We start from the raw sequence: 72,089 nt of genomic DNA, 5'->3' as shown, positions 1-72,089 counted from the left end.
GAATCAATAACGAGATAATGTGAGCTTTTCGACAATCCAATAGACAAGTTTTGCAAGCAGCAATCTACAAGGAAAAGAGAGTCAACGGAGTAAGTATATTGAATTCTTAACAAGTCTATATTAAAATCACTTAACTTACCTTAGTATTATGACAATTTTCAGGACTAATCAGTAATTTTTCCTTTTCCCCGATTATCTTCGATTTGGTTCAATTCTTGATCTAAACAATAATTTAGTTCAGTTTATCAATTTAAACTACTTTATAACATCCTATCATATGCATGAGCCAATTCAATTTAGTCCCTAAAATCGAAATTGCCATAACTTTTAAATTTTAGCTTCGATTTTGAAACCGATCTCAATTACATCCTTTTAAGACTCTCTATTGTCCATAATTACATCAATTTTACATCAATTTTGAAATTTATACACTTTAGTCTCTATGTTCAAAAACTAGCAATTAAACTTTACAAACTAATCATTTTTCACTTCTAAGCTTAAAATCTAACAATTTAGTACCAATTTCTTCAAGCATTCATCAATTTCAACTTTTAGAAACTTTAGCGATTTTGCAAATTGGTACATGAGCTAGCTAAATCAAGCTCCCACGACCTTAAAAACATAAAAATTACAAGAAAATGACTTGATTGAAATACCTAATTATGGGCTGAAAGATTAGAACCGTAGAAAGTTTTTCGCTTTTTATTTTTCTTAAAGTTTTGGTGATGGAGAATAGAAAAATAAAAATGCCATCCACTTTCAACCTTTTATACCATAATTAAAACTAATTAATCTTGTTTAATTACATTAATCTTAATTAACCCAATTTGGTGGATGATAACATCATCCTTCACTAATTGTTATAGCAAAATGATTCTATTACCATTTTAAACCCTTTGCAATTTAAAAATTTATAGCGATAAACTTTTACAAATTTTACAATTTAGTCTTTATACATTAATTAACTATTAATTTGAAAAAAAATAAGGGACAAAACTTTGATAAACTTTAATACTAACCTTGTAAATATTAATTTTTACAGACTTGAACATTAGAAATAGGGTTCCGAAACCACTATTTTCAACACCACTGAAAATGAGTTATTACATAGTTGTTTTGGCTTTCCTTTGTTGTTACGATCGACCACCTCTGTGATACGAAACATGAGATTCATGTCTTCATGGAGGTACATAATACTCCTTTTCAATGGCTTTTATCTGCAACCTATGCTAGCCTTAGATTTAATGAACATATGTTACTTTGGCATAACTTGAAAGTCGTTGTTAGTCACAATTTACCTTGGATTGTTACTAGGGACTTCAATAACATCATTTCTAGTACCGAGAAACTCGTTGGGCTTCCGCCATCCTATTCCTATATGAGAGAGTTCCATGATTGTCTAAACCAATATGACCTTATTAATATTGGTTTTAAAGGACCAAGATTTACTTGGTCCAACCTTATGAGTCTCTTCGATTTTATCCAAGAAAGAATTGACTATGCGTTCGCTAATCCTAGTTCGCGCCTTCTATAACCCAACACTACAATCACACATATCTCTTGTTCCTGTTTAAATCATTGTCCAATTCTTATCGATCTGGATAATCAACGTTGGCGGCCTAGAAATAACCTCTTCCAACTTTAATTAATGTGGTTGGAGCACTTTAATTTTGAATGCATTCTTGAGATCTTTTGGAGAATTTTTATTACCCTTTTTTGGATAGGATTGAGCCCTTTACAACTTATCTTATGCATTGGAATTGCTCTACTTTTGGAAATATTTTTCGTAAAAAGAAACATCTCTTAGCCCGCATATCAAGTACCGAAAAAGCCCTTGCAGAGGCCCCCTTAGATTTCTAACCAACCTCCTTACTTGTCTCCAAATAGAGTTGATGGGGAACTTCTATGGGCCTTAAAATCCTCGGTAAACTAAATTATTGATGGGGAACGTAATACTCACTTCTTTCACCTATCTATTATGCTCAGATAGAGTTTTAATAGAATAGTTGGCCTAAATGACTCAACAGGGCGATGGATAACGAACAAACTTGAACTTGAGTCTCTTGTCCTAAATTATTTCACCAATCTTTTCACTACCTCACAGGTTATTTCTACTTTCTGATATGATGATTTTGGATTGGGATGGCCCCAACTTTCTGATATTGATAAACAGTGCCTTTGCACGGAGGTTTCCCAATTGGAAAAGCCAAAGTGGTTTGGTCTTTTAAACCTTCGAAATCCCTTGTCCCAAATGGCTTACACCCCTTTTTCTTTCAACGATGTTGGCCATAAGTAAAGAATAAAGTTATTACAACGTGTTGGATGTTTTTCGTAATTCTCAAGTCCCTAAAGCTCTAAATGACACTCTTCTCTCACTTATCCCTAAGACGAGAGAGGCGAATTTTATCACACAATTCAAACAAATTGGATTATGTAATATGTCTTATAAGTCATCACCAAAATCTTGGTAATGCGACTTCGTCTATCCTCTAAACATTGATCTCTTTTTTCTAATAATGTGATTATTGTTCAAGCACTTCTACATTCTCTTAATCATATGAAAGGTCATGAAGTTCGATGATCATCAAATTGGACCAGGAAAAGGACTATGAAAAACTTGAATGGAGTTTCATCCAAAAAGTCCTTACTTTCTTTGGGTTCCCTAATACTTGGATTCGTCTAATAATAAGTTGTGTCTCGACTACCTCCATGTTGGTTCTTCTAAATGGATTTAGATTTAATCATTTCAAACCATTGAAAGGTATACGTCAATGTGACCCCTTTCCCCTTACATTTTCATTTTGTGCATAGAATTCCTTAGTCTGATGATCCTAAGAGCGATCAATTGGCAAGATTGGACCCTTCTCCGGGCATCTAAGAGTGACCCTAATTTCTCCCATCTCATCTTTGTGAATGCCATTATCTTATTTGCCAAAACATATGAGAAATCAATCTCTTCCATTAATCGTATCCTGTAGCTCTTCATGCAGGAATCGGGTCAAACCATCAATTTTGCTAAATCTCGTGTGATCTTTTCTCCTAAATGCCTAGATAGTACGAAGGTTTCTATCTCAAATGAACTTGATAACTTTGTTCTCAAGCAATTTACGAGTCTTTTCAATACTTTTTTATTAATTTTTAGTTTTTAGTGTTAATGATAATTTTTCTTACGTTTTTCTCCTTTTGAGACCTAATTTATGCCATTAGGATTCTAATGGTTGATTGAATTTGTGTAGGGAGATGACTATGGTCAAACCTTGAGGAAAACATCAACTGTTGTGGGGTTGTGACACTGATGCATGTGTATCATAACACTAACCCTTCTTCACCCCAAGGGAGCAAAACTTCAACGAAAAACCAACTTGGAGCAGTCTACCAAGGATGTCGAGACACTAGGTGTGTGTGTGTCGCAACATTGAGCCTTGATGTCTCGACAACAAGCCTTCAAGGTTACAACTCTAAGCCGGTGGTTGAAGTGGAGGAGCCCAATGCCACTATCGTGGATGTCGCGACATTAAGAACCTCCAAGCCAAGATTGTGACTACTACCAAAGATATTACGACACAAAAGCTTAGGTGTTGCGAAAATGAATTCCGATGAGGTGAAAAATATTCCAAGGGCAATTTTTGGTCCAACATCAACTAAAGTCAAATCCTTATCTTCAAAGACATTTTTGTCAAATGTTAAGGTTATAAAAATTGTTGTATTTAAGGTTACTTGATGTCAAACAAAAGCGAAGGCTCTTTTATCATTGTTTTCTTCTATTTTATTCTTTTCACCACTTTTAGTTTTCTAAGTTTTTCTTTCTTAGTTTAGTTTAGTTAATGGTTGTTAGTTTCTTAATTTTTAATGTAGCTTTAGCTTTCTTATACTTAGGTACCAAACTTTCTCTTGTTATTTTGAGTCCTCTTCAAAGTATTCAATAGATCTTATTATTTTTGGCTTTCAGAAATGCAAAAAGTATCATCTTTGGTTATAGTTTCATCACCTTTCAGAAATGCAAAAAGTATCATCTTTGGGTCAAGGACTAAATCGTAAAAATTAGATTAAATTGAATAGACTTTAAAACCTATAATTGACGCCTCTAGGTGAACATTTAGATAGGTGAGACCAATAGGAGAACCTGCTGCGAACTAGTTTGATTGTTCTGATAAGTTTAGTGAGGTCAAGAGAAAAACCAGACTAAATCGTCTAATTGGGTAAGATGTTAATCAAAAGGTAAAATTGGACCGATTAGAAGTTTGAGCAATTTAGGTCCCCAACCCAAGAATTAACTAGCAACATGGATATCAATCGACCACTTTATCTCATTGAATTGATATTTGTAAACTTTTGACTGTTATTTAATTTAGTCCCCATATGTGTAGTTTAGTGTAATTAACTTTGAATGATAACTTGTCGTATTATAGTACTTAGTGATTAGCTAGTTAGATTTCTTAATTGCATGCGTTATCATTTTCATTCACCTTGTCGCTCGATCTCTCTTGGGTTCGATCTTTGGAATGCTCTGAGTGTTCGACTGTAACACTTAAAAATATTACAATTGACATATCACACTTGTAATCTAGCCACTTTAATTCCTGATATTTTGTGTTGATTCTATGCTCGGCATTCATACTTTGTGGCACGGTCAGTGGGCTTGACATCACAAAATCCTTTGGTTTATTGTTTTTTGTTTCACCCTTTGGGAAATTTTGATTCATTGAAATACCTTAACTTTTAGTCAGAGCAAATCTATTGAGGGCTTTGTCCGGAGGACGCTTAGGAATGCTTGTGAATTCACGGACCTATCCACCCCCTTAAAAAATAGACTTGTGCCAGTTTACTAGAAGCCTTCTTGTCTTGGATTGCTAAAACGCAACACGAATGACTCTTCTTTGGGCAACTCGAGTAAAGCGGGTGTCGGCTCTTTAATTTGAGACCATCTTGGAAATTGGGTGGTCAGACCCTGCTGCCATATTTTGAGAGCTACTAGCGTAGAAGCTGAACTTTTGGAGTTGTGTGATGGTCTTTCACTTGCACATGATTATAACATTTTGCACATTGAAGTTGAAGTAGATGCTACAAATGTGCTTTACTTTATGCAGAACACCACTAACCGTAACCTTGTGTTATGCTCGTTGATTGATGAGTGCAGAATGTTCCTCCGTTCTATGAGTTTTAGTTGCTGAAGACATCTCTTTTGGGAAAGGAAGTGTGCAGATGCTTTAGCCTGCGTGGGTAGTAATTTCCAATTCTCTTTGCCTTTAGATGCACTTTTTGTTTCTAATTTACTTTGTGTTTGTCCTAATCCTCTTGATTGTTTAAGTCGTCTTCTCCAAGAGGATGCTCAGGGGGTGGTTATGTATCAAAACTTATGCTAATATTTTATGAATAAAACACATTCAATTTCCAACCAAAAATAAAACTTTCATTTTAATTAATATGCAAACTTAAATTTTGCATATCTTAAAAAATAATTGTATTTCAATACTTAAATTTTAATTTTAATTTAAAATATAGTTTAATATTTTTAATTAAAAATAACTTACTATTTTTAAATATAATTTTGAAGTGAAGGAACATATAACAAATTTCATAAATTTTAAGACGCTATATAGACAATTTAAAGATGAAACATAATTTAAATACTAGCTTCAAATGTCATGCATGTGATTTTATATATTTTAAAATTTATTAAATAATATGTTTTATAATTTCAAATATGTATTTTTGCTAATTTAATGAGGATTAGTTTCATTTATACCAAAAGTCAATTATTTTTTAAAAAATTGATAGAATACAATAACTTTTAAAAATAAAAATTAAATTAATATATAAAAATATTAAAATAATATACAAATTAGAAACTATATAAGAAAGCAAATACAAAATATATTTACATTAAATTAATGAATACATTTAATAATAACGATTAGAAAATAAATTTTGAGTTTCTTTTAAAAACAAATATGCAAAGCCGAGAGAAAAGATTAAAAACCAAGCCTTATTGGTTAAACTTGGTGGCGATTAATCAAGGAGAAAGATGCAATTTAGGCCAAAATCTTTACTTCTAAGTACCTACTTGACCCTCATAACCTACATTTACTATAGAATGTATCCCAATTTGGTTGTTATTGAGGAAGATTAGTCAATTTATCGAGTCTTGAATATGATAGGTTATTAGAGATGGCGGTTTTGTTAACTTTAGGGTGATAATTGGATAGAGAGAGGTCCAATATGTCAATTAGTTCAAAGCCCCCTATTATCCTTAAAGGAGTCTTGGTTTGTTGCACAAATTCTTAATACTTGGACCAATAGTGAGTCTCAGTTGCTTTATTTTCTATGTCCACAGGATGTAATTGATGTTGGAACAGTTTCAAATATCTATAGTGTTCCAATAACTATAAATGAATGGGTGTAATTAATTAAAAGTTATATTATTTGATTTTTTGAAAAAGAATTTTAACTATTTAAATAATATTATTTGAATAGTTATAATATTAAATGAATAATTATGTGTTTATTTTAAAGACATTATTATTCAGAAAGACACCTATTGAAAGATATTTCTATGAAGAGACATGAAAATTCCTATAAATAGGAATAAGATTTCATTTGGAAAACAAACCAACAAATTCTGATATTCTTTTTTTTCTTCCTTCATTTTCTATTATTATTAGATTATTCTATAAAGTATTACTGCAAAAATCCTTTGTAGAAATTGAGTTTCTTGTTATACACTGCTCAGTGCGTAGTGGGTTATTCTCATCAGTACAAAACGCAAATAGTCATTAGCTTCATTGTATCCTCAAGGTTAATTTGCTTGGAACTTATTTACTCACTGAAGATAGGTGGGGGCGAATATAACCTTAAAGATAGTGGCTTGATACACGCCTTGGAGCCTTGTCCTATTTCTTCTTTTTCTGTTTGAGTTTTGTTCATGTGTTCGAGATTTTCCTCACTGGAGATTTGTACTAACAATTGATTCCCTTTTAAGTACTCCTATCTCAACTCATATCTCGGGCATGAATTTTATCTGTTGGGGCCCATCAAAATTTGGAGTCTTTACTTTGGCAAACACCTACTCCTTCATCCTTTCCCAAAGTGTCCTTTTTCATGTCACCCATTTTGGTTCTAATTTGAGTTTTTAAGTTTCTTTGTGGAAAGTTAGTTTCCCACCTAAGTTAAAATTCTTTCTTTGGAAATGTGGGTGGAAAGAGCTCTCTACTAGGACCTTAATGGCTCGTCGGGGAGTAAACTTTGTTGATCTTTATCCATTCTGTTCAAATGATCAAGAATCCATTATTCATCTGCTTTAGAATTGCCACATTATCCAAAATTTATGGAATGATGTCTATTCTTATTGTCGGTTTAGACCTCCAAGTTTGGTAGCTAGGAAGATTGGATTCAAAGTAATGTCACTTCAAAAAATTGGATTTAACATCCTTCAATTCCTTGGTACATCTTTTTTACTTTCACCTTATGGGAAATTTGGTTGTGTCGTAATGCTTTAGTTTTCTAGAACGTTAGATCTTTAAAGGATTCCTACAACGTATGATGCTTAGTGCTAGTGAATTTGCTATTCTTGCGCTGTGAAAAGGTTTAACCTTCCTGACATCATATCAGTTACTTGGAAACCCCCTCTACAGAGTTGAGCTAAATTGAATTTGGATGGTTCATCTATAGGTAACTTGGGCAAGGTGGGTGCAGGTGCTATTATCTACGACCATCAAGGTGGCTAGTTAATTGGCTCTTTCTGCCACATCCTTAGGGCAATTAGTGTTGAGGCTGAACTTTGGGCTTTGAGGGATGGTCTAGTATTAGCTCGACAACTTAACATAGACAATCTTGAGATTAAAGTTGATGCTACATTGGTAATTCATTTTATGAAAGCCTCATCTAACTCTATTTTAATTCTATCTTATTTGATTGATGCGTACAGGTCGTTCCTTTATTCTATGAGTTTTAACTCTATGCTACATGTCTTTCGTGAAGGGAACAAATGTGTGGATGGTCTAGCCCGTCTGGGGAGCAATTTCCAACTTTGCTCCTCCCAAGATGTGTTTTCTTTTAATGACTTATTTTGTGTGTGTTACTCCTAGTTGTTTATTTTGTTTGCTAATGGATGGTGCCCATGGGCAAGTTATGTATCGAACTTTATTTTAGTTGTTAAATGATATTTGTTCCCATTTTTACCCCTAAAAAAGAAAGCAAATGATTGATCTAACTTTAACCTAACCCGAGAATGTAATAAACATTAATTAGGTAGTAGAACCTTAAAAAAATTACATTCTGTAAATTTTTTGTGAGATTTTTCTTATCATGCGATATTCCATAAGATAGAATCGTAGGCAAAATTATATGTGGATCTTTTCATAAATATCCTAAAGCAATGTAAGGAGGGTTTTTCCTAAATAACTCGAAATTGGCCATCTTCAAACTAAAATTGAACTTGACTCGAAACTAATTTCTTTTCTTATCCTAAAATAAAAAAATTCAACCACATTAGTTCGTATCAGGTCGAAACCCATTAGTTACAAGTTTTTTTTTTTTTGCCATCTATATTGATAATTGGAATATATCTAAATAGAGATCACACATAATGAGACTTAAACCCAAACATGTTGGAACTCAAACTTGAAAATTCAAATTTCTCAAGTCCTTTTTGTTGACATTTAGCTAAAATAGTTGTGTTCATAGGTTGGCCTATTTTACTGTTTATAAACAATAAAAATAATTTCATATTTCATATTTATATAATTTATAATTTAATTTAATTTGAAATATTTTTTATTTTTAAATTGTGAAATTAACTATTTGTGTGGCCTTGGATCAGCCAGGCTCAAGTTTGGACTTAAAATTATATTTTTTTTAGAATCTGCCTGGTCCAACCTAATTCGAGCATGAACACCTTTAAATCAAATGTCATATACAATTACATGTTTTTATCACTAAAAAATGACAAAAAAAAAGAGTTTAATTAGGGTATTTTACTAAAATAATACAAAATATTAAAAAAAAAAACCAAAATAGTATACTATTTTTTATTTACCAAAATCGTACAAAAAAAGAGAGTAGAAAATGGGATGCCACAGGAGGCACCAAAGGTGCCTGTGGAAGAGGCAGCACCAACATGTTCGTATTTCGACCATTTGTTCGTATTTTTTTTCTGGATTTTATTATTTTTAAAAAATATACTATTTTTTAAATTTATTATTTTACATTATTTTAGTACATTATTTTTGAAATGTATTCATTTAGTTTGATTTTAAATAAATTTTAAAAAACCCTTATTTTGCCCTTTGTTCATATTTTTTCCTGGATTTTATTACTTTCAATAAAAATATATTATTTTCGTATTTTATTATTTTACATTATTTTAGTACATTATGTTTGAAATGTATTAATTTACTGTGTTTTTAAATAAAATTAAAAACCCTTATTTCGCCCTTTGTTCAGTATTTTTTTCCCAGATTTTATTACTTTAAAAATATATATTATTTTAAGTATTTTATTATTTTACATTATTTTAGTACATTATTTTGAAATGTATTCATTTAGTTTGATTTTTAAATAAATTTAAAAAAACTCTTATTTAAACCCTTTGTTTGTTTTTTTCATTTTTTATTTTATTAAAAATATATTATTTAAAAATTATATTATTTTTATTATTTTTATATTATGTTTGAAATTATTTAGTTTGTTTTTAAATAAATTTAAAATTTATTTCGTTTTATTTGTATTTTTCCTGCATTTTATTGCTTTCAATTTATTTAAAAACATAGTAAATTAATACATTTCAAACATAATATACTAAAATAATGTAAAATAATAAAATATGAAAATAATATATTTTTAAAGTAATACAACTGAAAAAATATAACAAAGGGTCAAATAAGGGTTTTTTTAAATTTATTAAAAACAGTAAATTAATACATTTCAAACATAATGTACTAAAATAATGTAAAATAATAAATGCAAAATAATATATTTTTATTGAAAGTAATAAAATCCAGAAAAGAATATGAACAAAGGGTCAAATAAGGGTTTTTTAAATTTATTTAAAAATCAAACTAAATGAATACATTTCAAAAATAATGTACTAAAATAATGTAAAATAAAAATAGAAAATAGTATATTTTTTAAAGTAATAAAATCCGAAAAAATACTTAACAAAGGGTCAAATAAGGGTTTTTTAAATTTATTTAAAAACACAGTAAATTAATACATTTCAAACATAATGTACTAAAATAATGTAAAATAATAAAATACGAAAATAATATATTTTATTGAAAGTAATAAAATCCGGGGAAAAAATACAAACAAATGGCCGAAATAAGAGTTTTTTTTAAATTTATTTATAAATCAAACTAAATGAATACATTTCAAAAATAATGTACTAAAATAATAAAATTAGAAAATAATATATATTTTTTAAAGTAATAAAATTCTGGAAAAAAATACGAACAAATATTGGTGCAGCCTCTGCCACAGGCACCTTTGGTGCCGCCTGTAGCATCCCATTTTCTACTGTTTTGTTTTTTTTTTTTTGTACCATTTTGGTAAATAAAAAAATAGTATAGTATTTTGGTATTTTTTTTTATTTTTTATATTATTTTAGTAAAATACCCGTTTAATTAAATGAGAAAGAAATGTTTAATTATTAATAATACTGGAATTTGAAAAATTAGAGGTCTTTTTCATCCAATTTTGTGTTTATATGTTTGCTTTAAAAGTGTTTACGAGTCATCCAACTTCGAATTTAATGAATGTGTTAGAAATATTGAATTATTAACCACACTGAAAATGTTTCATTATTATTAACACCAACTTGATATCAACAAACTTAAAATAATCAAATAAACATAAAGGTTGATTTGTGTAAGTTGAAATCATTTACTAAGGTTAATTATGACTTGACTTTGGTATAAAATTAAAAAAAAATAGAAACTCACTCTCTATAAAGGGTATTTCTCATTGATTTGTCTTGAATAATCTTCTTCTTCCTCCTCTTCCTCTTCCTCTTCCACTATATTCTCGATCCCGGTCACATTCCGGCTCCGACTCTTGGAAGGCACCAAAAGACAGTTCCTCCACTGCGGAATATTGTCGGAGTCCAAACCTTCCGACTCTGAGCTTCTACTGCACCTAGTGCGAGGGCAAAAAAGAATGTACGTAAAAAAGATAGCAAAAAGAAGGACGATGATAAGTAACCAAATTTCGCCGTGCAAAGCGAAGTGCTTGTCGTGCGTTAAGGCAAGCTCCGCCGGAGCCGGTGATTGCGAACTTAAAGGATCCATTGATGGTGATGATCGAAAGCTTGCAGGTGCTATATCCTTCATAGGGGAGCTTTTATATATTTTCTTCCTCGTATGAAACATATGACTTTAGTTGCAACAATATTCATTTCTCCTCTTTGATTTGGGTTTCCTTAGCCTCATTTACATCAATAATTTTGAGCTCAAATTATTAGAATTTGGAAAATTGGAAATTGCCTTAAATAAATTAAAAAGAAAAGAATATTCATGCAAATTTAATACCGTCCTGAGTTTGGCCAAAAATAGAAGAAGAAAATTGTGTCATGAGAGAACAGGTATTTAAGCAATATTTTAAAATTTTCAACATTTAATCTAACGATTAATGCATTATTTTATTAAGTACAATCAATACAAGTCACAATCAAGATTGATAATTGGAGATGAGAGTGGGATCTTTTTACTTGCCCCATCTTTACTATATGGGCTTTTTTCTTAGTAAGGAAGGAAATTTGATGAAATAAACAAATGTGAACAAATATAACTCGTGTTGTTGAAGAAACAATAAGCATTAGACATATTGGGTCACTGTCACATGATTTATAGGTAGATGATTTTTTTAAAACATAGAGTTATAGGTAGATGATGAATGATGGCTTTGTGTCTATTTGATATTTGAGTTTGATTTTAATATTTAAATTGATACTTAGACCAAACGACATTATGTGACCAAATGAATGTTTAACACATGTTCTTTAATAAATAAATAAAAAGCTCAAGTGTCAAATTTAGGCACATAATTGAGACAAAAAAAAACACTACTATCAATTTGAAGAAACTAAGGTACCAACGTGAAGATTGTAGCCAAACTCGGGTACTAAATTAAAAAGAAAGAAAACTTTCATATTAAATTGAACATTGAAATTAAACTTAGCTGTCAAATAGTATATTACCCATTTTAATAACTAATATAATATTTATTTTTAAATATTTATATATCCGTGTTGATTTTAATTAGATCCATCATCGATGGGTCAAGTTGATTTTGAATCGATTTAGTTTTAGTTTTAAATTTTTTGAATTATTTCCAGTTCGTATCATTTCATGTTCAAATTATTTTGAGTTTAGTTCTTTTTATATTTCGTTCATTTGAGGTTGTTTTCCGAACTTTTAAATTCAGTCATCTCGAATTTAAATCATTGTTTAACTTTTATGATAAAATCAAATTGCTTCGAATTTGATTTAATTGAACAATTTTTTTGGATATAAAATCAAAATGGACAGATCTAGATTATACATGATGAAGGAAGGCGTCAAATTAGGAGGGCCTAGGCCTATGTACTAAATTGGCCCAACCCGTGGCCCCATTTTATGTATACATAAATCCCTCCATATAAAAACACACATTTATTTAAAACAAATCAATTATATTTTAATTAATTACTAATAAAATATTTTAATATTAATTTTTACTCAAAATTAAAATACAAAATAATGAGAAAATTCCTTAGTTTTAATATCCACTTTAATTACTATAATAGTATATTTTAATTAAAGTATACTATAATTTTAAAAAAATACTTAAAAATATCAAAACCTTTTAACATATTTCTTTTATTCATTTTCCTTTTCATTGGACTAATATTCAAATCAATTTATTTATATTATCAATTCAAGATTTTAACATTATTAGCAAAAGTTAAAGATTTTTATTCTTGAATATTTAAATTCAAGATTTATCATGTATATCTCATTATATGAATTTGTAATCAGTAAATTTTATTCAATTATATTTTAATCATTTGTTCGTTGATATTTTTGTATTAATTTGATTCTATTCATAATTGCTCAAACATATATTTAAATGGTAGTGTATTTGTATGTATAAATTGAAAAATAGGATAAACTACAAAAATAGTTACTCAACTTTGATTAAAATTTTTTTGCCACTAAACTATAAAAAAATTACATTCTGGTCACTAACGTTGTCCCTTCGTTAATAATTGTTACAATCTTAACGGAAAATAATGTAGCGCATTAACTCAATGATTAATGCCTAATTTGAACTATAATGATAATTCTAAACAACTTATAAAATAATTCTAAAACTATAAAAAAATTTAAAATTCTGAACACTATTTATTTATTTTGATATTATAAAAAATATTTTTAAAAATTATAATTACGTAAAAAATATTTAAAAAATCATAAAAATTCTTTTAAAAAAAAACTAAATATTCTCTTCCCTCTCACGCCGCCGCTAACTTCGCCATCCTGAGCCGCTGTCAACGGTCTCCATTCAGATAGTCTGCACCGCCGAAACAATTCTAATCCGAAAATCCTACCTTTTTTTGCTCACCCAGAAAAAGAAACCCCACCTTTAATATGGCAAAAATGGATATAATGAAAAGAAAAGGTGACTGAAATGACTAACCCCAAGAACAGAGAAGCACAGTCAAGGAAAGGATTAAAAAATAAAGTTAAAATTTACCTTATTTTTATCATTTTTCTTAGAGGTAACACTACCTGCATTCACCTCGTCGAAACCTTCTTTTTGAAAAACAAAAATTTTGGGTTGTCGACTTAAAAAAATAAAAACTGGGAGTCGCCACCAATCTTTATTAGGGTGTGATTGGATCACCTAAAAAAATGGCTTTGGTCTACGAGTTTTAGAAAAACGGATCCGGGAGTCAGTTACGTACGAGGAAGGATTAGCACCCTCGTAACGCCCAAAATTGGTACCTAGTTAATTAATTAGTGCCTTAAGGTCGAGAATTTGAAAAAAAACATAATCCTTAGCAAAACTTAAAAGGTTACGTATTAAGACCCTTATTATTTTAGAGAAAGAAGATACCACACCCAATGCGTTAGGGCACAGCATTCTAATTTTCCCCAAAATGAATTGGGCCAAAATACTTGTACAATAAAACTTTAAAAGATCATCCACTTATCCAAGATTTAAGAAATCACACCCAATACGTTAGGGCACGATTCCTTTAGAATCCCAAACTTGGAATATTTCCTTTACTTTAAAAGAACATCCACTTATCCAAGATTTAAGAAATCGCACCCAATACGTTAGGGCACAATTCCTTTAAAATCCCAAACTCGGAATATTTCCTTTATTATTTTAAAAAATCTTCATTTCGAGAAGTCAATGCGCCACATCCAATACGTTAGGACACAACGTGTTGAATTCCCAATAATGAGCTCTTATTTTGATTAAAAGAATATCCATTTTAAAAAAGGTTTGATTTTAAAAAAATCGAGTAAAAAAATGTAATGTTATGCTACATTGAATATATAATGCAATAATAAATACTACGATAGCATAGAAATAATGCAAATATATGAACAAATAAATAACGAATGACATATAATATAACAAATAAATGAACAATATAAATATAATAAATGAAATTACGAAGAATTAGAGGCATACATATGAATTTTCATGTAAAACTTTAATTTATAAAATTTATAATGTACTTATGAGAAAAAAAATTATTAAATGATGTCAACATTATTAAAATCCAAAAAAAATATGTATACATATAAATGTGAATAAAACTTTAGTTTTAAAAATATAAATGCAAAAAAAAGCATATACATATGTTTTTTCAAAATAATTACAATAAAAAACAATTACATTATTAAAATTAATTAAGAAAATAATAAGAAAAACCAAATTGAACAGCAATTGAAAAATTTCGGGGTAAATCCGCGAATAAATGAAACCCCAGGGACTAATTCTAACACGCGAATTACATAGAGGGGCTGGAAGGGAAATTTTCCCTTCTCCTCTAAAACGGCGCCGTTCAAAAGGATTAAATCAGAATTTAAAATAAATTAAAGGTCGGATTTAAAAAATAAAAAAACTAATTGAAAATTTATTAAAAGGCGGAGGGGCTAAAAATGCAATTTACCCCTCCGCTAAAAAACACGCGGATCCTAGGCCGGGTCGGGTCGGAGTCGGGTCGGCCTCCCCAAAACGATGCCGTTTTAGGCATCTGGGGGCTCTCCAAAACGGCACCGTTTTGGTACCTTATATAAGCCCCCAACATCTCAAAAAAAAAATCATTTTCAAAACCAAAATAAAAAAAAAAACAAAAACAAAAAATCCTTCAAAAAGAGCTCTCCCCTTTCCCAGTCGTCCGGCCTAAGTCCGCGTCGGCGTCATCATCATCGCCGCTCCGCCACCGGCCAAGCAAGGCCTGTCAGTATCGGTGGTCAGAGAGCCAAAAATTTCAGATCTGAACCTTCTAAAGCCTTTAAACTCAAATCTAACCCCGAAATTGCCAAAATATTGATGGAGAGGGCCCAAATCTCGAGAAAACCTTTTGGTTTTCGGCCGTCAATCCTCGGTGACAACTTCCTCGGCCGTCCACGGCGGTTCTGACTCAAACAAAGGTATTTCCTTTCCTTTTTATATCTATATTTTTCATTTATAAAAATAAAAAAATAAAAATGAAAAAAATATAACAATAATAAAAAATATGATGAACATCCACCTTTTCGATCGATTTGCCCTTTGTATTTGAACTCAGTTTTTTTTTTATTGTGAAAGTAGTTTTTCTTTCTCTTTGATGCTGTAAAAATGTTTTTTTTTTATTGATTTCCAATCCCCTGTTTCCGTCTTAACAATGGCTTTATATAGCCATAATATACATAAGAAATATGAAAATAAAATCCTATTTACATTGATTTGATTCTCAATCTCTTGATTTCTTTTCATATACTGTTTTGCTTTCTTTCCTTGTTGTGCAGGTGAAGATCGGGGCTGATTTGGAGGCTTGCGGCGCTGTGGAAACCCTAGGGTTTCTGTCTGTTTCGAGCAGTGTTCGGTTTGGGCCACTGAATTTGGGCCACTATTTTAAATTGGTTTTGGGCTTTGTGGCCCGTTTGTAATTTTGTTGCAATTGGACTAGTATTTATTTGGGGCCCTTTTATTTTTATACCGGGCAAAATCTGTTATTACACACCTTGTTTATGGCAACATATGTGTATCCAAATTGTCCATGTCCCAACAATTTCCCAATCGTGTAAGGCTTATCAAAATCCTTATGGTACCTCTGAAATCCGTACGCTTGCCCCACGGGATGATCCCACTTTGCTTCCTTGTACTTGGTTTCTGCTTGTTTCTCAGAGGCTGAGAACACCTCACCTGTTTTTCCGCATTGGTCGCTGTTGTTGCGGCAGAGGGTTGTTGTTCTTTGCGGTGCTGGGCGGTGGTGTTGCTGCTTAAACCACCACCACCGACTTTGGTGATGGAGAGACGAGTCCCCATGATTTATGGCAGAAGGGATCAGTTTTAGAGACAAAATTCAAGACAAAACGGAGTCTTTAGCTTTTCTTTTTTTTCGAATTTTATGATTTTTAAATTTTTTTACATAATTATAATTTTAAAAGTATTTTTATAATATCAAAATAAATACATAGTGTTCAGAATTTTTAAAGATTTTTATACTTATTAGAATTTTATAAGTTTTATTAGAATTATAATTAAAAATTTATAAAGGACCAAATTGAATGTTTTAACTATAATTTAAGGGTCAAATTAGATAGTAACCATTGAGATAACCCACCACAGTTATTTTCCCCTGTAACAGCCGTTATCAGAGGAGTGACCAAAATATTATAACTCATTAACATTAATGATAAAAATGTAATTTTTCATAGTTTGGTAGCAAAAAAAAAACAAAAGAATTTTAATCAAAGTTTAGTGATTATTTTTGTAACTTACCCCCCCAAAAAAAAGGCAAACTTCACCCAAGGTTACTAAACTATACTAAATTTACGTTTTCTGCACTCAACTTCAAAAGTTGTAAAATGGTCATTAAATTATTCAAAAGTTTTTATTTAAGTCACTAGGTTGTTAAGATTTTTCGTAAAAAAAGTTCGGTTAGTGATCTTCAAGCAATGATTCGACGATTGACACAGTGGATCAATATGCATCAATGAGTAGAAGAACATCAATGAGTCCATAGTAAATTTGGATATTCTTTTTGATGAAATTTGTTGGGGTTATCAGGGGCTTTGAATCTATGCTCACCACATCAAGCGGCGAGAATGTTACCCGTAGGTTAGCTAAAGTGGTAGCATTCTTATTTACAAATGCCTTGTACATAAGAACATGGGTTTGAGTGGCACGGTTTGCCTGGCCCCTACCACATTGACTTGAGATGAACATACTTATGGTGTATCTTTGTTTTTGGAGTTCATTTTTCTGATACTACAAGTCAATGGTATTCTATTGTTTGGATGGATTGCCTTTGCAGCTTTCATCTCATTGTTTTGTTTTGTGATCTCCTTGACTCTATAATTGTTGATATCGGTGTCCGAGTGTTACCGGACAGCTAATTTGGCCCTGAATTGTAACTGAGGTTCCCAGCATAAGCCCAAGCAAGGGTAGCTGATCCTATAAAAAGTGTAAGATACATTTAGACACACTAACCCTTGAGTAGCCAGTGAGATATTTGAATCCATGAACTGTGGGAGATCATTAGGGAAAATGCATGGGAAAGGTGATTTACCATCCCCCAAGTATCCTGTGCTGTATGCACCTTCTGGTCTTATGATCCATGATGCCATACTTCATAGTTGATCAAGGTCCTTGTATATTCTGCTTTAGGGTAGAAAAGGCTCGTTTCGAGGATACCGGCAGCTTCGTAAATTCTACTAGCAGTCTAGCACAACCCAGTTACCAAATGAAAACATCTGGTTTGCAGGTGAGGGATTGCTCAAATGGCACACTCATGAGGAGCCATGAAATAAACTTGAGCAAAGGTTGTTAACATGCCATAAGACTTCAGTATATGTCTAACCTTCATAATGCACCTCCTTAAATTAAACTTCAAGCTTTTTGCATATCTGTTTCAGAAATTTGGGAATACTTGAACATTGTTTAGGTGAACTTGGCCACTAATTAGGGATTTTTTTAAAAAGGTAAGGAAGAAGAGAGGGGAGATAGCAGAAAAATATAGTCCATTGCCAGCTTAGCTTATGACAATCGCATATGATGGGACTATGAGACCCACCTATATAATTGTAAATGGTGAATTTCAAATTTAAATACTCAAGACCTTAAGCTTTTATTTTTACCAACTGAATCGAGACCTTATTAACAATTAAATTAAAATTATATTGAAAATTCTAATTGAATTATATTAGACTCCATAAAGAATAAGTATTTAGTTTGAGTTTTATATTTTTTTGGTAATAAAATAATGAAAATATCAGATTAAATTGTGGTATGCAAACGATTGCATCCGAAGAACTCCACATCCTGCAGGTGGGGCAGGGAAGGTTCGAAGAACGTCTCCATACGAATGGGCTGATTTTACCATGAAGTCAGCTACTGTATTCGCTTCACGACAAACATGTTTGAATTTATCAGTCCACTCTCGTCGGCAAAGCTCAGCAATCTGTCTAAACATGCCCTCTTCGGTCCCTCCACTCGACAGCGGCTGTTTTACAATTCCCTCATTGTCACTTTCGACTATTATCTTGTTATAATCCAAACACCAAGCTGAGTTTTCTCATCTCGCAGGACTCATTACATTAATGTTTTATTTAAAATAAATTAATTATCATTATCAAGAAGATTTTAATAGAAAATAAGTTAATTTTATACATAAACTAGTCTGTTTTCCATGCATGCTTGATTGTATGTATTAATTAAAATATAATTTATTTTTAATTGGCTAAAATTTTCTTTTAGTCCATTTATTTTATGGAAGTTTTGGATTTAGTCCCTATACTTTAATTTGATCATTTTAGTCCCTGTATTTTTCAAAATTTAAAATTTTAGTCCTCACCAAATGATAGTTGTTAAATTCATTAAGTAAGTTATGCTATTTCTAAAATTTGATGCGTCCAACATATTATCATATGTGTAATGCCATGTTAGCTTGTCATTTCCACATATTACTTAGTAAAAAAATAGTTAATGAATTAGCAAAATAGTTAATGAAATAACAATTGTCATTTGCGTCAAGATTGAAATTTCAAAACTCGCAACTCAGAATGATCAAATTGAAAAATATGGACTAAAACTACAACTGTACGTATGGTACAGGACTAGTAATTGAATCTAAACAAAAAATTTAACTGTTATTGTTTGGTCAAGGCTAAAATTTCAAAATTTAAAAAGTACAGGGACCAATTTTGACCAATTTGAGAAGTATAATGACTAAAACTGATTAAATTAAAGTATAGTGACTAATTCCACAACTTCTATAAAGTACAGCATAACACCCCTTACCCGAATTGAACCTATATCTCAAGTAAGGAATATCACATTTGAACACAATGACCACTTAACTTGAACATTTATTTAAACACTTCATTTTAAAATATATGAGTTTATTTAAAGTTATTAAAGTCATTTCTAGGCTTCCTTTAAAGTTTGGTTAAAATAAGGGCCATTTCGAGTCAAAATAAGGTAAACAGGGTGATCAATGTCACGACATTGGAAAATAGGTGTCATGACACTGAGGGTAGAATACTCCAATGTCATGATACTAACTTTTGGTGTTGTGACACTGAGGGCAAAATACTTCAATGTCACGACACTAACTTGTGGTGTTGTGACACCTTAGATAGATTGCCCAAAACATGGCTTAAATACCTAAAACTATGTCAAAACTATCTCCCATTTTTATACTATTTTGCATGGTAATATTACGAGGTGAGCTGAATTTTGTATATCGAGTTGAATTGATACGATTTTGATTGGTTAGAGATATAGAGAATTAAATTGAAAAGAATTAAAAATATTGAATCTTGATGAAAAGGTGAATTTGAATTTGAATTGGTCTTGATATTGTATATATAATGATGATTGGTTGATAAATCAAAAGTGATGATGATGTATAAATTGGACTATATTCGAAATTGGATAATTTGTTACCTTATTAACTGTTCGAGTAGAGTCGGATATAATTGACATGCCATAGAATAGGTAGACTACGTGTTGATGAGGCACTAGGTGCCAATTCACTTTTGATTCAACCTCTTTTGATCTAGTCTTCTTTTTTTTTTTTTTTGCTACATTGTTTGTCTCAAATGCCTAATTAAAGCTTAAAAAGAAACTCAAAATTAAAAAAAAATTATAAATCCCAAAAAATGGTTGGGTTGACTACACCAACTCCGCCCACCTTACTCTTTGCTACAGAGATTTGTCATTTTAGTCACTCAACTTTTCAAAATTAAATATTTTAATCACTCATCTGTTAATACCTAATAGAAGTCTAACGCGAGTTATGTTTTATTGGCCTAATAACAGATGAGTGATTAAAATATTTAATTTTGAAAGGTTGAGTGACTAAAATAAAAATAAAAATAAAAATAATTAGATAACCAAAATTGACCAAATTAAATAATTGAATAACTATTCCTATACTATACCCAATAATATAAATATCACTTTTGATTAAAAAAGCTTAAAGTAGGATGAGAAACCAAGTATAGTTCATAAGCCATTTCATCTTAAAATTACATTTATTAACTTGAAAACTGCATTCTTATATTAAAAAATAGTTTAGTTTAATATTAAGTTTAATAATTCTGTAACTAACTCAATTTTTTTTTCCAAAATTCACTTAATAAATAAAGTTTCGAGGTTTAGTATATTTTTTGTTCAAACTTTTTTTTAATTTATTATAAATTTTTATCATATTTGTTTTTTTTTAATACAATGTCTCTATAGTCACTCTTCAACCCTTAAATAAGAAGATAATGTGCTTTAGCGCATTTAAACCACATCCTCTTACACTAGCAACAATATCGACATAAAAGAAATATAAGTTAAGGGCCGGGGGAATTTGAATTTATTTTAATTGTGGGATCTAAGGCCAGAACCCACACTCCTAAATGGATTGAAAATGCTAGCACTTGAGATACGTAAATCTTGAAAATGTTGAATCTAATTTGAATTCAATTCTTGTGTATATGAAATACATAATAGTTGGTCCTAATTAATTAATGCTTGAGATCATCTTTTAAAGCCATTGTAGAGTCGAAACCGCACCAATGAAGAATCAATGCATGGTGGAAATTGATGACCATGAATAGTGCTACGTATGGATTCAGGATTTTACTTTAAGGGATTAAATTTTTAAATTCGAACGACATTTATTTTAAGGTAAAAAAGGTGTAAATTTTTTTCAGATATTTTTTTATCAAACAAATTAATTTAATATTTTTTAAAAGCATGAACAATTTAACTGTCAAAAATTTAAAAAAAAGATACTATATAAAATTAAATATTTATTTCTAATATGCAAAAAAGAATAACTAATACTATACTAAAAAAATCATAAATATCATTATAATTCCAAAAAATTTTAAAAAAAACTTGGCCTTAATCTTATTTCTCAATACTAGGCATCTTAAATTGCACACTCTGCTTTCTCATAAGATAGAACTCGTAAATGATAGAATCAGTTAAAAATTCTCGAGCTATCTCCTTTTTATGTATGCCACCAAGTAAGTTGAAAGAAAATCATCCTCCATTATATTGCAAAGCCTTGTCTTCACATTTTCATGGTTGCAAATGCTAATGCGGTTGTTGCAGTAGACACTGAAAGAGTTAGCACAAGAAAAATAATATATTAAACAACAACGTATTAGGAAAAAGAAAAAAATAATTCAAATAAATAAATAACATAATTTATATAAAAACATTTACCGAATGATCTTTTGCGTAAGGAGCCAGAGGAAGATAACTTATATTTTTTTTACTCTTGGCATCAAAACTCCTTTATTTTTTTTATCAACAGTGTCGGCATCTTACTAGAGGAAGATAATTCCTTAACAAGATATATAAATCAAAATACAAGAAAGTCAACAACCTAATATGTATGAGTATGGGTCAAATCAATTAATTCTGAAATTTGACTTTAAAGTCTATATTAGGCCTCTAGGTTTAGTTTTTCAAGGCTCATCATGCATTAATATTTAATTATTGTTATAAAGTTATATAATTAAAAATTGAACAATACTTTGTTAATATAAAATATAATCTTATGATTTAAGGAGGCTAATTATATGAAATACAATTTGACCAAAGGGTGAATATTATATAATATAGATATCAAATCTAGAATACATGATAATTTATATATAATTAAAAATTCTAAAAATTCTAACGGGCGACCTCCTCCACTAGATACATCCCTGGATTCGACCCATAATTTCTAATATCTCAAAATTTTACCAGATTTATCTTAAAATGTTGAAATCACTTTTAGGACTCTCGACATCATTGTATAAATTATCACCAATCTTCACTAATTTATATATAAAAATTGTTACGGAAAACATAAACCATTCCATTTATAGGTTTTTCCATTAAAGATCATAAAAACCTTAAAATAATCTTCTTTTGTTTGTTTGTTTTCTTTCCTTTTTTTTATTCATAGATAAGGAAATGAACATGGTCCAGGTGGTACAGTGAAAACCCACGCCACTCTTTCCCATATCTACAATTGAATGTGATGTAATTCCACGATGAAGATTGTTTAGCAAATTGGAGAAAGAAAAAGAACATCTAGATGCTATGATTGTACCACAAGGGCACTTAGCCCATATATATTATCTGGTTTTGTTAACTGAATGAGATAAACATGGTTGCGTATCCATCTTGTCTTTTGTTTTTTTGTTGCCTAAGAAATGATGTCCTTAGGGACCATTAATCATGTCCACCAATCCATCCAAGATTCAGATCATGTATGGTATCCTTTCAGCTATAGTGGGTTACCATTTTTCTTTCATTTTCTTTACTTCCTTGTACATAGCTAGATTCATGCTTTGGCATCTTCCCTGGTTAGAGTAGCTAGGTACATTCCCTATATGGATTCATTCACATGTAAAATTAGAGTAGTTTTGTCTAATTAATATTTTAATAATTTAACCGTTAAATTTAGTAAGATGTTTGTATTTATCATACATATAAATTTTTTATTTGATCCGATATCTATATCATGTCAATCTAAAATATTGTCTATATTAATATTTATATTTAACGGTTAAAAGTTTTTTATACAAAACAAATACCCAAAAGTTTTTAATTTACTCCAAACTTAACATACATGATTTATATGAATGAAGCATGAAATATGGCAGTTGGATTGTTAAAATATTAATTGTATACAAAGTTATTATTATGTAAAATCATTTTAGTTTTACACCGGTGTAAGTGGATCTCTCCCACATCCTCCTGCATTGACAACAACACACATAATGATCGAACTAAAACTCAATCCTCAACTTAAATCTGATATCTTAAAACTAAAATTCAAATCATATTTTAATCAAACTAAATAGTTTTATTTAATTTATTTTTTGAATTTAATATTTCTATCCAAATATAAAGATTGATTCAACCTTATTCTCCTCAGAAAGTAACTTTTTTTATGTGATATACAATGAATTTAGAGTTAAAATCTGGAGATTGTTTACAAGTGCAGGACCCATTTTATATGCTTCTCCAAAGTAGCCATCAAAGGAAAACACAAGCAGACAGATTGTTCACTTACTTTGTGGAGGGTTAAATGATGAGTCGAGTAGGAGCTTAAGGCCTGAGGGGACCCATTAATATTTTCCTCTTAAATTTGTCCTTTTGGGTGGATAGTTCTCAAACGTGTGCACTCTGCAATTGGTGTAGGTGTCTTTTCCCATCAATAATGGGGGGTTTGATGATTATTATGATTAAGGAAGAAAAAAGAGGAGGATGTGTTGTTGCAAGTGTAAGTGATCACATCAGGTCAGATTAGTTCACTTTCTGAAAATAAAAAGAGGATGGTAGTGACAATGTGTGTTTTGTGATGACTGATACATCATATGATTGTATTTGATGATCATCAGAAATGATAATTCATTTTATATAGTTTTAATTGCATAAAAATTATTTTAAAATAATTAAGTCTTAAACAATATTACTATTAAATTAATTAAATCAACAAGGAGTAGGTATATTGTACTCTTTGGGAAAGAACACATGTTTAAATTTTGAAAACGATATTATTACGAGGATAATTACAAACCTCGAACTTGAATCATAAAATAAATATAAAAGATAAAAAATACTAAATTAATTAGAAAGTTTAATAATTAGTTTAATATTAAATGTCAGTTCAAATATTTAAAATATTTAAGTCAAATTATAAACACATGTGTACTTATTATCTAGGCAATTTTGATTTGACATTTTCTAAATTGTATAAGCACTGTCTTTTTAATTCCCCAATCTATGCATGTCGTAGGTGCACAAATATCTATAATTTGACCTAAGTAGGTAGACAAAAGGACTTAAATGATATATTACTTATACTTCCACAATTTAATTTAGAATGTTTTGAAATGTAAGGGCCAATTTAAAATTTAGGGCAATCTATCTAGTTAGTCATCTAACTTTTAAGACATTTTCATTTCGGTCACCCAAAATGAAATTCTTTTAATTTTGTCACCTAACTTTTAATATGTTTTCATTTTAGTCACCCAAGTGTTAAATCTCTAACAATGATTAACTATACATGCCAGATGATGTTTACACTTTCATTTTGGTCACCTAAAAAAAATCTTGTTTTAAGCATTGATCGAGGTAAAAAAGTAAGGATTAAAATAAAAAAAACGATAGAAACTAAAATAATGGATTAAAAAATTGTCAAGTTGTACTTGTTTGCCCTTGCTGAAAGTTCTAATTTTTTTCAATAATGAAAATTTAAATTTAAAACATAAAAATCAATCAAATAAATTATTACAAAATTTTATTCATTGATAGTGCCACCAATTTATTGCTATAATATTAAAATTAGTTAAATTAATTAAATTAGTCTCCTTCTAAATTTTTATTTTTATTTTATGTTTCAAATTAAATCAACTCAAATAACTTATCTTTAATAATTGTCTCTGAAACACAATTTCTTTTGATTATATTATCTTGAATCTTCTATGCTAAGCTAAAAGCATTTTTTTTTTGCAATTAATTAAATTAATTAATTTTATCTTCTATGCCAAACAAAACACATAATGTTTTTCGTCACTTCTTTACCCAAACGAAGAACAAGAAATTAGTTTAATTAATTGCAAAGGTTTTTTTTCTTTTAGCTTAGCATGTAAGATTCAAGATTATATAATCAAAGGAAATTTAAATTTCGTAAGAAATTATTAAATATGAGTTATTTGAATTGATTTCATTAAGGATAATTTAGAAACATAAAATAAAAATTTAAATTTAGAAGATTAAATAAATTAATTTCAATATTATAGTAACAAACCATTTTTTCACTTTAATCCATTATGTTTTTTTTACCCCAATCAATGCTTAAAAAAAGTTTTTTTGGGTAACCAAAATGAGAGTAACCTAGAATTTGGCTGACCAAAATGAAAGTGTCAACATAATGTGGGGCGTACAGTTAACTGCCGTTAGAGATTTAACGTTTGGGTAACTAAAATGAAAGCACCATAAAAATTGAATGACGAAATTACAAGGATTTCATCTTGGGTGACCAAAATGAAAGCGTCCTAAAAATAGGATGACCAACTAAATAATTTATCATAAAATTTAAATAATAGTTTGACGACTAAAGTTAAACCCCGTTGATTCATATTTGCAGAACAAGATCATGGCTTCCACTTTCCAATTCTAAGTGCTATTTCATGAAAGTTTTCACCACAAAAAATAAACAAAGGACATCAAGGATGAGTGATATATCTTTTCTTCCTTCCTTTTTTAAAGATAAATGAAGAGATAATGATTAGATGAGTGATATTTTCTTTCTTCAATTTCTTAATTATTTTAGACCATATTTTAGTATTTATAAACAATTATAAAAGAAAAATACATTGGCATGATAGCTATAGATCCTCTATTTTATTGTTGTTGTTTTCTTTTCTTTTGATTTGTGGGTGGGTTGGATAGGAAGAAAAGAAAAAGAAAAGAAGGGAGAAATTGAAATGAGAAGGAAAGGAAATGAAAAAGAGAGGAAAAGAAAAGAAAAATAGAAAAGTTTCGTTTTTTTAATTTTTTAAAGGATTTGATTTAAGGATGGATTGAATGTCAACGTCCAACTTATTTGAGAAAAGAAAATTATTTGTTTTAAATAATATATTTTAAATATTGGTCTACATGATAACTCAAAGATGAATTTAAAATTAATATATAATACAAAATAATCTTGTATGTCAATGACATTCTATTTATTAAGAATGATGTAGATGATATGTCATTGATTAAGTTGTCATTTATTTTATAGTTTGTCACAATATTCATACATTGGTAAATTTGTGGAAAAATTTGCAATGCAAGTTGCTAAGAAAGGTACATAAAGATTTATACTATGATGAGAACTTTCTTTAAGAGATTGTCATGAGACAATGGAAGAAACAATATTCATACATTCGTAAAGTTGTGGAAAAATTTGCAATGTAAGTTGCTAAGAAAGGTACATAATGTTTTATAATATGATGAGAACTTTCTTTAGGAGATGTCATAAGACAATGGAAGAATGAAAGTGTATGAATAAGGTTATGAGAAATCTTATATATCTGATGCTTTGCGAACAACCATATATATATATATATATATATATATATATTATTCAATGGAATCTAGAATTGATTTTGTAACACCCAGATCCCAATAAACACGAATTTAAGAATGAATAAGGGACTAAAATGAAATACACCATAAGATGGCGGCCTATATTGGAAGAAGTGGGAAAGTTAGAAACCGAATTGGACATGGTTGAGATCCAATTCTGGTTTGGTTAGATCTTAGTGGGAGACATAATGATTAGCGATGGACGGTTCTCATAAGGGTAGTGATAACGTGGGAAGGGCTATAAATAGCTGGGAAACGATTTCACAGGATTGATTTCCTTCCTAAATCTATTTCAATTTCTCTCGTTATTCATCTTCTTAAGCAGCTCGAAGAAGGAGTAGCCATAAAGGGTTCTGTATGGAGCAGACTTCATAAGGATAGAACTGAAAAAGTAGAGAAACCAACAAACTAGTAAGATTCTTAACCCTCCTGGGTACGTAAAAGTTAAGAAAATAAAGCTATGAATCTTTAGAACCGTCTTAAGGGTTCTACATGCTTATTAAAGTATAAGCTTTTAAAATGAAATGCAAGTTTAACTAGTAAGTTTTTGGTTGCAAGCTACCGCCTGGAGAATAGAAGCTTTGGTGCTCGAGAAAAGGAATAAGCTATGGAAACAAAAAGGATTCAGGTGAGTTCCAGACTCCAAACCTGTTGTTAGGTTTAATGTTGTCTAGGTATGTCATAATGCATAAACATGAAATATGATGATATGAACATACATTGCATTATTGTTGTTAAACCTTAAGGGGATAGATAAAGTTAGGATGTGAATGGGGAGAGAACCCATTAGTTATCGCCTCGGGTGAAACTCTGGGCCTTACAGAGAGAACATTAAATGTTCGAGCATCAAGGTTAGGTGGTGTTAAAGAGGTAATGGGAGGAGGATTCAGGAAATGAAATAATGGAATGATATTTACCGTAAGGGAGGTATCGACTGGTCCTTTAGGGCAACACCGTGACGATGGTATATAGCGTAAGACCATAGATGAAAGACACTATGGTAGTCTAGTATGAGGTACGTAGTGAAAGACCATGGATGAAAGATGCCATGGCGGTATGGTACACGGTAAAGGTATATAGCGTAAGACCATAGGTGAAATATGTCATGGTAATAAGGTATAAGGTAGAAGGTGTAAGGTATACAATATAAGACCATAGATGAAAGACGCTATGACAGCCAGGTATGTTGAGTAAGACCATAGATGAAAGACTCCATGATATCATAAGATAGTACATCATGATGGCGGATAGGTGTAAGAGTGGATGAAAGACTCGATGGCATCCACAAAGATAAAGTCTACCGAGACAGTAAATACAAAACAGAGTAAGTCCGTTGGGATAGTAAACACAAGGTAAGTCCGCTGGGACAGTAAACAAGGGCAAGTTTGTTGGGACGAGAGAAATGAGGTGAGAAGAGTGTAAGACTCTAGCTAGGCTACAGCATCCCATAGAGTCTGTAAGGACACAGATGCTGAAAGACAACCCAAATCTTAGGTGTAGTGTATAGGCTTGAGCGGCCAGTGCGAGAAACCCCATTGGTGGGGAGAAGAGTAAAAGAAAGCGTAAGTATGGCAAGTAGACTTTGAAGAATTCACCAAAAGTGATAAAAGCCAATAAGCTAGGGGCAATGACCTAACAAGAATTAAAGAAAGGTTGGTCATGCAAAAATTGGCCTTGTTACGAGAATGAAGGAAAGGAAATTATCCAAGGATAAAAAAAAAGATTCGCCATCAAGAGCCACCAAGAAAGGTGCAAAGGAGGAATATGAGGAGCGTGAATGCCCTCGTAAGAAAGAAAGTCTGGTGCGAGAACACCGCCACAATGATAGTTGTAAGAAGGAAACGAGCAAGTAAGATGGCAAACTCGCATATTTGCATGGATGATGAGAACTGCTTTGCCAGAATGGCAAGGCATGCTAAAGGTCAACACCATACAGGAATGTCAACAACACCATACGGGAATGTCAACAAGTCCTTTGGGACTAAGGTATGGGAAGAGGAAGTCAGCCAAGAATTGGCTCGATCATGGAAGTCCACCAAGGAAGGTATGATTTAGTGACCCTTAAGCGGGATGACGAGAGATGCGCTACCACCAAGTTATGAGACAGTAGATAGATGTACAACCAAATAAGATAAAGGATGATGAATACCCTAAGTGTAGGTGTATAAAAGAAAGGAAAGACAAGAAGTAAGGATAGAACTCGTGGATATGGCGAGGTGTTTGGATTGCGAACCAGAGGAAAGTCCAATCGGGGAAAGGACTCACGGCGAGCCGAATAGTTCAAAAGATTGGGTGGAGTCCTCAACCCTAATGTAGAACGTTCGTGTTGAACGAACAAGCAATATTTATGTTTATTTTACATATGTTACTCTCATATGATAGAGTTAAATTATGATGCACTGAATTAAGTCACTAAGTTCATTCGAACTTACAAAGTTGATTGATGTTTACAAGACTGAAAAAGATAAGGATTGTCAAAGATAAGGATTTCGAGGAGGGACTAGGCCAGATAGAGGAGAGATCGAGGATCGCAGACTGTTAAAGTCATGCACATAGGAAATGGGTATCATTGGAGCCTTCGCCCCAAGCAAAATCATGGTGTTACCAAACAACCTCCTTAGAGCCTGGTTTTTGAAATCATGGTCCCATTGTAAACAAATAGATCATTCAAAGATAAAGGTTGAGGGACAAAACATTTAGTGGCTGAGGCCTCAATTGTACGAATTTATATTATAATTATTATTTTTAGATTATTTTACATTATTCTATTTAAAGTAGTTAGGTTAGCAAAAAATAAGTATAGGTCCATTGTGACGCTCCATGCCCGGATCCGGTGAATGGGTCGGGTGTGGGGTCTTACAATTATAATGGTATCCAAGTATAAATTTAGCCGGTCCTCTGACCTAGAAGATTGGAAAGAAGTACCCTATGTGCATTGAGATAGAACTGGCTAAGTCCCTCAATTCTTCAGTATTGTTAAGAGAAGATGTGCAGTATGTGAATGCATGTGCCTAGACTGGCGAATTAAAAGGTAAGTACCAGTAACTGAATAAAGAAAATATACGTAGAAAAGTATAATTGAGTGAATACGGTGATATAAATTCCATTAAATGCATGTTAAACGAAAAACACAGAAACTATACATTAGGGAGTGCCAGTATATAAATGTGGAAAAGGAAAAGTAAGTTACAAAACAGTTGAGAAGATCTAATTGGTTGAAAGTAAGGATTGAAGTTATGTAAGAATTTGAAGCCAATCTTGTAGGATTCTACAAAGGTCAACTTCAGTTGGACTTTTGGAGATGTTCCATCCATATTTCTGAATGATGCTTGTGCTTAAATCGTAGAGCTTCAAGTAATTTTCAAAAAAAAATTTGAATCACATAATTTCGTGGCTTGTAACCTAAGATATAGTCGTTTTCATAAAGTAGTGCAGTTCTCTATGGAAAGTTTGAGATTAATCACTGAGTTTCACAAGTGTGATTTCCACTAGAATTTTTTAAGACCTTCTAACCACCTTTTGGAGTAATTCTTATTCCCAAGTAATATATCTTTAAGCCATCTTCACAATGGTTTTTGAGATATAGTCATTACTATTAAAAAAAAAAAGTGCAATTCCCTACAGTCATTTTGAGTTTAAATCACAAATCAACTTCTCCAACTTACAAATGTGGATCAAAACACATCTAGATACTAGATTATTGATTATCTATTATTCTTAGCTATCCAATTTGATCCTGAGCATATTAAAAATTTAAAATTCTATCATTAGTTTGACCATCATCTTTATATTCTTCTACCATAGTTTTTTGTGATACAAGTTTAGTGTCATGGGAAATTACAATGGCTTTTATATATGCTTGGGTTAGACCTTAAAAAATGTAAAATTTCTGTAAATTCTCTTTAAGATACCACTTTGAATCAAACTTCTTTCTATTTGTATTTCTACAAAATTCTCTTCTTTTCTAGTTCTACTAATTTTTCTTTAATGAAATCAAATAAGAATCGTAATGCTTAGAATGAGAAATCCATTGAAATTGTGACAATGTTTTGTTTAAAAAAAACAATTTCAAATCTTTCATTGATTTTAAATTTAGTGTATAAAATATGCAAAAAAATTTGAAAAAGGGAAATGAAGAATTTTGAAGGCTAGATAATAATAATAATAAAAGAACAAAACTAGGAAAAACATACATTGTTGCCTTTCCAAGTTTGTTAATCTTGTAAATCACTCTACCCACCATTGATGGAACACGAATCTAATTGTTGGGGTTGTGACACCAGATACATCTTTCTCCCTCTTTTACTCTCAGAATACGTCATCAATGATGTGGCATGCCACGTCAACCATATAAACTAAGGTGGCATGCCACATGGGACAGAATGGTTGATTGTTAGTTTAGTAATTGATTCTATCAATTCTGGTCTTATTTGAAATTTTTTGCATGTGATATTGAAACAAAAAAAAAACATTAAGGGCAAAAATCCTGAAACATTGAGGGTGGATTTTGCAATTGTGCCAAATCAAATAAGTATGATTTATTTCATGGAATGTGGCGAGAGCATCTGTTGTCAAAATACCACATGTGATTGGCTGTAGCCTTCAAGGATTAAAGAGAAACAAGCAATATACCTATGGTCTTTTCTCCTTCATACAAAATTTTGCCTCTAATTTTGAACAGTTGTAACTGTAATTGTATTTTCCTATATCATTTTCCTGCATTCTAAGAGTTTTAATTTTTTTGTTAGCATCTACAACTTTGACTGTCTCATCGTGTTTGTTCCTTTATGAGCATGATCAAGAATATCCCAAGCTTTTTTTTCCCAAGTACATTTAGATATCCTTTTGAACTCTTAGCTACCAACTCCACAGAAAATGACATATAAAGCTTTTGAATTAGCATTAGCCAAATTCTCCTCCTCAATGGTCCAAGTGGGTTTAGATTTGGGAGTTTTAACTCTTGATGTTGCATTTGCAAGTGGCTCCCATCCAGTAAGACCAATATACTTGGCCATTTCATCTGTTGACTTTATGAATACCTTCATCCTTGCCTTTCAGTATGTGTAGTTGGATCCATTCAACATTGGGGGACAAGAGGCAAATGAATCTTCCATTTGTAGCAAATATCAATACCATGAACACGACTTACTAAGTCAAATGTTAAGCTCCAATACCTTTTGTAGAAAACAATTGATTTGTGCAAGCTAAAATTGAGTGATTATATGAACAGTTATAACAGGTGCATATAACAATTGAAAAACAACAACAAAAATAATTAGTTATGCCCAAAAGCCAATCCACTATCTTCAACTTTGTACAAAGAATTATTTAGGTCCTATTATTTGTCAATGCAGCAACCTCATACTTGCACTAAAAATTTAGATCACACTACACTAAATTTTCCCTTAAAAACTTAGCTTGTAAAACTAAGTGACTCACTTGTTTTACTTACAAAATGCACTTTCTAAAAGCAATTCCTAATGAACAAAGTAAGTGCTAAAACTTTCTCTCTTAATGCAAGTTTCAAATATATAGGCATTATTTGACTTGTGAATATACAAACCATTTACATTATTAATCCCCACCAAGTAGCCAATAAAACATGACTACCAATATCTTAATAAAGTTGAGGATAATTTAGAGATCTCCAATATATGTTTTCAAGTCATTTAATCTAATCTTCACGAAGCAAGAAATCTAATTTGCTTGATCCAGATCAATCCAATCTTCAATGGTTTGCTCCTCCAAAAAATCGATCTTCCAATATGAGCCAACAAACATCCACAATATTAACTAAGTCATGATCCAACTATTTTTGTTCAAAAGATTATCAACTCTATAAGGTAAGTTATGAACACTGAGCAGCTATAAACTTTGATAAGTTACAGGCACAGACATAACTACTTGGTAACACTGCTCTCATAATAATCTCAACAATGAAATCCCCGATGCTGACCCTCAACATTCTTGTTTCTCATGTCCTTAATTAAATTACATATCTAAAGTATCCCTAAAAAATTGTGCTTTCATTGAAATTTCGTTATATATATAATTATAAATAATACAACCTCAAAGATTGATAGATTACGAGAAACTTTTGGTCAAAGAAACACTGAGTTGTCTCATAAAAAATCTACAAAGTTTCTTTAATTTCACCAAACAAACACAATATAATAAACTATATATGTATAATGTCTGATATTTTTGGATGCAATCTTGATTTGGTAAAAGCATATCTCGTTTCTTTTTGTACAAAGTTAATAGCATATCTCTAAGAGCATTTTTGGTTCACTTTCATTTTCACTTTCCAAAGTCTTCACTCAAAAGATAAATAAATCATGACAATGCAATAGTGAGCTCGTAGATTGAATAGAAAATTAGTCTCTAAAAATACAAATTTAAAAAATTATCATGTATTTTTTTAAAAATATTTTTTTAATATTTTACAATATCCTTTAGGACACTTGTTAATTCCCTCATCCTACTTGTGGAGTCTAAAAACTTCGCTAACAGTGTACCAAATATTTTTTATTATTGGTTTAATTACACAAACATCTCCAAATTATGGCCCAAGTGTTAAATTAGTCTCCAAATTTTAAAATTTTTAATTGAGTCCTTAAAGTATCAAATTCTATCAATCAAGTCTTTCTATCAACCTAAACATCTACTTTGATGATAAATGTTAGCTGAGATATGACATGGAGTACACTCAAAATAAGTGGATCAAATTTTAAACACATATGTGCATATCACATTATTAACATGAATGCCAAATTATATGTCTTTTAACACATCATATCCAATTTATCCATATAATAGACATATATGTGTATACAAAATTTTATCTACGTGTTTTAAATATAGTCAATGCCAAATTTCGGAATGGCAATTAACACCTAAGTTTATGTTAGGCTAATGAAATGATTTGATACACTAAAGATTCAAGTCATAGTTTAGGACGTCTTTTGCAATTAACCCTAAAATTGTCCAAAATTACTTTTAGTTTAATTCTATATTCCCCCACCTCACAATTTTTTTTCCTTTAAGAAAACCCATGTACTGTATGCCGTACACGTACACCTCGCAAAGGTGAAGAAAGGCATATTCCATGATCATTAATATTATCCTTTAATGATTAATTATATTGAAACTATATGATTAGATTCTATCATATTTGTTTTCATGTATAGTTCGGTGAGTTTGGATGTTTAATTTTGTATGTATATTGATGGATTTTATATTAGTTTATAAACTTTAAAAATTTAATACTGTTTTTAAAGTATTATTATATTAATTAAAATATTAAATTTCAGTTTAAATTTGATGTAGAACATATTTAAAATATGTGTATTGAGAACTCCATGTAATGATTTGATGGTCAGGATGTTCATTGACTCAGGTGTGACCTGAGTTTAAGTCGCGCTAATCGCGTTTGTTGTTCGAATTTTGTCTTGTTATTGTAATTCACCAAAAAAAATATGTATCGAATTGTAAATATATGTGTCATCACATAGGACAACTTGGATATAACATTTAAAAAAAATTCATAACTTGAATACATAAAAAATAGACGGTGTTTAAAATTTAATTAATGTACTTTAAATATGCTTCGAATTTAATTTATGTTGGTATTTAATGCTTAAGCTAAATTAGAAAATTTCCATTAATTTACTATAATATAAGGATGTGTCGTACAATTACTATTTAAAGTTGGATGATGATGATGATGACGATGTGTGTTAGGTGGCCAAGGACATATACACAGTGGCGTGAGGCTGAGGCGCTGAGCTTATCCTAACGTGGGTGGACGGGTTTTAAATTAAGTTTAACATCCGTACTTCCATCAAGATTTCAAGTTGAAATTTTGCGAATGAAGAAGGATAATATTGATAGAATTTTGTTTTGTATTAAAATTTAAATTTAATCGAAAATTAAAAAAAATAATTGGATATCAAAAATTTTCAGAAAAGAGGAAAAACGACAACACAACCTATCCCCTCACTATTATCATTAAGCACCTTTTGTCTGCTACAATAATATATAGTTTTCGAAGCCCTTTGGATCATATCTGCCGAATCTAATGATAGAGAACAAACATTCCACAATTCCCCACCCCTTCCCTTATAAATCATCAATCACCGTGAATCTCCATCCAAACCCTTCCATCAATCACACAATTCTTGTCTACAAGTTTCCATTACTCTCTTCATAGGTGTTTTCATTTTCTTCTTTTTGGTGTGGGTGTGTATATATAAAATATGAAGCATTACTGTTTGGTGTTTGCTGTGGTTTATCGAAATCATTAGATTATGGGATATGGGGAGCTAAACATACGAAGCTATAACCCCCAAAAGGATAGAGCTCGAGTTGAAGATCTCGAAAGAAGATGCGAGGTAGGTCCAGCTGAGAGAGGATTTCTCTTCACCGACACGTTGGGTGACCCCATTTGCCGAATCCGAAACAGCCCGATTTACAACATGATCGTACTTCTCTTTTCTTTCTTTTTTCTTCTCTTTTTATGGTCGGACTGAATCTATATTTGTTGCACTGACTTCATTTTACGTTCTATGTTAGGTAGCCGAGCTGAATAACCAGCTGGTTGGTGTCATCCAGGGATCTATAAAGCTCGTGACGATTCACAAACCACCCAAGAATCTTGCCAGGGTGGGATACATCTTGGGGTTAAGGGTTGCCCCGCTTTTTCGACGACGAGGGATCGGCTCTAGCCTGGTGGTCAGATTGGAAGAATGGTTCATTGCAAGTGGCGTCGATTATGCTTACATGGCCACGGAGAAAGACAACGATGCGTCCTTCAAGCTTTTCGTGGAGAAGCTCGGTTATGTCAAGTTTCGGACCCCGGCTATTCTCGTAAACCCCGTTAACTGTCCAATGTATCGGATATCGTCCAAGTACGAGTTCGAGAAGCTGAAGGTCGAAGAAGCCGAGTCTTTATATCGTAAATTCATGTCGTCGATGGAATTCTTCCCAAGCGATATCGGCAAGATATTGAGAAACAAGCTGAGCTTAGGGACATGGGTGGCTTATCCGAGAGGTGAATCATGGGGGGAAATTTTACCTAGTAGTTGGGCAATGGTTAGTGTGTGGAACAGTGGGGAGGTTTTCAAGTTGAGGCTAGGCAATGCACCAACATCATGTTTGATGTACACCAAGAGCTCACAGTTGATGGGGAACCTTGTTCCATGCTTTAAATGGCGAGGCATACCAGATTTTATGCACCCATTTGGGTTCTATTTCATATACGGGGTGTATCGTGAAGGTCCAATGTCGGGCAAGCTGGTGCGGACCCTGTGCCGACTGGTGCATAACATGGCTGCAAAGTGTAGTGATTGTAAGGCTGTTGTGACGGAAGTTGGAGGTAGCGATACATTGAGACGTCACATCCCTCATTGGAGATTATTGTCGTGCCCTGAAGATATGTGGTGTATAAAAGGGTTGAAAAATGAAGAAAGGGAAAGCTTCTATGAGTTGATAAAAACCCCAACAACAAGAACTCTTTTTGTTGACCCCAGAGAGGTATGATCAAAACAAAACAGACCCCCTCTTGTCTGCCCAGAGATAGAGCCCCCGTTCATGTAATCTTTGTCAACTCCAATCCATATAAACAAATCCAGAACTTCGATCAAACATGAGTTCACGACTCATTAGAAAAAAAATTTTGAAGTGTTGCTTGAGAAAGTTGGCCAAAACACTAATAATAGTATGTATTATTTTCGTGTTGGGATTTTGTCCCTCTTAATAGATCCAAAAAATAATTTAAATTTAAAAATTTTGCTCAACCAACTTAAATTTAACTCAATTTAGTCTTAAAAAAACTAACAATTTAAGTTAATTTAATCCAGATCAATATTTCAAATAATTGAACTCAAAATAATTTAAGTAAATAACTCGAAATGATCCAAAAAAACCCTAAGCGGATTTAGAGTAAAATAAAATGATTTGAATTTAAAAAAGAAAGAAAGAAAATGAAACCGACCTAAACCTAAATTGTCCAAAATTTTAAGAAATGAACCGACTTGGGTCCATTCGAAACCAACACGACCCGCATAATTGACAAACTAATCTCTCCTGTCCTGGTGGGGTGTTTTCCCTTGTTCCTTTCACATCGGTGACACAAAATCTCATAAGATTTTCCCTAATTAGTTGCACCCCACGGTATCCTTTGTTTTTGCACAGCTCCACCGTGGTCCAATCTTTGACCCTTTTTTCCTTGATTAGTAAATATTTTTATGTGGACCCTCCTTCCCTAACATGCCATCTTTAAAGATTGAGAGGGATACCCATTATTGTGAAAGAAGGAAAAAATCACCTAAATTTTGAGATTGATTAATGAAATAAATAATTCGGAGATCAAAATATTTGAGTGACTATCTATATAATTTATCCAAAAAAAGTCTATAAAATTATTTAGATTTGCATTATCAACATCGGTTATCATTTAAACAAGCTTTCAGGATCGGAAAATAGTATCGGGAGAGCTTTACCCCTCCCCAAAGTTTATCCGGCACAATCTTGAATTTAATAATAATAAAAAAGACTTTGTAGTATACACAAAATTAGGCCTTTGATGTTTCAAGCAAAACCTTTCTTATCTAATAAAATCATTTGGATTTGTGCTATCAACGATTGTTAAGTGATAAAAGGACTTTAATCTCTATCAAGTGTTGGACAATACGAACAAATATAAATATAAATAATTATATAAATAAATAAAATAAATTAATATAAACAAATATTTATATTTATTTAAAACATCATATTTGAAAACAATTAAATAAACAAGATTTTGGAAAACCAAGAATCGAGTTTTACTAGATGTTGAGGTTTGTTTCCATAGTTTCCTTAAAATAAATTTGGCCGCTCTTATGATACTTAGAAAAACGTTGGTTGATTGTCTCTTAGGATACAACAACAAAATGATCGCGGCAGTAGTACCTTTGCAGTGATCAACGAACAAACTTTACCTTCTTCTATCACCAAAACGTTTGAAAGCTTTGGAGGAAATGAAAAGAATTTTTTAGAGTGAAAATTCATTATTTTTGTGTGTATGTAAAGAATTCTGCCGCTTTTATAGGTATTCAATATGGAGGAATTTTAGAAATTTTCATAAATAAAGATACAAATATTTCCATTAAAGGAGCCTTTAAATCAATTTGAATAAAATCAAATCGAGACATTTTTCCTTTTAATACAGATTTTGTTTAATATCTGTTGAGAAAAATAAAATATATATTGGGCTAAAATATCCAGAAACTCTTTTTGGGTCAAACTAGTCCAAAGATTTCACGTCACCCATATTGTGCAAGTGCACCTTCAACCCCGATGGGTTTCGACTTGCACCCTATGCGTGAAATAAGGTTTTAAGCTTAATCATTCAATAACCCTTAAAATGGGTTCTTATATAAATACATATCTCACACTTGGTATTTACCCAATGTGAGATCTAAACTTTTCATTTTTCTCAACATAATTCACAAGTAGCTTACTTTGAGCATCAATTTTTCATTCATCACTCAATTATTTTGAGCATATGATATGTCGTTGTAAAGGTCTCATGGAGTAGAATATAAAAAAAATAATTTTATAATTCAACTCTCCACCTTTACCAATCTAGAATATGCCTCAAATTTTCTAAAAGTTACATATTTTCCAACATTAAGTAAGGGTAAACTACAAAAGTAGTCACTTTTGTTTGTTTTAGATTATACTTTAGTCACTTATGTTTGAAATGTTACGCTTTAGTCACTTACGTTGTTGTTTTGTTTCGAAGTGGTCACTCTACTGTTAAGCTCCATTACCTCCCTAACGGTAGTCCTACGTGGCAATCCAAATTAAATTTATTTAATTAAAAACATATTTTCATCCCAACAACTAGACATCCAAGTTAGCATTTAAAACTCATTTAGACTGCCACGTAGGACTGTCGTTAGGGAGGTAACGGAGTTTAAAGGTACAATGATCACTTCGTAACAAAACGATAATGTAAGTGACTAAAACATAGCATTTCCAATATAAGTGACTAATATGTAATCTGAGGCAAAGAAAAGTGACTATTTTTACAGTTTACCCATTAAGTAAAATTTTGAGTTTAAGTTTTATAGACGGAAAAAATAGTGTTTTTATCCCCTTGGATTCAACTCTGAATTAAATCAAAACTTTAAACCGACAAAACAAAAAAATCTGGCTTTGTGCTCTCCAAGAAATTAGGTCCCTTCATGTTTAAAGCAAAACATTTCTTAACCAAAGATTTGGCGCATTGCTATTTCATTAGCTCATCAATTTACTTAACACTTGGATACCTATTATGATTATAGGCTCTCTATCATACTGAAATTTGATATCTAACATTTTATTTTAATTTGAAATAATTTTATCCAATTAGTCAGTTTGTCATTCAACTTTTGATGCGTTTTCATTTTGGTCACACATAAATTTTTATTTTATTTATTGACTAGGATAAAAAAAGCTTTAAGGATTAAAGTGAAAAACGATACAAACTAAAATAATGCATTAAAAATTTTGTCATAATGTACTTGTTTATCCTTTTGCCAAAAGTTCTAATTTTTTCAATATTAAAATTTTAAATTTCAAAACATCAAAATCAATTAAATAAATTGTTAAAAAAAATTATTCCTTCATAGTGGCAATTGATTTATTACACTAAAAAAAAAGACAACTTAAAGCGAAAAACTCAAAAAATTACACTAGTGACTCAAAGCAAGAACATAATCCGTCTCAATTAAACTTCTAGCTGATTGTAGGGATTCTTCAAACCAATGAATTTCTGTGGAATTAGTCACCATACACTTGACCATATAATCAACTACTGTATTTTGCGACCTCGGAATATGACGAACAAGGACCTTCCAATTTCGACTCAATAAATGATGGGTAATACACATTTCAAACAAATGACTATCTATAGCTCCGTCAACTAAAATCAGTTCAACTAAAAGAGCATTATCACATTCCACTTCCAACTGTCGATAACATTTTCTCCATGATATAATATTGAAATTTATTTATTTAATTAATTTAATCTCCTAAAATTCTAAAATTTCAAATTTTATTTTATGTTTCCAACTTAAAATCAAATCAAATAGCTCATCTTTAATTACCTATGAAACCCACATTTCTTTTAATTAAATGTGTGAAAGCCCAATTTTGTCCGGCCCGAGCCCAAACAAAAAACCAAACAGAAAAATAAATCAAACAAAAATAATTAAAGTCCAATTAAAAACAGTCCATCTACATTAGTCCCAAATAGCCCAAAACAAAAAAAAAAACCCTAATAGCCCAAATGGCCCAAAAGCCTAAAATTTTATAGAAAAAACCCTAGCTCGTGCTGCACCTTACCTAGTCGCCACCGCACCCTAGCCTGCCACCACCAACTGCTCTGCCACCGCCGTCATCCACCCCTGCAAGAAAAAGAAGAAAAAACACGCAACAGCAAGTACGAAACAATAGAGAAATAGATAAAAATAATAATAACATAATTGGCTATAAAAGCCTAAAAAGAACAGATTGTTGGGGGTTCTCTTTTGTCAATAGAAATAAAAAAAAAGGGCAATCAAAGTAATTAAAATTAATAGAAAATCAAAACCTGAAGGTGATTTATTTTATTTATTTTTTTCGAGCCTTTATATATAAAAACAAAAAAAGGGAGGGTTCGGAAAACTCACCGGGTTTCGAGCTCTACCATCGTGGGTAGACGAGGTCACCACCTTCGATGATAGGTGGTTTTTGACGAGAGGTTTTAAAAAAAACTAAAAAAAGCGATGGATTTTTTCGGGATTTCTGCGATTCGGTGGGTTTTTAAAAAAACACAATCTCCAATCTAAGTTCAGGGGTCGAAACGACCAAAAAGGGCTTTTTTTATATTTTGTATAATAAAGGGAACCAAAAAGTTCTGGTGAATTAAAGTAGAAAGATTATTTTTTCAATTTTAGTATAATAAAGGGATAAAATTTAGAATAGACCAATATTTTATATATCTCAAAGGTATATTTTGTTGGGATGAAATCGAACCCAACGAAATACCACGGAAGTATAATTGGCATTCTTTCACTCCCGAAAAATTAATTTGATAATTAGGGCAAATTTAGTAACACAATATATCAACAGTTGATGTAAATAAACTACAATATCACAACCAAAAATAATAAATCAATACACGTAATTTTTACGTGGAAAACCCTTTTAAAAGTCTAAAGGGTGAAAACCACGGGGCTTTGAAAGTCCACAAAAAATTTCACTATAATCAAAGTCTTGTTACAATATCGCAATCAAGCCACAACAAAGAGTATACAACTTAAACAATTCTATCAGTAAATAATCTCAAGCAAACTTTAAGAGAAAAATTGAGAATATCACCCAAAATAAGCTAACTTAGAAAGCTAAAAACTCAAAACTACAATACCCAAAACGAAAATCAAACCGTACACTTTAAAGATCTTCGAGTCTACTAGCTACCGTAAAAAGATTAGCTCTATCGAACACCGAATGGACCTTCGACGAAAAGAAATATGAAAGCTGATCTCTTTAAAAAAAATTGTTTTGCTCTCCTACTTTTCTCTCTTTTTCTTGACTTTAGGCACACACTTTTCACCATAAAAAAATTGTTGCCCAACATTTGAATATATATGTAGGGTACACAAACAAATGGCCTCCCACATAGTGAGACCCTTGGGCCCATGCCCAAAAAATCTCCCCTCCCACTTTGTGGTGATGTTTGCCATATCGGTGATCAAACAACAAGCTTCAAACTTCCCTATTGGTAAGGCTTTGGTCAACATATCTGCACCGTTATCATTAGTGTGAATTTTCTCAAGCTCTAACAACTTATCCTCAATAACCTCTCATATCTAGTGATACCTCACATCAATATGTTTAGACCAAGCATGAAAAGTCGAATTGTTACCAAGAGGAATAATGCTTTGGCTATCACAAAACAAGATATACCTCTCTTGAGTAAAGTCGTGTTCTTGCACAAATTTCTTCATCCAAATAACTCTTTACACGCTTTGGTAGATGCAATAAGCTCAAATTCAGTAGTGGGTACATTTTTGCAATTTAGATTGTCAAGCCACAACTCCTTCTGCAAAAGTGATCAAGTAACCTGAAGAAGATCCAAGTTAATGTCTCTGCTCATATCTAAAATTGTGCATCCAACTAGAACGAGTTTCTCATTACCAAAATAAAGTTTCAAGTTGAAGGTGCCTCGAATATATCTCATAATTCACTTCACCGCATTCAAATTCTCTTTGCCTAGATTAGAAAGAAATCGACTAGCAGTACCAACTGCATAAGCTAAGTCTGGTCTTATGCATACCATCGCATACATCAAACTACCCACAACTAAAGACTAAAGAACTTTTTTCAAGTCTTCTTTTTCTTTCTTTGTTGAAGGACTTTGCTTGACACTCAATTTGAATTGCATAGCAAAGGGAGTGCTCACCACTTTAGCTTTATCCATATTAAGTCTTTAAAGTACTTTCTCAATGTACCTCTCTTGTGATAACCATAACTTCTTGACTTTTCTATAAGGTGTCAATCAAATGTTAAGAGTTTGCTTTCCTTGTCCCAAATCCTTCATCACAAAGGACTTACTCACTCTTGCTTTACCATGGCAATTCTAGAAGCATTACTACCAATAATAAGCATATCATTAACATAAAGCAATATAATAATAAAATCATCACCAGAGAATCTCTTAACAAAAACACAATGATCGGAAGTAGTTTTCTTGTAGCCATGCTCCCCCATAACAGACTCAAAACTTCTTGTACCATTGTCTTGGAGCTTGCTCCAAGCCATACAAGCTCTTTCTCAATCACGTAGTCTTCTTTCCCTTGTGCAATAAAATCCTCTGAATGCTCCATGTGTAGCTCTTCCTCTAAATAACCCTGAAGGAAATCAGATTTCACATCCACCGCTTCAACCTCTAAGTCATAATAAGCTGCCAAACTCAATGTACTTCTAATAGAGGACATCTTCACAATCAAAGAAAATATTTTTTTCAAATTCAATCCCCTTTTTCTGATTGTAACCCTTTTTCTAACTGTAACCTTTTCTCTAATACCAGTTTATTGGGATGAAACCGAACACGATGAAATACTACAAAAACACAATCAATATTCTTTCGCTCTCAAAAAATCAATTCCGTAATTATGGCAAACTCAATAACACAATATTTCAACAATCGATTCCAATAAACAACAATATCGCAAGAAAAAATAATAACTCGAGACATGTAATTTTTATATAGAAAACCCCTTTAAAGCAAAGGGTAAAAACCACGAGACTTTGAAAGTTCATCAAAGTTTCCACTATAATCAAAGTGTTGCTACAAAATCAAAACTAAGTCACAATCAAGAATATACAACTCAAACAAGGCTATCAACAAATAATCTCAAGCAAACTTTAAGAGAAAAACCGAGAATATCGCCAAAAATAGGTTGACTTTGAAAGTCAAGAACCTAAAGCTATAGTACACGAAACGAAAATCGGAATGTACACTTTAAAAATTTTTGAGTCTACTAGCTACCATAAAAAAATAAGCTCCATTAGACACTGAATGGACTTCCGATCAAAAAAAAAATGAAAGTCGATTTATGTAAAAATAATTATTTTACTCTCTTTTTCTTTGACTCTATGCACACACTTTTCACCATAAAGAAAGTTGTTGCCCCCATATTTGTGTATATATATGTATGGCACACAAACAAATGGGACCTTTGGGTCTACACCCAACATATTTGAAAGGTTTAAGGTTTGAATTGCCAATGAAATCTTAGGTCAATGATTAAGGTTGAGATATTCGAAATTTTGATATCTTAGGTTTGAACTTAATTTCCATACAATCTTATTTATTCTCACACAATAGGAAATCAACATTCCATACAAATTTTATTGCACTAATACCCTGCATGATTCATCAGGGTAAAGCCTTCAGAATAGTGAAATGTGAGAGATTAGGCAATTTTTTTTATTCTCTTCTATTTGCCGATGATTCGTCAATTTGTCTCATCATTTTGTTCAACAAATACATGAAGATTCTTCCCTGCTTTTTAAAGTAAGAGTTGTAAATTCAATTGAGTACTTGCTCAATTGACATCAAGATTGACTACAACTATGGAAGTTATGAGTTGAAGCGAACTTAGATATATGGAATGTCCTTTCTATTATTAAGATTAAGGGTAGATCAAAAAATGTATCACTGATTTTGTTGGATATCCTAGGTTTGAAATTCAATGATAGATGTTGATGAAGGGCGTATACTTATTCTAACTTGTATTAAGTTTTTATTTTGGACTAACCTTGGGCTTTTCCAGTTGAGACAATCCACTATCGCGGGGTAACCCAGTGGCCCAGGCCTTCATTTTGTATGAAGTTGTGAAGACGGTTTTGACCTTCGAAACAGACCATATTTTACTGCGGGTATATACAAGCACCAAAACCTAACCAATTCATGTATCTCATTGTTGAATAATTTGATGCTATAATTCATGTAAGACCAAGATTGTCACGAGTGATGAGGATGAATTAAATTGAAAAAACAAGTTTCTATTTGATTTTTTTTAATTTACTTTTTGAATTTTTTGTCAAATTTAGTCTCATAATTTGGTAAAATTTTTCGTTTTGGTTCCTGAACTTGAATTCTGTTAAGGTGACGATGAGTCACTTTAAAGTTGTGCCACATTATCACTTAAAAATTTTAAAATATATAATATATAAAATTACGAAAAATGTATTTGAAAAAGTATACAAATTAATTTTAAAAATTAAAAAATAAAATTATAAAGTGACGTGGTTTGAGAATATCACATTTTCATGCTTTAATGGAATCTAAGTTTAGCGGAATGAGAAATTTATTAAACAATAAATAAACTATATTAATTTTTTAAGTTAGTATTTTATTTTAATTAATTCCTTAAGTTTAGTTAAAAATTATAAAATAGTATTAGAAACTCTATTATATGCGTATACATGTGGAAATCACGTATTTAGAACACATATGTAATTTTAAAGTATCATTAAATAAAACAACTTGTTTTAAATACAGTTCATTTTTGTAATTTCTCAACCGAGTTGGCACCTAGTTGACTCGTGAAATCAACTCAAACAAGAAATTTTATTAATAACATAGATGTACAATTGATGGAGATAATAAAGTGCATAATAAAATTAAAATGTATAAGTAAATTAAAATAAAATTTTGGTTGAATCATAAATTTAAAAATCTTTGCAATATAATTGGGTTGGGTTCAAATCTCACAATATAAGTGTTTTTGTTTTTTAATTAAAAGATAAAATAATCTCATAAATTTTAGTATTATCTCATAATATTCTCATAATTTTAGTATTACTTCATAATTATTTGTATGCTTTCAAATTTAACTTTTAGCATTAGTGATATATTTTTTAAACATAAAAAATATTATTCGATGATTTTGAGAAGAGATGAAGTTTTTAGGATAGAAGGGAGGTCTATGCTTGAAGGGTTACGTCTGACTTGGGAAAAGGGATACTGACAGGTTGAACTTGAATCTGATAATGCTCTTTTGGTGGAATTAATTTTGTCTGGCAAAATTATTAATAGCCCTCTTATGGAAATACGGGCCATCCATTCACTGTTACAAAAGAATTGGAAAATTCGTATCCATCATATTCTTAGAGATCATAATGCAATTGCAGATTTCATGGCTAAGCAAACTGGTATACATTTTACTAGTCTATAGGTATATTTTTTGAACCTCCTCAAGCTGTGCGAGAGTTAATCCAAAAGAGTTTTAATTTTCTTCTTATTTTTGTAATCGCTTAATGCTGTTTCTATTTACCAAAAAAAAAATTAATGAGATTTTGTTAAGGGAAAATTATTTGTAATTTTAAATTATTAAATTTGCATATTATATTCGGTTAAAAATTATATATAAGAAATTAAAATAGTCAAAATTAAATAAACAAAACAAATTTTATAAGATAGCCAATATTCGATAATCTCTCATAATTTTAATACTTCCTCATATTTTAGGTAATTCATCATACTTTTGGTACTTCTTCAAGTCTTTTGGTATTTCCTTAATATTTTTTGGTATTCCTCGTAATATTTTATTCTTCCTTATTTTTCTCCTGATAATTTTTGGTACTCCCTAATATTTTTGGCATCTTCTCATAATTTTTGTATTCCCTCATAATTTTTGGCGTTTGTTGAAACTATCGAAATTTATTTATTTTTAGTAAAAAAATATTATTTTCATATTAATCAATTTTGATGGGATTATGTCCAAAAAAATGATAATTTTTAATTTATTAATTTTGCATACTAATATTCGGTACTAAATTGTTACAAAATAGTGAAAATAAATAAATAAATAAACAAATTTATAAAACAAATTTAATTTTATTAAAACAACGAGTTTGGTCCACGAAATTCAGAAAAACGAGTTCGGGAGTTGGTTACGTTCGAGGAAGGGTTAGCACCCTCGTAACGCCCAAAATTGGTACCTAGTTGATTAATTAATGTCTTAATGTCGAAAATTGAAAACTTTGAAGAATTTTTTTTTTTAAAAATACGATCCTTAAAAAACATGGATTAAGATGTAAGAGGATATTTAGCCATTCGGTCCAACGAGAAATCGAAACCCAGCACATTAAGGCACGTTTTCTCGAATTTCCAAACGCAAAACATTGCCTTATTTTAAAATTTTAAAAGGATATTTGGCTATTTGGTCGAACGAGAAAATCGAAACCCAGCACATTAGGGCACATTTTCTCGAATTTCCAAATGCAAAACATTGTCTTATTTTAAAATTTTAAAATTTTAAAAGGATATTTGGCTATTTGGTCAAACGAGAAAATCGAAACCCAGCACATTAAGGCACGTTTCCTCGAATTTCCAAACGCAAAACATTGCCTTAAAAAATTAAAAAGGATATTAATATGCGTAATAAAATGTTAATGAATGCAATAATGCGAGCATAGATAATGCAAAATAGCAACAAAGTAAAATAAAAAGGATAAATAAATAGCATACATGAAACAATAAATGAATAAATAAATAGGACTACAATGCCTTTCAAGATAATAATGAACACATAGATAAATAAACATCAAATAAGACAACAACAACAATAATGAGAATAAATAAATAATAATAATAATAATAATAATAATATGTAAAAAAAAATAATAATAATAATAATAATAATAATAATAATAGAAAACATAAAATAATAAAATCTATGTATATGTATAACAAAATTTGAAAATAGTAAAATATATATATAAATAATTAAGTAAATAATGATAATGCATATATATGTTTGTGAATATATATATTTTAAAATATATGTATACGTATATACAAGTTATAGAGTTTCAGAAAGTAAAATGAATAAGAAATATCAATTCATAAAAATAGAAAATATATAGATATATGGACATGTATGTAAATTACAAAGTATAAGAAATATATATATAAATGCGTATGTATATTTAAGTTATAAAATATGTATATGTACATATATATTATGAAAATGTACTTATGTATATATTAATAATAAAGATATTGAAAGTTAATTAGTTTAATAACCAAAACATAACAAAAAATGGGACTAATTTGAAACTAGGACAAAGATTTGGGGCCAAAATTCAAATAAAATGAAAGAGAAAGACCATTCTGAAAATGCGCGTAATGTAAAGGGACTGAAAGAGTAAATTTCCCTTTTACCAACGCGACGTCGTTCAGATGAGGGCCTAAATGAAAACGCGACAAATCTTAGGGCCGAATTAAAAAATAGGAAGAACTTAATTAATAAAACATAAAAACAATGGAAGGGCTAAACTTGCAATTAGCCCTTCCAACAAAAACACGCGGATCCTCCTTGCGGGTCGGGTCGGTTCTCGGGTCAGCTATAAAACGACGCCGTTTTGTGCCAGAGGGGCTTGCCCCAAAACGACGTCATTTTGGGGGCCTATAAAAACTAAGTTTTTTAGAAAAAAACATTTGGTCTTGTTGTTTCAAAAAAAAAGTTTACAATTCTCTCCCCCTCCCCTCTTTCATCCCAAACTCCGGCCTAAGGTCCGGCCAATCACCGTAGGCAGCGGTCAAAAGGCGAAAAGTCAGGTTTTTTAACCCCGTTTCAAAGGCCGTTCGAAGATCAGGCTTTCACGACCCTAAAATCGAGGTACGAAACCCCAAAGACCCCCTTCCTCGTCCGTTCTCAGTGACTCGAAGGACTCCGGGGACGCCACGACCGCGATGACTCAGGTACGTTTTCTTATATTACTCTATTTATTTCGTATGTGAAGGAAAGAAGAAAAAGAAATAACAGAAATGAACCGAAGAAAAGAAAAAAAATCGAAAAAAAGTCACCTTTAAAATTGTTTTTCCTTTTTTATTTTTCCAGTATTCGTCAAAGAAAATCGGAACCCCTTTTACAATGATCTATTCTTGGCTTTATAGCCGATTTACATGAGTTTTTTAGTCTATTTCCTATGCTTGTCATGTCTGCCTTGATTTGTTTGCAGGGATCGGCGCAAGTGGATGGAGATGACAGTGGCAGTTGGCGGTGGTTGCTGGCAGAGCAGGTGAGCAGAAGACCGAGGGTTAGAAGACCCTAGGTGCGGCGCCTAGGGTTCCTCTGTTTTCTGCTAGGGTTTTTCTTGTTTTGGGTTTTGGGCTGAGGTTAGGCTATTGGGCCTGTTTAGGTGGGTTTAGTTTGGGTATTTCGGTAATGGGCTTTGGGTATTGGGCCGTTTGGGCCCGAGCAAAATTAGGTTGTACATTTAAATTATTAATTTTGCACACTAATGTTCGATACTAAAAATATTATATATAATGATAAATAAATATAAATAAATAAAGAAAACAAATTTTATAAGACGAAGCAATAATTGTAATCTATCATATTTTTTGGTGTTTTCCTATTTCTTTCTTTATTTTTCTTTTGTATCTCTATATAACTGTAGATACTTCTTCATGTTTTTTTGGTATTTCCTAAGAATTTTTATATCCCTCATAATTTTTGTTCTCTCTCATGATTTTTGGTTTTATCGTGATTTTTGGTATTTCGTCATGTTTTTTTGGTATTTTCTCTTCTTCTTTTTTTCATAACTTTTGATGCTTTCTCATGTGTTTTGGTATTTCTTCACAATTTTTTATATCCTCTCATAATTTTTTGTACTTCCTCATATTTTGTAGTATTTCCTCATGATTTTTGGTACTCTACCTGTTTCTCATGTTGTCCTTTATAATTTTTTGTACTCCCTCATGTTTTTTTATACTTCCTCTAGTATCTGTTACGTTTTTTGATACTCCCTCAGAATTTTTGGTATTCCCTCTCCCTCGTATATTTTTGGTACCCCCTCGTAATTTCTGGTACTTCATTATATTTTTTAGTTTGGTATTCCCTCATAATTTTTAATACTCTCTCATACTTTTTTTTTGTATACCCTCATAAATTTAGGTATGAGCAATTTAACTTTTTGTATAAAAAAATATTATTTTGGCATACTAAGGAACTTTGTTAGGATTTTGTTGGGACAAACCAATGGTATATTTGGTATACAAAAAATATCATTTTTGCATTTATAGTATTATTTAAATCATTAATTAAGTTGGTGTCACAAATTAATCAAGCACTAACTCAATTAGAGAAATTTCAAAAATGCTCTTCCGTAGTTAAAATAATTTATATTATTTATAACACCTTTTACTCGAGTTAAACTGATAACCCGAGCAACGGATGTCACATTTGGCACTAAGTCTCTTAAATACCAAATATTTATGTATATGAATTGCTAGGCTTAATTTTATTCTTATAGAGCTCAATTTACAATTCTCGAATCATTTCCAAATATTTACTAGCATATTTAATCTTCAATATGTATTAGATTAACGTTCAAAATATCATATTTTCATTTTTATTACCAAATACTATGACACCCCACACTCGACTTAATTGCCAAGTCCGAATGTGAGACACCACATTTGTTGCCAAAGCAACTCAAACTAACTCGTACATTGAATTCAACATGATGAATTTGAATTCATTGCTATCACAATCTCATAAACAAGCATATGACATTTACATATCATAATTCATATTTCATTTTCACCATTTGATTAGTTTGAATTCGTTACATAACATAATTTGTACATGCATTGATTTATTGAATCATCCTTACATTGTGCTTAATTGCTACGTTGCTATAAATTAAATGTTTTACTGTTTGTACGGTTATATATAATGGTTTAAAAATTAGACTCACACTGAGTCGTCATAAGCTCACTCCCCCCTTTTTTTACCTCTCAAGTAACACAAAAATCTAGGACGCGGAATAGCATCGAAGGAACCTCATAATAGCGACTTGTTTTTCTTTTATTTTTATTTTAAAGTTTCCATTTGAGTTCCCTTATTCATCTTGGGTTTGCAATTATTAACTATTACTTGCTTTTATATCTTAGGTTTGGGATTGTCTAACTTATTAATTTTAAGCATTATACTTAGTTAATACTCTGATAATTGCATGCTATTCGGTTTAGAAAATTATTATTTTTAACAATGTTTTTCATCTCTGCAAAATACTTGAAAGTTTTGAAAAGTCTTTTTAAACCTTAACCATTTTTCCCAAAACTTGACATTAATAAATATTGTAATTGAATTGCTAAGTAAAGTCGATTTGATTAATGAATGTTTTTCTTAAAAATAAAAGAGCGGTTTTCATAAAATTCAACTAAGCAAAAGAATAGCTTTACTGGATCACTTTAGTGATCAATGTAACACCTTTAACTTAGTCAAAACTCCTAAGTCGGGCCATGAGTGTTACATCTTTTCCAATTCCTTAACTATTAATTAATTAATAAAAATATTTAAAAATAAAATATTAATAACAAAATATTTCAACTAATTAAAATTCAACACCAATATCCATAATAATCATGATGTTTCATGATAATTATCTTAATAGGGAAATGACCATTTTACCCTTCAACATCCTCCACAATTCTTTCCTCGAATCATCACTTAATTTGGTAAAATTATAAATTAGTCCTTTATACCACTTATTCAATTTGGTCCCTACACACCAATTTCATGTCATAAGAAATTAGGTTATTTTCACTTTTGTTCCTTCAATTTTCTCATATTTATGCTTCAACCCCTCAAATTTTGAATAATTATCTTGAACCTCAAAACTTTTTACATCTTTAAGATTTAGTCCTTACTTTAATTTAGTATACCACAAACATACTTCTCAATTCAACTTTCTTTGATACTCCTCAACCTTCTCTTTTATCACTTTCATTTCCTTATTTTATTTTAGTGAGAAATCAATTGTACTCAATCTCGATCTATTATTGCTTATAAAGTACAACAATTTTACGGGTGTTAAACCACATTTCTTGTATATACACACAACTAGTTTGGGTTAGTAAAGTGCTAATAGAGCACTTTGTTTGTTCAAATAGGAAATGTTATTTTGAATGCAATTTTGTAAGTAAACTAAAGTGAGTTACTTAGTTTACATCTAAGCTTTTAAGGGGAAAGACTTAGAGGGGGAGTGATCCTTTTAGACTATAGAGTAATATTGTTATTTGGTGAGTGAGTAGGACTTAAATAGTAGCTTGTACTTGTTGATGCATAGTGGAATATCTCTTTGGGTAAGGTCTCGGAAACATAAGAAATTTATGAATTGTGTGTAGGGGTAGAGCTAAAGGGGGTAGATAGTGGCCCTAGCCCCCTTCAAAGGAAAAATTAACCCTTTAGTCTCTTTAGAAATTGCAAGTTTTAAGTTAATTTAATGGTAAAAATTATAATTTAGCCCCTTTTAAAAATTTAAAGTTCAACTATAGCCTCTCCAAAATGAAATGTTTATAGTTTAATCCTAGGAAAAATTGTAAAATTTTATGTTAATACAATGATGAAATAACATTTTTAGCTCTCTCAAAAAATTATAATTCAAATTTGACCATTCCAACAAAATTTTTTAACTTAACCCCTAACTATGTGAACAATGTTCTAAATGTCCATCTTTATTTTTCTACATTAGTCGCTTAATCTAGTTGCAACTTACTTTATAGATGAACTTATATCTGCCAAGTAAAAATCAACTAACTTTCAAAAATCCCTTTGCTAGCATAGCGATACTATGTGGCATAAGGTAGATTCATCTTCCCTTCCCTATCGAAAATGAATTGATAATGATCTTAAAACAAATACAACACACCACTCAATAAGCTATTCATTGATAATATGTTAAATCTCAATAATAAAAGGGTAACCCAATAATTAGCTATAAACACCAAAATCTCAACTCCGTTCTAGATAGGACCTCTAACACTTCTCATTTTTATTTTTAACCTTACACTTTCTTTGTTGAATTCTTGAATTAAATATGGAATAATGTTTCGAAGCACAAACTTTGATATATTTTGATTCTTTTTTAATTGCAAATGATCAGTCGCTCACTTTGATCCAACCCAATGTCTAGCGAGACATCAATGATTATACTTATACTAAAAATTTACTTTATTAAATAACAAATATTATAAAATGCTAAACGAAAATTCATATCAAGTAACATTTTCTTCATTAATTTTCTACACTAAAAACAAAGAGGAAAAAGGAAAAATGGAGGAAAATTTTGTCCCTAATTAATACCACGCTAACATTTTCTTCAAATTGGGCCCCATCAACCCCCATCCCTAATTAAATCATCAATTTTCGTCCTCTTGATGCATACTCCCACTTCCATTTCTCTTACAGTAGGAGCCATTAAAGCCATGTCTCCGTGCGTGACCGACGCCGCTCGAACCCTCGGCTGCCGTGACAGCGCCGCCGCGTCACACCTAAAGCTCGTCTCTCTTGTAGTAATCTTCATCTCCAGCATCGTCGGCATATCTTCCCCTATCTTCCTAGCTCGTTACTTCCAAGGCAAACCCGTTTACGACAAGGCGATTTTGGTAATCAAGTGCTTCGCCGCCGGCGTCATCCTCTCGACCTCCTTAGTTCACGTCCTCCCCGAAGCCTTCGCTGCTCTCTCCGATTGCCACGTCGCTTCCCGTCATCCGTGGAAGGATTTCCCTTTCGCTGGGCTGGTCACGTTACTCGGAGCCCTCCTGGCTCTTTTCGTCGACTTGACGGCGAGCTCTCACGTGGAGCACGGTCAGAGTAAGCCGACCGGAGATTATTTGCCGGTGGTAACACAGGAGGGGACGACCGGAAAGAAAGTGGAGAATGATTTGCCGAACGAGGAATTGGTGAAGCTTAAGCAGAAGCTGGTGTCGCAGGTATTGGAGATTGGGATAATTTTTCATTCAGTGGTCATCGGAGCGACGATGGGGATGTCGCAAAATCAGTGTACGATTAGACCGCTGGTTGCAGCGCTGGCTTTTCACCAAGTCTTTGAAGGCATGGGTCTTGGTGGCTGTATTGCTCAGGTAACCAAAAAAGAGGGAAAAAACTGTAAGTTTCCCTTTTTATTTTTACTTTTTATTACAAATGGTTAAATTACAGCTTTCCGTCATTGCATTATATTAAATTTGGAATTTTATTTTTATATTTATTTTGGATTTTTTTTTTATTCATATGGTGTTGGAATTTTCTAATTACATGTTTGTATTTTTGTGCGATAGATATATATATATATATATATATATTTTTAATTTTAATTTTTATAATATTAATTTTTGTTTAAATTTTTTAATGAATTTCTTTAAAAATAATTAATAAATTAACATTTAATGTAATTATAAAATATTTTAAAAATATTTAACTAATTTACATTTATTTATATTAATTTTTAATTTTAAAACATATAATATTAAAATAATACAAAAATTCATCATGATTTGAATATTAATATTAATATTTTATAATTTAAATAATATTGTTAATAATTTCTTACAAGTTATTTATTTTATATATATTGTTAATTTGTTTTAATGTTAAAATTGTTAAAATTTGATTTTTTGTAATTTTATATTTATCTTTGTTTTACTTTTAACCAAGGAATGAAATTAATTATTATTATATTTGAAAATATAAATTTTATTTGATAAATATTATTAATATGTATTATTTTAAAATATATATATTTTAAACTTAACAATTAAAAATTTATTATTTTTAGTATTATAATATTAAAAATTATTTCAATTAAGTAAAATCTTAAAATAAACAACAATTTACTTAAAATCAAATATTTAACGTATAAAAAATATAAAAAATTAAAACAAAAGACATGGAGTAACTTAAAAATTATAAGAAAAGGAGTAAAAGCTTTAAATAGAGAGTACTATGGGACTAATTTTTTTAACCTCTTATTGATATATATATATATATATGATAGGAATAATTTTCATCATATGTTTAAGGATTTTGTTTATTAAAAAAAATTTGTTAACTCTTTCTCAGAATATTCGACGAAATTACCTATTAGAGGGACTGAATTAAATTAGTCCATTTACTATTAAATGAATTAATTTAATCATTGTACTATTAAAGAAAACTAAATTACAACATAGTTAACAAAACAATATTTATTGTTTAAAAATGACATAATGTTTTCTTCATTAATAGCTCAACCCCAAACAAAATATTTCATTTGTGTAATCATAAAATCTGTCAAAATATAACTATGTTAAATATTAAATGGCATTTTAAACAATAAATGTTAATTTTATGATGGACTTTGATACTTGAATTTAGTAATTAGGTTCATTTTGATCTCGGAATTTAGAATCCGTCAATATTTTATGATGTGACACTCTATATTTTTAATTTTCGGTGATGACGTAACATAATCAAATAGTGTCATGTTATCACATTTTTATATTTTCAAGCTCATGGGAATAGTCTTGGGAATTTTTAAAGAAAAGCTACATTGCATCCAAAGTTTGATATAAAATTTTAATAAATATATTTTTTAATTAATGCAGTTACCCTATTGTGATTTTCTTTTTTTCAGGCGGAATTCAAAACGGGAACAGTGGCATACATGTGCTTTATGTTTTCAGCGACGACACCAATGGGAATAGTCTTGGGAATGGTAGTATTTGCAGTGACGGGGTACGGCGACAGCAGCCCTAATGCGTTGATAATGGAAGGGTTGTTAGGTTCTATGTCGTCGGGCATACTCATTTACATGGCGATGGTTGATCTCATTGCCCTCGATTTCTTCCACAACAAGCTCATGTCTTCCCAAATGTGGTTGAAGAAAGCTTCTTTCATTGCCCTAGTTCTTGGCTCTACCTCCATGTCTATCCTTGCACTTTGGGCTTAAATATTTATTTGTCTACCCCTTTTTTAAAAACATAAACAAATGGAATTGTCACACACATATATATACACACATGTATGTGCAGCTTTGCTGTTGGAAACTCTTAGTATTAGTTATCATCTAGCGAAATTAGGGATGGTAATGTTCGAGCACGGATGGGACCAAGATAAAACATCGAATTAGTACTCTAATTTAATTTTTTTTAATTCAACGATGATTCGAATCTAGGTTATCCTTAAAAAGGATAAACACTCAATCAATATGTCAAAACTTAAAGCTAATAATATCTATCTATAATGTATACTATTAGCTTTTTCTATAACTGCTATCCGTTATAACGTATTATAATGTCTGCTGGCAGGGTTGCATGGGGAGCGCCACTAGGCTGGAATACCAGAGCTTTTATTTATCTATAATATATATAAAGATGACGAAGTGATTGATTTTCTATATTCAATTTTTAAGCTTATACTTCAATAAATTTTGTACTTCAAAATTAAAACTTTTGATTTTAAAATCTTCATCAATTCGTTAAATTAGCTAATATTTTCTTTCAAAATTTGCTGACACAGTTATTTACATATGATGTGCAATATAATTGAAGGAATATAAACATCGTAGGTTGAATTTTTTGTGAGAAAATATTATTAGTGTTAATGAATGGATTCAGATTTTAACTTATTTAAGAAGATTTTTTTTAAGTATAAGGATTAAATCTTAAACTTTTCTAAAGTATAGGGATGTATACCAATTTTAACCATATTTCAATGACTATAATAATTAGGGTTAATTCCATCAAGCGTCCTCAAATTATCACCCAAAATTTAAATTGGTCTATAAACTTTAAAACATTCTTATTAATTCTTCAAAGTATCAATATTGTATCAATCAAATCCTTGCATCAATATAATCGTTAATCTAGGTGTTAAATGTCAATTTGAATATGATATCAAGCATATTTAAAACATGCAAATAAGATTGTAAACATGTATATACAGAGGCAGATACAAGCCCCCAAAAAAAAAATTTGAAAAATTCTAATTCTAGTCCCTCTTTAAATGATCAAATTATAAATTAATATAGGGAAAATTATGTTTTTCCCCAAAACATGAAAAATATTCTATTTAATCCCTTAAAATGATAAAATAATAAATTAATACATGATAAAATCTATAGTTGACATTTCAAAATTTATAATTCAAATTTGGCCCTCCTAAAGAATTTCTAGATTCGCCCCTATGTATATACCTACTCCACGTTCAACTTAAATTTGACATGTAAAAAAACAATGTCATTAAAATTCAAAAAAGCTGTTTCGTTTTTTTTTTTTTTAAACACACTAGATTTAAGTTGCCCAGAGTAGGTATATACATGTTTACATTTTGATCCATGAGTTTTAAATATACTTCACATCAAGTTTGAGCTAGCATTCAATGTCTATGCTAATAGTTAGGCTGAAAGAATGACCTATTTGATACAATATTGATACTTTAATGACTAAATTAAAATGTTTTGAAATTTAGGACTAATTTAAGATTTGGGTGATAATTTCAGGACCTAAAGAGTAACATACAGATCAAAGGTGGTGCTTTCTCGTGGGAACTGAATCCACTCCAAAGCTATAAAGCTACGGTGTAACTGCTAACCAATATAGCCCTTTCATGTTAATAAATGCAACCAACCATGATGAAGAAAATCAGGTCAGGATAAACAACAGTATGGGTATACTACAAACCCCCAAAAAATTGCCCATTCAACACCTTTATATATTCTAATATTTTCAATCCCATCCTCCAAAAGAAAAAAAAACAATTAGCCATTTTTATGGCCTCCAAAATCTTTCAATGGCACTTCACCATCCTCAACCACACCAACATGATCCACTCACACACTAGAGGCCTTTTCCTCTTGCTGATCTTTTTCTCTTTACTTTTTCTCATCACCACTCTCTTCCTTTGTGCTCATTGGGTGTATAGCCACTGTCTCCTCTCAACAGCTGCTGCGATGGCTAATGCAACACCACCAGGTTCTTCCCTAGGGCTGGACCCTAATGCCATTAACAACTTGCCAATCATTTTGCACACAAAAGGTGAAGAAACTGAGTGTTGTATCTGTCTAGGGGTGTTTGAAGAAGAAGAGATGGTGAAGGTCTTGCCACAATGTAACCATGTCTATCATTCTCAGTGTGTTGATAAGTGGCTCGGTTCTCAATCAAGCTGCCCGCTATGTAGAGCTTGTTTGAATCCATTCACTTCTCCATTACAATGAAAGTCAAATTACTCGGACACGGTTGTGAGTATCCCATATAATATTGTTTGAATTTTTTTCTATTTTTTTATATATTTAGAGGATCTTTAAAGATCGTATTCGTACTTGATCCAGACATGATTAATACTTAACAAGAATGAATGTTCAGAATAGCCAACTAGAGAGATAAGGAAAATCAAGTGATCATTGATGGCATAGTCATCACTCAAATTTATTTTTTTTTCATTTGTGTGTGAGGCCCTTTGAGCAACTTACATCATTATCTTCTTTTCTTTTGGCTTAGATCAAAGATTGATATTATTTATGGGTGTTTTGTGGTGAAATTCTGCTTCCTGTCTTGTATGAAGTTTGAGATTTTACCATTAAAATAAAGATTTTGATTGCAATAAATAGAAGTGAGTTATGAAACTAACGTAATAATTTAAAAGGACCTAAGTTTAAATGCGATAAAACGTATAAAATACAATTGTTGGAGCATTTGTATCATAAATATGATAATAAATTAAAAACCACTTCTTTACTTCAACATGTAATGTTGGGATGACAATAGAACGAGACAAAACATCTATTTAATTGTTTTAAATTTGATTTGATGCTTCTTTCTATTGTATTTAAATTAAATTTTATTTAAAATTTTAATACTCAAATCATTAAAAATAATATTCCCTGACTCTATCATGATAGGTAGTATATATTATATATTATAAGGTTTTTAAGGGTGAGCTTGGATGGGCGGTGCGTTTACATGCGGTTAGTGTAAAAACAGCGGTAGCGGTAAGATTAGATACTATAGCGCGAGACAAAAAGTAAGCTAAACACACTGCACCGCACTGCACCCAATGGCCATCTAAACCAACCTTAAATTTTTAACGTGTTCATGTGACAAGGGAAGAAAATAAACATTTGTGAAGGAGAAATTTGCAACATAAACCCCTCTTCCTTTTTCATAATTTTTAATTGTGTTTTGCAGTTATATTTTTTTATATAATTTACTTATATTCAATAATTCAAATTACAACTTTACATAAATTTTAAAACAGTTTAAAAAGTCTTTCTAAGTTTATCGATTGCTAGTTTTACAAAACTAAATCCACTATTAAAATTGAAATAGATATTTAGTGGTCACAATATTTAAATTTAATTAATAATCTACATTAACGGATTAATAATTAAAATTAAATTAGAAACTATATATAAAAATTGAATTCCACACAACCTACTATTATAATATTTATATTTTAAAATATTGTTTATTAAATTCAGTCTAATATCAATTACCGTATTTTTAAAATTAAATGTATGTATTATGTTTTAATTTCGTAACCATTTTATTAACAAAATGTTACAAAATCTATTAAAATTTTAAGAAATAATTAAATATAATTTAATTAAAACATATAATCAACTCGCGCATCACGAGTAAAAAAAACTAGCTATATTATATTATATTATATTGATTTTTATAATATTATAAAATCTTATAAAAATTAAAATATAAATATGAAATATATAAAAGTTATAAAAATTAAAAAATCTAATTGAAAGATGTAGAAAATCTATATTATTATTTAAATTCTTGACTGAGTTGATGTTACTCTCAACCAAATCATCAACTCAGTTAGAAAATTACGAAAATATCCTTAATTAAAATAAAGTATATTATTTGAGGGTAATTTAGTATTTTTATTTAAAAAACCAGTTACATTAATAAGACTTTTAATGTGTCACTCAATTAACTAGTTGCAAGCCATACATTTCATTATTTATTATATGTTATTTTTATTAGATAACCCGTCAAGTTATGTTAAAAATAAAAATAAAAAGATAAGCCATCAAGTTAGGGGTTATTTCAAGAATTCGTCCTTATAAATTCAGATTGGATGGGAAGCTGAGGATTCTGCCCAAGAAAAAGAACAGCAAAGCAAAAATAATTTTAACAGTGATTCTGACACATGTTTGTCCTTCAGTCACAGACTTGTGAACTGTTGTCTGCTGCAACAAATTAGACACTGAAGCAGATGCCAAAATTGAGCAAGTGGTAACAATTATTCAATCCATTGGTATGAGTTAAAACGTTTAATACATGGATTCTGCATATGGCTTTCATCTTTTAAATTTAACCAAAAGCTATTATGATCAACAATTATCGAAGCCCTTGAACAGTAATTAAATCCATTTTGAACCTAATTAAGTACACAGAAATGTGAAGGTATGAAAATGGAGTTAATTCGGAAATTGAGGGACTAAGAGTTATATTAATAAAAAGAACAGAGAAAAGCAGGTGAAATGAATGGGCCTGAGGTGAAGCAAATGGTCCAAAAATCCGACCAAGGATTTGGATTATCTAATAAATATATGTGCAGCATTTGTTTGACCATTTCTGTCCCTCACATCACATGATTGATTAATTAACATTGACCAAAAAACAAGGAAAGACTTTTGTCCCCTTTTGCATTTCAGACAATCTTTTTTTTTTTTATGGTCCTGGGTTTATACTATTGCTTTTGCGACAACCATATGCGGCCACCATGCTCCATCTCAATCTCCTTCTTTTCAAGTTCTCATCACCTCATTTTCGATTCATTGGGTTTGAATCATTGAATTTTAGGAATTTTCGGATGAATGGAAAACGAGATTAAAATTACGTGGCTCAATGTAGGAGAAAGATGATAAACAAGTTTTCCGACATCTATACACAAAAAAGTGATGTAATTTATGAACATGAAAAAAGAAAAAGAGAGCAAGTAAATCACTCTGTTCATCATCCTCAAACTTGAAGATCACCGCCGTTTGATGTGGGAAAAACTTTGCTCTCTGATCTGTTCCTACTCAACATTCTCTTCAAAGAACAACCAATGGAAGACGAAGCTGAAAGATCGTCATCATCATCGTCAATGGGTGCCGCAATTTGATGATGACGACCAGAATCTAATGATTCCCCCACAGTCTCCGCTGAACTGACTTGAGATTCAGCATCATTGGTCAACAACACAGGCGCTCTACAAATGGGGCAATTGGAGTGAGAGTGGAGCCACATATCAATGCATTCAAGGTGGAAACCATGGCCGCACTTGGGCAAGTTCCTTCCAACATCGTTATCCTCGAACGGACTTAAACACACGACACAGTCTAAGTTGTGTAACCCATGCTTCTTGTTGTTGTTGTCGCTGTGTTCATCTAGTTTGAAAACGAACAAGGGGATGGAGGAAATGAGGGAAGGATCGAGACCCTTGGATGGGGAGGAGGCGGAGGCGTTGTTGTCGAAGGAAAAGGCGTGGAAATGGCGGAACCGGTCGTGGGGGAAGACGTGAGAGAGAGTGGAGGAAGATCGGCTCCTTTGGCGAGCATGAGCCAAGAACCACTTGGCGTAGAGATGGAGGAGGAGGACGAAGAGGATGACGAGGAGCAATGAGATGATGGCAGCCAGCAGCACGTTGCCTTCGTAGGAGGAAATGGTGCTCACGAGATTTGATAATGGTGGGTTTGGGGTCTGCTGTTCTGACTCAATGGTAGCTGACATTTTTTTTTCTTTTTTGAAGATGAGTGAGCTGCAAATATGCAGATGGGGTTTGGAATTATTTGAGTGATGGGGATGGAAATGCCTTCATATATATCATTTATTTGGAGCTCATGTAATCACTTAATCTCTGTTTTATGATTTATTAAGGTTAATATTTTCGAGGTCTGTAGTTGTTTTTTTCAATTAGTATTGATTTACTGCCTTTAATAAGATCGCTTTTTTTTATATAATATAAAAAATTTTATATTAACATTTAATTAATAGTTAAAATATAATTTAAAAATATTATTTTATTTTGATAAAAAGGCATATCGAGTTAGAATTGGGGTCGAATCGCCTTTTCATTGTCATCTCTAATCTTTTTTGGAATTCAAACATGAATTCTCTACTTAAGAGTATAATGCATTGTCTTAATAATCAGTTAAACCGGGCAAATCATCAGTTCTCGATTCAACACAGGTTGATTGTCGCTTAAAAAATAATTAAAAATTCATAAAAACTAATAAAAAATACCTTTTAAAAACCAATTCAACCGGTTCAACTATCAACGTTGTTTTAGTTGCTGAACTTTCACCTCTCCCGATGTGGTGATAGATTTTTAATCCAGCCGATCCGACCAACACTGACATAATAATACTTGAGAGTGCACCGAAGGATTACTTGTGATAAAATATTAAATGATGATTAATAAGTGAAGAAGAAGAAGAATATGAAATGAATGGAATTGGAATCTTCTACAAATATAAAATATTTACTATTAGGGGATGTTTCCGTGAAAGTCAAGTTGTTTGTTGGGTTTTGGGGATTAAATTACGGGGATTCTGCCTTTTTAAGCATTTGCGTGTGTTAGTCAACAACACTACCTCTCCCTCTCTCTCTCTCCTTTCTTAATATGTAGGTACAACTTTAGTTTTGGTCCCTAAATTTTAATTTCTCATAATTTAGTCATTTACTTTTGATGTCAATGTCTTTAGTTAAATTCAATTTGTTAATATTCTTAACTTTTATGTATAGATTTTAACCACGGGATTAGGTGATATGGCAAGAGTTTCTCTTACTTCAACCAGTGGTCGAGGATTTGATCCTTGTATTGGATATAAAACAGCTTTAAAACTTGTGGTCAGCATCTACCCCTTAATGGGCCTACAGAACGCGGAGGATTAATCATTGGGCTCGTTCCAGTGGATATCTTGAGAAAAAAAAATGTTTGGTTTTTCTTTAAAAAAATTTCTTCCAATTTGTCATGTTGACATAAATTTTCCTTTTTTGTGTTGGAAGAAGTGTTTTTAAGAAAAATCCATATTAAAATTTTAATCGGAATACTTAACAAGGATGGATGGTCACTAGAGCCAAGTGCCTTGGCCTCCAAAAAGATTTTGAAAATTTTCATTAGACACTTAAATTTTTTGATAATTTTCATTAAATCCCTCAAAAATTTTAAAATTTAAGTTAGCTCCCTCCTAAAACTCGATGCCAAGATCAGCCACTAATAATTGACGAAATTAACTATTTTGATTAACTAATGACAGTATAAAAATAGAGGGACCAAATAATGCCAAAATAGAGTCTATTAACTAAATCTCAAATTTGAACATAGTAGAAGGACTAAAACCACAATCTAACCTATATACGTATATGATAATATTGGTGGTGTAATTAAGTCATAGGAGAATCCCATAATCCAAGGAGCAAATGAGATGAGAGCGGTGCATTGGTGAGAAAAAAGGGTTATGAAATGAAGGACTCGTGAAGGCGACGGCAGCTTAGGTGAGGCAACCGGTTTATAGGATTCTTCATGTGATTGTTTTAGGGGAACCCATCCCCAATGCCTACGACATCAAAGTTTAAGGGGCAATTGCATCAAATATCCTCAAACTATTACCCAAATTTTGAATTAGGTAATCAATTAGATCTTTTTATAAACTTAGACATTAACTTGGGTATTAAATGCCGACTCAAATATGATGTGGAAAAATATTTAAAAATGCAAATTAAATTATAAACATGTGTGTACCCAAGGGTGAAGCTAGAAACTTTTAAGGGCAAAATTAAATTTTAAATTTTTGGGAGGTTGGAGTGTAATTTTATAATTTATTAGCTTATGGTTTCATCATTTTGAATGACTAAATAGAAAATTTTTATTCTAGAAGCTTAAAAGTGCAATTTTACCATATATTAACTTCTAATTTTATCATTTATGGGGACTAAAAGCTATTTTTTCCATTTTGGGAGAAGTAAATTTAACATATTAAAAAATTTAGTACTCTTGAATTTTATTAACATTAAATACTTTTATTATCGTCAAATCTAAATTGTCTATGCGATATAGATATACATATTTATAATTTGATCCACTTGTTTTAAATATATTCCATGTTAGAATTAGGCTAACAAAAGAACTTGATTGATATGATACTAGTACTGATACTTTAAAGATTCAATGGGAACTATTTGGAGACCAGGGACCAAATTAAAATCCGAACGATGGCTTTAGAGTTTTGATCAAATTAACCCCAAAGTTTGATTACTCTTTTTTTTTTTCTCTTTTTTGTGGATTACATAATTGGGGAAGGGCAAGGCAAAAAAAGGTAGGGGTGGGTAACCTAACACAAGTGAGGGAGAAGGGTCAACTCCTTTTTTGGATCAGAAGCTACACGTGAACCCAGCCAGACTGAGTTTCCCTCTTGACTCAATAACTTGAACTTGAACTTGAACTTGCTCTGTTTCCACCTTTTTTGGGTGCATGTTTGGGGCAAGTTATCCAACTTTTGTGCAAGCAAGGCTCGTCGCTCGTGACTCGTTGACTCAAGCCCACTAGCAATGTACCCATTCCTCTATAGGCAATGGATTATCCTGTGTTTTAGTCACGGCATCGGTCAAGAATTTTTTAGTGTCGTGTTAAGATAACGATTGAAAAGATAAGAGAGAATAAAATGCTTCAAATCTGTCATACTTGCTGCTACTACAGCTTGATTGTAATATAACGGGTAGGTAGGAACTAATTAGCATACTTAGTACTTAATTACAAGGAACTAATCCCTAAATACTAGGAGCTGTTATAACAACTTATTTATCACCTCCAACATGTCGAGATCATCTTCTTCACATCCAAAGTTATTTTGGAAAGGGTATACTACAGCAAAGTTTACTATATTATTAATACGTTACATTTTGGCACTCAACTTCAAAAAGTTATAAAATAATCATTAAATTATTCGAAAGTTTTCATTCAAGTCACTAAACTATTTGAAAGTTTTTATTTAAGTTATTACGCTGTTAAGGTCCTTATGTTTTTAAAGTCAAGCTAGTGAGTTCCAAATAATGATTCGATGACTAGTACAGTGGATCAGTACCTTTTGACCAATAGAAGAACATACACTAGATCCAAATCGATCTGACGGTTAGTGTCGGTTTGAATTTTAGTTCGCAGATTCGTGTCATTTAAAGCTGCTATATGACAGAAAAACTAAATTATAAAAGAGAATAGAAAGGAGAGCTTTTGATTGGTGCAAGTGGTGCCAACAGAGAAGGCCATATAGCAGCAATATTAACAATCCAGTGATTTAAATGAAAGTATTCGAATAGTTCAATGATCATTTTGTAACTTTTTGAAGTTGAATGACTAAAACGTAAACTTACTAATAATTTAGTGACATTGGGTGTAGTTTACCCTTTTGGAAAACATGTAATAATGTAATTTCAGTATTTATTCTAAGGAGGTAACCCGTCAAAATTAATTTTAGGGTAAACTATAATGGCAGTTACCCAATTAATAGTAAATATATTTTGTGGTCATCCAATTATGAATAGTTACAAAATAGTCACTCAATTATTCGAAATTTTCTTTTTGGTCACAATCATTAAATTACAAATGGAAAGATAACTTGGCGACTTTTAAAATTAACATAATAATAACTTTAACCCTCAATATTTATACATTGTGACAATTTAGTCTTGTTTTGAGAAAATTAACCCTCAACATTTACACATTATGTTATGTGGTCTTCTTCTTCTTTTTGTAGTTTTATTTATATTTGTGACATTAAGGGTAATTCTAAAAGAATGAAAAATAAAATTTACTATATTAGATTTCTGAGTGTTTTCGTTTTTGTATAGGTCCAATCAAATTTAGTTGATAATTTGTCTTTGTTTTGCTTTTTTAAGTGAAAGTCACAAAGAAAAGCAAATTGAAAAGAAAAGAAAAAACCAAATTACTCAATGTATAAACATTGAGAATTAATTTATTTAGAATCAAGACTAAATTGACACAATATATAAATGTTGAGAGTTAAAGTTGCTATTATATCAACTTTAAAAGCTACCATGCTATCTTTTATTAACCATTTAATGGTTGGTGACCAAAAAAAAAATTGTAAGGTGATCATTTTATAACTTTTCATAATTGGATGGCCATAAAAAAACTTACCAACAATTAAATAACTACAAAAATTCTAACTCAAATTTATTCAACTATTAATAATAAAATGTCAAACTCTAAGCTTGTCCAACCTCAAATTAGAAAATAATTGGAATAATTTGTGCTTATAATAACTTATAGAAGTAACCTAAAACAACCCGAACTCAAGTATCAAATTCAAAATAGCACTAATCTGAAATGAATTAAACTAGAAATAACTTGAATAAAAATAATTTAAATCCAAAATACTTAAAATAAATAAATCAAAATGGCTCAAACTCGAGCCAAACTGAAATAGCCCAAGTGCCCAACCCTTAAACTAAGTTAAAGACTTGAACATCGACTGAACAAAATTTCAAATTAGTTAAACTGACGAATCATATTTAATCATCCTTAAGACTCTTTTAAATAAAATTAAGTCAAACCGAAAATTTTTGTTAGAGCTAAAATAAAAAAATTCAATATTTGTTGACAATATAACTAAAATTTGTAGTTATAGACCATATATATTTTGAAAACTGGAAAAAAATTTAATATAATAAACTTGATTTATTTATTTTTAACAAATATAATTTGTCATTTATAATTATCTAAACGACTCTAACTCAAATTATACGAAATTAAAACAACTCAAACCTAAAATGACCTAAACTTAAAAAATAATCCGAATCAAACAAAATAACCCAAAAAATTTAAAATCTAAATTAACCTGACCCATATAAACCCCACACGCTAATTGACAAGTCTGGCAACAAGCCGTTGTGGCCATCATACAAGTTTCGGTACATGTTTTATAAGTAATTATTGTTACAACAGTTAGATTATTACTAATGTTATATTTTGACAAAGAATTGAAATACAATGAATGAAAATTTTCATCTTAATGGGTTTTTTCTTTTGGAAAAGTCCAATATCAAGAAAAACAAATTTCTTGAAAATAGGATCAATCCATTAGTTTGTATCTTTTCTCTTGAACGCCTGTTACTCCCATTTGTATTTCTATGATAGTATGAAGTGGCACCTGCAAATAGGAACCATAACAGATGTAAGAACTCAAAAACACAAGTTTCCATAACTCATCCTACTTTTTTGTAGCTTTTCTTTTTCCAATTCTATTATAGGAGAGCATTCAATCCCTATGTTGCTTTGACTCTATTTCTCTCAAAGTGCCCATATCCGAAAGCATATTCGGTCATGCGTAAGGAGACATGAGCACATTTGTACTCGACACTTGTACCTGAGTTCAAGTAATATATAGCTCTACCCCAACGGTAAAAATCAAGGTAGAGATGCTAAGATATGATTCTGTGTTCTTTTTCCATTTTGTGGATCATAGATGATGTTCTATCGATGCATCGTCAGAGAGAGAAGGGAGCATCAGAACTTCGGAAAAGTTGAATATACCCATGTCGAACACATCTGCATCCTTGAGTTCAAGTAATATAGCTCTATCTCAATGGTAAAAATCAAGTAGAGAAACTAAGATATGATTCTGTTTTCTTTTTCCACTTCTTGGATCAGGGAGAAGCAAACGATAAGTCACCCACAACAAGAAATAAGTAAAGATACACCAATTTCAATTTGTCTAGTAGTTACCTCAATGTGAGGAATTTCTTTGAGGGGCCTATCAGCAAAATAAGCATATAATGCTCTCAACACGGCCTGCAAATTGAAACCAAAAACAAATCATTCAAGATGTATAATAAATTCAGAAGATGAGAAATTATACAAAGCACAAGATTTTGCTGTTAAATATAACCTGGTGAGATATCACTACAACGGGTGCTCTTTGTCGTTCAAGCTCAATAATTACAGGTTCAAGCCTGCATTAATGTGGAAAATGAATTAAATCTCACAAGTTCAAATGTAAAACATTATTTGCAAACAATTGAAAGTTCAGTATGTTGAGAAACTCTTAACCTTTGAATAACATCCAGGTAAGATTCTCCACGAGGATACCGATATCTAAGCTTGTCTTTCTTGCGAGATCTATAACAACAATAAGACATAATCACCTAAGACTGCAGTATTGAAGAAAGCAAAGCGCAATCGAGGGGAAAAAAATCATTACATGCTTTTTTGATACATCACAAGCAGGGTTAGAGGGACTCAATATATTAGAGCACCAAAACCCTTAAGGGGCGTTTGGTTCACGGAATCCGTGGTAATGTAAGATTCTGAAATTCCATCCCCTTGTTTGGATTTTGAAGATTTCCTTGAGTTGGGAATCTTACATTCCTAACAGTGCTTAAGATTTGGTAATATATAGAGTAATCTCATTACCACCTCTTCCGTAGGTAATGTAAGATTCTCAATATAATGTCAAATTTACCGTATCTTTTTATGAATTTGGTCTATTACAACTTATTCTCCAACTTTTTTTCTGCCTTCTTTTTCTATCATTTGTGACAACCATTTCTAAACTAGAAGAAATTAAGGAACTAGTTCAGTTAAATTGAATAGGACTTATTTATTTTTTTACCAAATGGATTGGCTTCAATTATATCAATATTTATATCTTCTACACAACACCTTTATGGGTGTAGAATATGCATCTCCTACAGAAATTGCAATTCTGAATCAGCAATGAAGAAAGTGAATAGCAGAGACAATAGATGATGCTGGGTTATACGGACATCAAATTAAAGCAACTTAAATCTGTATGTTGACAAAAATGAGGTGGAGGAGGAATTGAGAAAGTTATGGTCTGGGACCAAAGATTGAAGGAGGGTGGATAAAGAGTAAAATGAGAAGAAAATTAAATCTTGATAGAGATGAGAAGGATGACGGGTTTGAAACTAGAAACCAGCTTCAGTGTGAACCTTTTGTTGTCTTACATTGTCATCTGCTTTCTACATTCTTCCATTGGGTTTCCAATAGAGATCCTGGTCCACTTTGATGAATAAAAAAGAGTGGAAGACTAGAATAATGGAAGCATCTAGATAAGTCCACGTTATAGGATTTTGCGGTCTTCAACTAACTTGTCTTCTAGAAAAGTAAAAGAAAAAATCCCAATTACAATACAAGCCTAATTACATATGTGATAATATAAAATCACTTCAGTTATGGCCCCCCATTAGGATATAAGTCACATTAACTTCAATATGATTAAAAAAATCCACCTAGACTAAAGCCTCAAGTTATTTTATGTAATCTATAAGACAATAATTCCAAAAATATGTTCATTAGCCATTCAATTATAAAAGGTAATATCCCCTAAGAGGTTAGAACTGTAGAAAAATTTACACAAAAAAAAAAAGAGAATGAATCCCCGTTCCTACATCCTATTTCCAGAAACTTCTTAGCCAACTCTGCAAATCCAATATTTTTTATGAAAGGAGAGTCAAACACTAGGATACATACTCATATCCAATATCCATAACCGAGTGAATGTGACATAACATTTTGAAGGCCAACAATAAGAGCTTATTAACAACATTAGATTCTCTTGCATTCAATTTTCTTAACCAACAAGAAGAGAAATGTAGCATGAGGGTGATGAGGAAGCCTTACTCATATTCCTCTGGCATATTCTTCTTTATTTCTTCATAAGTCATTCCATCACATACTCCAGCGTTTATCTCATCCAGTGCACGCCATTGTATCTATCAAAAGTGTGAAGAATTATACCTCTGTTAACATATCAATATATACTTCATTCAGCAGCCAGAATGGGCTAGAATGTGAAAGAAAGGACATATAAGTTACTTTCTTATGGTTTCCCACTAACCTTTGGAAATCCAACAATTGGACTTGCTGTCAGAATCGTTCTCTGTAGGGTGCTGGTCCATATCTAGATTACAACAAAATCACAAAAAATAAATAATGCTTATACATATTCTGCACACGTAAAGCTTGATAAAGTTTCAGTAATCTATGCCTATTTCAAGTACGGAGGCTGCAAAATATATAACATCTAAAGAAACAGTATCCCATAACATCTATACAATTTGATTTACTCAAACCATGATGCCAATTGATAAAAAAAAACAGATGATACCAAAATGTAGATCTTTGACATATACTCAACTGATCTACAGTTAGCATGCCTTTTCTTTTTCTTTTCTTTTTTTCTTTTGAATTTAGATCAATAAACTACCAAATGACACTATCTCAAGCAAAAGAAATAACACCCAACAGGGGATAACTCCACTTTTCAAGTACATAAAGCAGGCTTCCAAATGTAAAGGACCAGAACATGGAATGGGGAAGAAATGTAAAATTGATGCAATTGAATTCTGAAAGAAGTGATTAACTTTGCTTGGTATAAATGTAAACAAATAAGCATTGACCAAGGTGAAGCTTACAGAAGCAGTCCTTTCAGATTTCAGTCGCTTCTCAACAAAGTTTGCGAGTTTCTTCATATAAATTTCTCCGGTATCACTGTTGCAACAGGAAAAGAAATTTCCTGATAAGTTAAAACTGGATACTGGCATATGCTAATTCTACAAGCACAGCGAAATCAGAAAAATAATATCAAAGATAAGAGGATATCTCTCCTGACAGGAAATTAAACAAATATTGATTACTTAAGTCTTCTGATAAAAGTATATCATGAAGAAAAGAAAGATGAAAACAAATTGCAACCACCTGTTATATAATGCCATCAAAATAATAGAAAAGGCTACCTCAATACACTGTCACCACCAATTCTGCCTCTAACATTATCACGACTCTCTCCATGCCTGGTAAGTAGTATTGGGCGAGGTGTCAAATGTGTATTAACCTGCAAATTATAATATGAAAATTGTAAATGTAAACATTTAAATCAAGTATCACTCCAGAAATGGTAGATGCTAAGATTTCATTGAAGGTTCAGATGCCTTACTAGAGGAAAAAAAAAAAAAGGCACTTCTGAGATGAGTAATCGTCACAAAAGATACTTATAGAATAATTAATGTAACAGGTGTAGAATCTGAATGTTACAAGTCTTAAGCTTCCTTCCATATCTTGCAACATAACGCAGACAAAAGTGCAGTTGCATGTCAGATATAATTTCACCCAGACTTGATATGTTAATCATGATTTAAGCCATATCAAGAAGAAAAAAGAATACTTAAGAGACTCCAAATTTTTCAAAGCTCCAATTTATAAAAGGAGTTGTTGTTCCTTTAACCAAAAAAAGTTTTGCATCCAATATAACGAACACAAGGAACTGAGAAAAGGGACTTAATAAGTAGACTTTATAATGTGATATAATTGAAGCTCATTTCTTATTGTACACCATACCAAGAAGAAGACGATTCGTCCTGGAAGATAGCCACTGATGTTGTTAACCTGAATCCAGTTAAAACATGCAAAATCTTAGATCATATTGCAAAGCCATTAAATCATCTAAGAAGTTGAGAAAGAGAAGAGGTAAACATTTAAGAATTAATACTTTAAGGAAATAAGAAACAAAAGATATGCTAGAAAAAGCTTTAAGAACAACAATGCCATTATAATGACAACTTTCTCCATATATTGGCCAAACAAGACAGGGCCAAATACACAAACTACTTTTAACTAAAAGTACAAAAATACAGACTAGTTACACCATGTTATGGCCACAATGAACATTGATCCCACATGCATATGCATGAAGCACAAAAGCCATATAAAAGAAGGAGATTTGAACTTAACTTGTATTTGTCCACCATGCCCACTAGCCATATCAATCATTTTGATGTAAGACCCTTCATCAACTGGTTCATAAACCTAGTAACAATAAGCACAAAGGTACACCTTAGAATGGTAATCTGCATCCGAAGCAAACATGTTAACGAAGAACTACAAAAGCAATTCAGGAACTACCTTTTCGTAATTAGCTAACCGGGTTGTAAAGTCTTGTAATCCAGCTTCAAAATCTGGCCTGCAAAACTAGATTGATAAGCAAGTCTAGAACTTTTCATCTGAGCAAGAAGTAAAAGGTTATTGATAATAGCCTTACTCTTCCGCATAGTCAGGACTTTGTTGAATTTTAAGGCGAATATTTCTTTCAATAATCCTTTCATCGTTGCATATTGTTTCTAGAAAAATAATCTACAATCAAAAGCAAAGATAAACGTATTAGAAAATCAAAACTAGATATATTTCATTCTGGCTTAATTTATTATATCATTAAGCAATACATCACATGTACATTTGTTAATCATGATTCTGGTAAAACAGCATATGCAAAATCATGAATAGCACACAATATGAGTCCCCTATTAGGTCCCAAATGCAGTCCTAACCAACCTAACTAAAGTGCATTAATTCATACCCAAATATTTGTGTATGGCCACCTGAGTGAATCAACAAGTATATGACCCAAGTAACCAGAAAAAGTAAGGTGTGACGCCCTTAAGTTATATTAGCTTTTTCTTTTCATCTGTAATATATCATACATGCTCCACCCAATAACCATATCAGCTCTACTAGGATACAAATAGCTGGTTCCTTGCCATGTAATAACAGTACCTTACATCTTCCTTCAGCCATTTTCATCAGCATATTCCGTCTACTCCTGCTACTGTTAGTTGCATCAAATATTCCAACCTACACTTAAAAGGGATTTAATACAGCAAATTTGTCAGCAGAACGAGGGAGAAAATAATTGTCACAAAAGAACTTACCTGGCCACCTTCTTGCATCCAGGCTATCATATCATCCATTGCCAGGGCTGCTACCTAGTAACAAGTGACTTATTAAAACTACGTACAAAACAGAAGACTAATATGGTTACCATCAATCAATCATCAAAGAAAAACCAACTTCATT

At 31.2% G+C, this 72,089-nt stretch overlaps 4 protein-coding genes and 1 non-coding gene across 8 annotated transcripts in view; 3 read left to right on the top strand and 2 right to left on the bottom strand.

Moving 5' to 3' along the window:
* Positions 1–34,868: 34,868 nt before the first annotated feature.
* Positions 34,869–36,486, top strand: LOC105789010 (probable N-acetyltransferase HLS1-like). Its single transcript, XM_012616191.2, has 2 exons — positions 34,869–35,324; positions 35,416–36,486. Exons 1-2 carry the CDS (start codon positions 35,151–35,153, stop codon positions 36,379–36,381), a joined length of 1,140 nt encoding a protein of 379 aa, XP_012471645.1. The 5' UTR covers positions 34,869–35,150; the 3' UTR covers positions 36,382–36,486.
* A 16,057-nt stretch (positions 36,487–52,543) lies between these two features.
* LOC105789009 (zinc transporter 6, chloroplastic) lies at positions 52,544–55,465 on the top strand. Of its 2 annotated transcripts, none has more exons than XM_012616190.2 (2): positions 52,544–53,327; positions 54,832–55,052. In XM_012616190.2, the coding sequence occupies exons 1-2, from the start codon at positions 52,598–52,600 to the stop codon at positions 54,951–54,953; spliced, it is 852 nt and encodes a 283-aa protein (XP_012471644.1). In that variant the 5' UTR covers positions 52,544–52,597; the 3' UTR covers positions 54,954–55,052. The 2 variants fall into 2 exon arrangements, with proteins under 2 accessions (XP_012471644.1, XP_012471643.1); XM_012616189.2 differs by having other exon boundaries at positions 52,571–53,302; positions 54,832–55,465.
* A 1,356-nt stretch (positions 55,466–56,821) lies between these two features.
* LOC105789008 (uncharacterized) lies at positions 56,822–57,715 on the top strand. The gene is made up of 2 exons (XR_008190890.1): positions 56,822–57,169; positions 57,263–57,715. It is a non-coding gene; the product is annotated as an uncharacterized LOC105789008 (transcript).
* A 2,315-nt stretch (positions 57,716–60,030) lies between these two features.
* LOC105789006 (RING-H2 finger protein ATL63) lies at positions 60,031–60,979 on the bottom strand. The gene has a single exon (XM_012616186.2). The coding sequence runs from the start codon at positions 60,929–60,931 to the stop codon at positions 60,179–60,181; it is 753 nt and encodes a 250-aa protein (XP_012471640.1). The 5' UTR covers positions 60,932–60,979; the 3' UTR covers positions 60,031–60,178.
* Positions 60,980–66,027: 5,048 nt separating this feature from the next.
* The window catches only part of LOC105789005 (6-phosphofructo-2-kinase/fructose-2,6-bisphosphatase), a 9,904-nt gene continuing 3,842 nt past the window's right edge, over positions 66,028–72,089 (bottom strand). For 2 of the 3 annotated variants that reach the window (XM_012616182.2, XM_052627597.1), the window contains 14 exons: positions 71,945–71,998; positions 71,790–71,867; positions 71,278–71,369; positions 71,142–71,199; positions 70,971–71,045; positions 70,578–70,625; positions 69,977–70,074; positions 69,656–69,731; positions 69,079–69,141; positions 68,862–68,953; positions 67,269–67,337; positions 67,108–67,171; positions 66,945–67,010; positions 66,028–66,369 (listed from right to left, as the gene is read on the bottom strand). In XM_012616182.2, coding sequence (XP_012471636.1) covers positions 66,292–66,369; positions 66,945–67,010; positions 67,108–67,171; positions 67,269–67,337; positions 68,862–68,953; positions 69,079–69,141; positions 69,656–69,731; positions 69,977–70,074; positions 70,578–70,625; positions 70,971–71,045; positions 71,142–71,199; positions 71,278–71,369; positions 71,790–71,867; positions 71,945–71,998 — 1,011 coding nt within the window. In that variant the 3' untranslated portion in view covers positions 66,028–66,291. Of the gene's footprint in view, positions 66,370–66,944; positions 67,011–67,107; positions 67,172–67,268; positions 67,338–68,861; positions 68,981–69,078; positions 69,142–69,655; positions 69,732–69,976; positions 70,075–70,577; positions 70,626–70,970; positions 71,046–71,141; positions 71,200–71,277; positions 71,370–71,789; positions 71,868–71,944; positions 71,999–72,089 lie in introns of those variants that run through there. The other variant, XM_012616183.2, reaches the window with a different exon arrangement.

Source organism: Gossypium raimondii, chromosome 2, assembly GCF_025698545.1.
Source record: "Gossypium raimondii isolate GPD5lz chromosome 2, ASM2569854v1, whole genome shotgun sequence".
NCBI lineage: Eukaryota > Viridiplantae > Streptophyta > Magnoliopsida > Malvales > Malvaceae > Gossypium > Gossypium raimondii.
This window is presented reverse-complemented; position numbering and strand designations above follow the sequence as displayed.

Bases quoted from the DNA above. Each gene is read 5' to 3' on its own strand.
- LOC105789006 (XM_012616186.2), bottom strand. From the start codon at position 60,931: ATGTCAGCTACCATTGAGTCAGAACAGCAGACCCCAAACCCACCATTA.
- LOC105789009 (XM_012616189.2), top strand. From the start codon at position 52,598: ATGCATACTCCCACTTCCATTTCTCTTACAGTAGGAGCCATTAAAGCC. The intron at 53,303-54,831 runs GTAACCAAAAAA...TCTTTTTTTCAG, and splicing joins TTGGTGGCTGTATTGCTCAG to GCGGAATTCAAAACGGGAAC.
- LOC105789010 (XM_012616191.2), top strand. From the start codon at position 35,151: ATGGGATATGGGGAGCTAAACATACGAAGCTATAACCCCCAAAAGGAT. The intron at 35,325-35,415 runs GTACTTCTCTTT...GTTCTATGTTAG, and splicing joins GCCCGATTTACAACATGATC to GTAGCCGAGCTGAATAACCA.